This window comes from Nyctereutes procyonoides, unplaced genomic scaffold, assembly GCF_905146905.1.
Source record: "Nyctereutes procyonoides isolate TBG_1078 unplaced genomic scaffold, NYPRO_anot_genome, whole genome shotgun sequence".
Classification (NCBI taxonomy): domain Eukaryota; kingdom Metazoa; phylum Chordata; class Mammalia; order Carnivora; family Canidae; genus Nyctereutes; species Nyctereutes procyonoides.
The window spans coordinates 13,308,519-13,380,607 of NW_026575043.1; the positions used below are offsets into that span (position 1 = coordinate 13,308,519).

Below are 72,089 nucleotides of genomic sequence, written 5' to 3' on the forward strand. Positions count from 1 at the left end.
ATGCAGTTGTACATGCTGTACATCCTCTGCTGACACTCCTCCACATGGAACTATTTATACGTCAAGAACTGCCACCCAGGCATCGTCTGAAAGCCTTTCAAGCACCTTAACGTCTAGCCCATGCCTGCTCCGCCATCTCTAACTGCGTTCTCCTCTGAATCTTGCACAAATTTCTTTCTTGTAGTTTTCAACATTGTAAAATAGCTTACATGGGGCACCTTGGTGGCTCAGCAGTTGAGCATCTGCCTTCGGTCCAGGGCGTGATCCTGGGGTCCCTGGATCAAGTCCCATGTCGGGCTCCCTGCCGGGAGCCTGCTTCTCCCTCTGCCTGTGTCTCTGCCTCTGCCTCTCTCTCTCATGAATAAATAAAATCTTTTTAAAAAAAAAAAAAAAGTTTACACAATAGTTGTTCCAACCACTCTGAACCCCTTGAGGGTAATGTCCATTATCTTACTGATCACTTTATTTCTAATATCTATCATAGGTCGACATTCAGTAAACATTAAATTGTCACATACAGTTTGTATTTTCAACTTTTTCATCTTCTCTAACCAAAACATGAACAAAAATGGCAGAGCACAAAAACCAACCAACCAACAAAAAAGTTGCTGGTACCAAAAGCCCAGGATGAGGAGTTGCAAAGGAACAGTTCTGAAATACTGGGGCCTTGGGCAGATGGAAAATTACAGATTAAAAATATGCTTAGACTCACCCAGACAGTATGCTGATTTTTACCAGTGTTAACACTAGCCCAGTGTTTGAATTTAACTTCGAGAAGCGCAATGATGATGGTATTTCAGGTAGAAAAACTGTATTAGAAGAGGCCCCCTCTGTGTAAGTGCCTTGACGTACTCAGCAAAAGGTGAATCAAGCCCTCAGGAGCCCTATGCCTTGTAAGTTACGAACATCCCCACTCTGCCCAGGCAAAGAACCTTTGGGATTTATTAAAAGTTGTGACTTGGGATCCCTGGGTGGCGCAGCGGTTTAGCGCCTGCCTTTGGCCCAGGGCGCGATCCTGGAGACCCGGGATCGAGTCCCACGTCGGCTCCCGGTGCATGGAGCCTGCTTCTCCCTCTGCCTGTGTCTCTGCCTCTCTCTCTCTCTCTGTGACTATCATAAATTAAAAAAAAAGGAAAAAAAAAATAAAAGTTGTGACTTGAAAAAGCAGTGCAGTTTTATGTGACCGTGTCTTGCCTACTTCGACAAAAGCCAAGGGTGTCACATTAAATGCAATTTTGTAAAGGGGCCGAGGCAAGATGTGTCATCACCCAGGGAGCCGACCTGATCCAAGGGACCCGGGTCTGTGTGGCTTCCCTACGCTGTTTACTAAAGGCCATTCCTCCCAGTCAGGCCGGACACCAGGCATTCCAAGGGCCCTGGGGGCTGCATTAGGTGGTGAGGCTTGAGCAGAGAGCTGCATTCTTACTACTTAACTCCAAGGTATTATCAGCATAATTGTTTATAAAGTGGGGGAGGAAGGGAAACCCTTCTGAATTCAGTGGGAAAGCCTGGTGGGCCTGGCAGGGACCGTATGCTTCTGTGTTTATGATATTGGGAAATAGACAACCATCACCCATCACCTCTCACTGTCCTCCGTGGCTGCTAAGGAGGCCAGCCCTCAATTTTAGGCAGCTGTGTTTATCCTTGGAGTCCATATATTTGCATCATTTATTTTCCCATCCTGATTTTCTGTCTTGATGCTCCTTTTTTCTTCCTTCCTTGCATGACTTCTCACTGTCAGCTATCCCACACACTATGTATGAGGCAATGCAGCCGAACAAGGTCAACGCTAAAAAAGGAAAAGCCTCCCACAAAGACATCTCTTGGGGGGTCAGATCTTTATACAATAAATGCCCTACTGTAGAGAGTGATTTTACTTTCCACCACAACTTGGCAAAAATCTGAAATACCAAGGTTTTACCCCTATACTTCTGCGTCCAGATCGAAACAACACAATCAGGATAATTAGTTTTTTCAAAAGATAATCTAATCACAAAATGTTTCCAATAGCCAACCAAACACATAGGAGAGATTTTATGTTTAAGTTCACATGAAAGAACATGCATTAACCTGGCTGTTCTCTGACTTCTCCTAAGAGTGTTTGCTATTGTTGCTTTACTTAGCATCAGGTGGGATTCCAGCCAGGGAATCTGATGGTATTTCTAGATTTTCCAGTATTTAGCTCACGGTCCCCATGATCAGTTCTCTGTGTGTGGCCCAAGTACTTAGACATACTACAATTTCTTCTTTCCCCAGGACAACTAAGAAACATTGCCAGTTTCATGAGGAGCCAGGGCTTCAGGAAGAGTGGTACCACATGGCCCCTGGAAATGAAACCTGAAAGAGGACAAATAAGCAGTTAGAAAAATGAACGTACTACCTTGGCGAGTCCCACGTGTCTCAGTTACATCCAAAGCAAAATCCAAATGCTCACCGATACAGTATTATGAGCTTTGTTCCCACAGTTTTCATCTAGTTTCTGACAACTCTAGATGTAGATATTTCACTACGGGTTGGTTCTGGTGTTTGAGGGAATTTAGGAAAGCAATTGCCTAGAATTTAGGTGCCATACACAAGAATTTTATTTAAGGGGGAGCAGAGCCATAATTGTAAGATTCATTTTGTGACTGTATGGCCAACCTTGTAACTGAAGCTGTAAGTTTTCCAAAATCTATATATTACATTAGAACAGCATTCTCATGCGCTGAGGACACAAGAAAAATAATCTCATGCACCAAACATACCATGTACATTTTAGCTGAATGAACAGGGACTCTTAAGCCATCTGTTGTTTTTGTTTTTTTTTTCCCAAGATTTTATTTATTTATTCATGAGAGAGACAGAGAGAGGCAGAAACAGGCAGAGAGAGAAGCAGACTTCCTGCAGGGAGCATAACTCGAGACTGGATCCCAGGACCCTGGGATTATAACCTGAGCTAAAGGCAGACACTCAACCACTGAGCCACCCAGGTATCCCCCATCTGTTGGGCTTTATGAATGACTTACAGTCAGAAAGTAGAAAAGACCAAAGGGGACGGAAAAAAAAGAAAAATTAATAATTGTTGCTTCCTTCAAGGAAAAACACAACAGGGACCAAAAAAAAAAAAAAAAAAAAAAAAAGCCAAACTCTGAATGCAGGATTCAAAGGATACTATGAAAGCAGGATTTTTCTAGTGATTTCAATATTCATATTGTAGATTCTTGACACAACACAGATCATGAACACCTAAGACCTCAAATACTCTTCTCTCTGGATAAAGTGCCACTAATGGACATCCCCAACCAACCAACTCTTCTGCTATCTATGGTACGTTCAACACTGGCTACCAGAAAACTAGTCTCCTGCACAGTGAGAGCCCCTTGGGGACTTCCCCAAAATTATAGCCAGTCACAGAGAACTTTTAGGGAATTCCCAGAGGTCAGCTTTCCTCCCTAAGAAAGTGACTTCTGAGTGTTCCTTTCCATGTGCATCCTTCTTCCACTTTACAAGAGCAAACCATACCTCTCCCCTATATCTTACAATGATGCCTTAAAGCAGAATGTGAAAATGTACGGGGAGTCAGATCAAGGGACGTTTGAAACGTTGGTGTAAACCTCAGCAAATAAACAGGTTCGAGAGAGTGGGTGACAATGCATCTGTAGGCAAGTAGGGCAATTTCATTCTTGATTTTAATAAAAGAGAAAGTGGGTCTGGTCTGATAAGACTGTCCATGAACAGATCACAAAATGTGATACAAAACTACTCTGTGTGTTTTAGCATATAACTTGAAAAGAGACCCAAAACCTGGGTGGCAATGCCATAATAAAATTCCTTTCCTGCCTTGGGAATTGTGTGGCTCACATTCTCCGGACCAATGTCTATAAAAAGTAAAAGCTAAGAATTATAATTGATGTTGGGAAGATGAAATTTAGCTTGGCCAGTAATAATCTAGCCTGCCCTCCCTTGGACCAGGTAGACTAGGAGACACAGATAGAGCCAACTGCAAATAGGAAACAGTATTTCTTTCCCCAGGATGAGCTCTGAAGTATCATAACAACCCCATCTTTGAGTGACTACTGCTTTTTTACTCACGGAGAAATTTTCTCTAATATCATAAAGTATCAGAAACTGCTTTTAGAAATTACAGCAGTGAAAGATAAATGTGCTTGGAGAACCCACATCACTTTGCGGCCGAGCAGCAACCTTGATTTCTAACCCTGGGGCAGAGCTTCACACAGGCGTGTCTGGGCACAGTGTTGCACATCCACCTTCGATGTGCGGTCTCCAGGGAAACAAGACCCTGCACTGCCAGCCAGACTGCACTGGACTCCCACACAGTACTGCTTGCTGTTCAGTCTCCCAAAAATGGCTTCCTTTAAATTTCACCTAAATTCCACCTTCCCTCCAAATCCTATAAGAGCACCTTTTCCTACATTTGGGGACACACACCATGTTCCTCTGGGATGCAGCTTCCCTCATTTACAGGGAGCTAGGGTAGACCTGATCTGGTGACTGCAGGTGGACTGGGCTAGAACCACGTGAACTCTGTCTCCTTCCAACACTCATCCAGGGACACACAAAGTAATCTGAAAAATTCACGGCCTGTGCATCTATTAAGAGATGCATTTGCAATACATTTGCACTTTTATGGAATTATTAACCAGAATTTACCATTCACTTGTCGTCAACAGTCATACCACAAATTACTAATAAGTGACAGTTCAATCTGGAGGAATTCTTTTAATAAAACATTTTTTAAATTTTAAGGAAATTGAAAACTGACTCATACCATATTTTGCTACAGAAATATAATAGGGTAGTCAACAAAACATTCTTAGGCATAAAAATAAATTACACAAATATAAATTTGTTATGAAAGTAGATGGAAATACATGTTCAAGGAGGAAAAAACATGAAGGCTGTTAAAAAAGGTTTGTGTATTGGGACACCTGGGTGGCTCAGCGGTTGCATGTCTGCCTTTGGCTCAGGGCATGATCCCAGGATCCAGAATCCGGGATCGAGTCCCACACTGGGTTCCCTGCAAGGAGCCTCCTCCCTCTGCCTATGTCTCTGCCTCTCTCTCTCTTTGCCTCTCATGAATAAATAAATAAACCTTTTTTTAAAAAAAAGAGTTTGTGTATGTATTTTGTAAATACATGATGATAAGTATCGAGTAGTTGTGACATTCACAATGGATTTATTTAAAACCATAATGGTGGTTTTATTATAAAAAGTCAATATTTTATTTCCAGGACACTTGGAATCACATCTTTCTCAACCATTTCTATATAAAATTTTAGATGTGAAATTTAAAAATGTGAAAGACGTACATGAACAAAAGTTCTTGAGGACTTCTGTTCTCAAAAGACTGTGTAGCACACAGCACCCCACTCCCCAACAGCAGGTGACTCAGGACCACTGGGTTTACTCATGTCACTGCTATTGGTTAATGTAATTATCTAATTTAAATAAAAGTTATGCAACAGGGCATCCCGGGTGGCTCAGCGGTTTAGCGCCGCCTCCACCCCAGGGCCTGATCCTGGAGACCTGGGATTGATTGAGTCCCACATCGGGCTCCCTGCATGGAGCCTGCTTCTCCCTCTGCTTGTGTCTCTGCCCCCCTCTCTCTCTCTCTCTCTCTCTCACTCTTTCTGTCTCTCATGAATAAATAAAATCTTTAAAAATCTTTAAAATCTTTAAAAAAATGCAACAAACTCCAAAAAAATACAGTTGTTATAAGAGGCTTACTCCTAAGAACATCTGATGTATGCTTTGGAAAGGCATGGCAGGTCACTAAAAATAATTCTATTTAATTAGTGTAGGTGGGAAAGACTAGGGGGAAGGATGCTTCATAAATTTCTTTTCATAACTTCTTGTTGCACTTTAAAAGAGAAAAAAAAAAGGCAGAAAAGTATCCAAACCACAGTTTGTAATCCAGTAATTCCCCACAACTCCCAGATGATACACCTGGGCCACTGGTCAAATATACTAACAGTCCTCCTCGAGCCCTGAAATAACTGATCAGAAAGTCTAGACTAGTACCTTGGGATCTGATTTTCTTTTTCTTTCTTCTTTCTTTCTTTCTTTCTTCTTTCTTTCTTTCTTTCTTTCTTTCTTTCTTTCTTTTTTCTTTCTTTCTCTCTTTCTCTTTTCTTTCTCTCCCTTTCTCTTTCTTTTTCTTTTCTTCTTTCTCTTTCTTTCTTTCTTACTTTCTGTCTTTTCTTTTCTTTTCTTTTCTTTTTCTTCCTTCCTTCCTTACTCCCTTCCTCTTCTTTCTTCCTTTCCTTCCCTTTCCCTTTTTCCCTTTCCCTTTTTCCCTCTTCTTTCTTTTCTTTCTCTCTCTCTCTCTCTCTCTCTCTCTTCTTTCTTTCTTTCTTGGTTGGTTGTCTGTCTGTCTGTCTTTTCTCCTTTACAAAATAAGGGCTGAGGTGATTTTTATCTTCAGGGGCATGTGGGAACACCAGAAGAATTAGGAGCATGATCTATGCACAACAGGCAACCTGCATAATCTGGCAGGTCCCTACTCACAGAAAAGGCCTTCAGCTAGATCAAACAAAGCAAAGCAAAATAAATGAATGCAGTTTTGTTAGAAGTGAAAATATTTTTAAATAAATAAAATATTCTTACATTATCTTTAAGTGGATTTTGTTAAGGCCTATGTGTCCTTACACCTACCCTTTGACAGTCCAGCCAGGTAGGGCCCTGGACTTCCTATAACTGGTCAACCATAAGTTAAAAGTAAACTCCTGACCCTCTTGCTGAGCAAATACATAATTAAATCAATCTATAAAACAATTTTCTAGCTGAAAACCCCTTACAAACTCCACTGGCTGTCGCTTTCTTTGGGGGCACTTCTTCCCCCTGCAGAAACATGGTACTTCCTGACCAACTGACTGGCCTCTCTCCCTCCCTCCTGCTACACCATCCACACTGACCTCCAGTGCTTGCTTCGGCAGCACATATACACACTGACCTCCAGTGCTGTCCCTTGCACCTCCCAGGTGTGCTGTGGCTTGGGGAGAGTGGAGAGTGGGAAGGGCTCTACTCCAGACAGTCCTGTGTCTGGAAGGATTTTTTTTTTAAAGATTTTATTTATTTATTCATGAGGACACAGAGAGAGGCAGAGACATAGGAAGAAAGAGAGTCAGGCTCCCTGTGGGGAGCCCAATGCAGGACTTGATCCCAGGACCCAGGGATCAAGACCTGAGCTGAAGGCAGATGCTCAACCACTGAGCTACTCAGGTGTTCCAAAAACTCTGTGTCTGGAAAGCTCTTAGCCAGACAATCTCCTTAGCCAACTAAATCCTTTACGTCCTTCAAGTACACTCAGACATCTTCTCAGTGGGACTTACCCTAATGACCTAAGTGAATCCTGCAATCTCTCTTGCTCACCTCCAACTCTACGTTTGCTTTTTGCTACAGCCTGCTACCCACCTTCTCACCTGCTACAGAATTTGCACATTTATTATGCTTATTTTTGATTGCCTCTGCCACTAGAATGTCATCATAGTAGATTTTTTGGTTTCCTGATACAGCCTATCCTGAGCACCTAGAACAGAGTCTCGCACAGAGTACGTACTTAGTAGGTATCCGTGGATTTCCACTGAATTCTAAAGTTTAGAAAAATTCAAAGGTGAACATGGTGGTTACTGGAGGCCCCAGAATGCTTGGAAGGTACCATCTCTTGGGTGAGCACAAATCCTATTTCTGTCTCAGCAAATGCACAGACCCTCATGTGCCAAGGACCCGGGGGTTGAATAACAAAGTCTTGAAGCCAGGTATGCCTGGGTGGCTCAGTGGTCGAGCATCTGCCTTTGGCTCAGGTCATGATCTCTGGGGTCCTGGGATCGAGTCCTACATCAGTCCTACATAAGGGAGCCTGCCTCTCCCTCTGCCTATGTCTCTGCCTCCCTCTGTCTCTCATGAATAAATAAATAAAATCTTAAAAAAAATAAAAATAAAACCCTGAAGCCAAATCTAGAGTAGGATCTACTCTAACTATAATGGCTTGTCAGAAATCATCTGACACACAACCATCAGGCATGGCAAAAATGACAAAAACAAAACTGGAACTAATTAACACCTTGAAAATATTAATACATTTTAATGGGAGGCAAATTCTGTGACTCTGTCTCTAAATTAGAATTGGGGCAAGGAGTCTAAACAACTTGAACAAGGTCTAAGCGGTCCCGTGAGAGCCAAGTTTGAAGTGTAGGCAGCATCCCTACTCCCTAAGTAATAAAGAAACTTAGGTTAAAAAAAAAAAGTGTTATTCCACCAGTTGTCATTTCTCTCATTAACCTAGAAGAGTTGTTGGGAAATTTTTTTTCTGTAAAGAGCCAGAGAACATCTTTCAGGCTTTGCAGGCTGACACTGTGGCAATGACTCAGTTCTGTTGTTGTAGGGCCAAAGTGGCCGTGGACAATACCTAAACACATGGCCATGGCCAAGTTCCAATAAAACCTTATTTACAAATACACTGTGAGTGAAATTGGTCTACAAGAAGCAGTTTGCCGAGCCCTCACATAGCGTAAAATTCAACCAAAATCTATTGCACGTGAGATGTACGAGAAAATCCTGCCTTTATTAAACTGTGCATTAGAAAACTCTATCACTCTAGGGCCTGGCTCCCTGTTTGAAAAGTTGAGACGGGTAAGAAAATCATCTACATCTCTTCTCAATGCCAGCTTGATGACTTCTGCATAAAAGCATGATCGTTCACGGGACAGTTACACTGGTAAGAAAAATTTGATCAAAGTTTCTTTTTTTTTAAAAGATTTTATTTATTTATTCATGAGAGATGCAGAGGGAGAGAGGCAGAGGGAGAAGCAGGCTCCATGCAGGGAGCCTGAGGCGGGACTTGATCCCAGGACCCCAGGATCGCGACCCAAGCCAAAGGCTGACACTCAACCACTGAGCCACCCAGGCGCCCCTAAGAGGGCCAACTTGTGAAATGATATTATAGGCCACAATTCTCTTCCCAACTTGCAGGAGAACTATGTTCCTCTCACAGGAAGACACACACAACGGATGCCCAGTACCTGCTGGGTAGTCCCAGGCATAAGGGGTAGAGGCCAGCTCTGGGCTGTGGAAGCAGTCTCCTTTTCTTCTTTTTCCTCACCTGCATTTTGTTACTTTCCTACCATGATGATTTGTCTTCATTTTTCATACTTAGTAGAGGTGAGCTGGAGAGCATATGACTAAAAATCAACCACATTAGAAGGGACTGGGGATGTACCTCACGTCCTTCTTCAGAAAGTTGATTCCTTCCTCCTCTTGGAGGATTCTGATGCTCTTTCAAACAGATGAGGGGCCAGTGTTGTCTGGCTCTGATGTTCCTTTTCAGGATGCATGCTAGCCCTGGTGCTAAACATGCGTGCCACAGTGCATATTAGAGGCCTCACATCTATTTTTCAGGGGATAAGTTAGAAGGGAACTTAATTTTTAATAGGACAGCTTTATTGAGATATAATTCACACATAATCGGGGACCCCTGGGTGGCTCAGCAGTTAAGCGCCTGCCTTCAGTCCAGGGCATGATCCTGGAGTCCTGGGATCGAGTCCTACATCAGGCTCCCTACATGGAGCCTGCTTCTCCCTCTGCCTGTGTCTCTGACTCTCTCTCTGTCTCTGTCATGAATAAATAAATAAATCTTAAAAAAAAAATTCACACATAACCTGTTTAAAATGTATAATTTCATGGTTTTTTTCTTAGTATATTCACAAAATTGTACAACCATCACCACAATCAACTTTAAAACATTTTCATCACCCCAAAAAGAAACCTCTCCCTACTAACAGACACTTCCCAGGGGCACCTGGGTGGCTCAGTGGTTGAGCATCTGCCTTCTGCTCAGGTTGTGATCCCAGGGTCTTGGAACTGAGTCCCACATCGGCCTCCCCACAGGGAGCCTCCTTCTCCCTCTGCCTATGTCTCTGCCTTTCTCTGTGTCTCTCATGAATAAATAAATAAAATCTTAAAACAAAACCAGACACTTCGCATTCTTCCTGACCCAAACCCTAGACAACTACACATCTATTTGGAATCTCTGTTGATTTCTGGATTTCTCAAATAAATGGAATCACAGGATTTCTGGTCTTGTATGTCCGGCTTCTTTCACTTAGTATGTTTTCAAGAGTTATTCATGTTGTAGCATGGATCAGTAGATCATTCTTTTTTATGGCTGAGTAATATTCCATTGTATACATGTGAAATTTCATATATTTACTAATCAAATGAAGGACATTTAGATTGTTCCTGCTTTTTGATTATTATGAGCAATGCTGCTATGAACATACACATTTTTGTGCAAACACGTGTTCTCATTTCTCTTGGCTATATACCAACGAGAACTGCTGGGTCATATGTTAAATCTGCATTTAACTTTTTGAGGAACTGCCCAGCTGTTTTCTAACGCAGCTGCACCATTGTACATTTCCACCAGCAACAGATGAGGGGTTGAGTTTCTTCACCAATACTTGTTTTGTTTTAATCATAGCCATCCTAGTGACTGTTAAGTGGAATCTCATGGTGGTTTTAATTTACGTTTCCCTAATTTAATAATATTCAGCATATTTTTTAAAGATTTTATTTATTTATTCATAGAGACACACAGAGAGTGAGAGAAAGAGGCAGAGACACAGGCAGAGGGAGGAGCAGGCTCCATGCAGGGAGCCCAACATTCGACTTGATCCTGGGTCCCCAGGATCACAGCCTGGGCCGCAGGCGACGCTAAACCGATGCACCACCGGGGCTGCCCCAGCATATTTTCAATATGTTTATTGACCATGTGTATTATGATTAGAAAAATGTCTATTCAAATATTCGGCCCATTTCTAAATTGGACAATTTGTCTTTTTATTATTGAAATGTGAGAGTTCTTTATAGATTCTGAATGTAAGTCCCATACAAATAATAGACTTGCAAATGTTTCTTTTTTTTAAAGATTTTATTTATTCATTCGTGAGAGACACAGAGAGAGAGAGAGAGAGGCAGAGACACAGGCAGAGGGAGAAGCAGGCTCCATGCAAGAAGCCCAATGCAGGACTCGATCCCAGAACCTCCTGATCATGCCCCAGGCCTAAGGCAGATGCTCAACCACTGAGCCACCCTGGGGTCCCTAGACATGCAAATATTTCCTCACATTTCATGAGTTTTTTCACTTTATTGATGGGGCCTATTGAAGTAAAGAGGTTTCTAGTGTTGATGGAAAGCCAATTTACCCCTTTATCTTATGTTATTTGTGCTTCTGATGTCATGTCATAGAGGCTTTTACTAACTAAAGGCCACAAAAACTTACTTTTAAGTATTTTATACTTTTAGCTTTTAGAGTTAGGTCTATCGTGCATTTGGGTTAATTTTTATATGTGGTATGAAGAAGGAGTCTCATTTCATTCTTTTGCAGGTGATAATTCAGCCATTCCAGAACCATTTGTTAAAAAGGCTACTCTTGGGGAACCTGGGTGGCTCAGGTGGTTAAGTGTTGGCCTTTGGCTCAGGTCATGATCTCAGGGTCCTGGGATGGAGTCCCACATCAGGCTCCCTGCTCGATGGGGAGCCTGCTTCTCCCTCTCCTCATCCCCTGTTCATGTTTTCTCTCACTCTCTCTCTCAAATAAATAAAATCTTTAAAAAAAAAAAAAAAAAAAAGGCTACTCTTTCCCTTAATTGTCTTCATACCCTTTCCAAAAATCAGGTGGCCATAGATTGAGGGTTTATTTCTGAACTCTCAATTCAGCCCCACTAATGTAGATGTCTATCCTCATGTCAGCACCACGTTGTCTTAATAAACTGTAACTTCCTAATAACTTTTGAAACTGCAAAGTGTGAGTTCTTCAACTTCATCATTCTCTTTGTTTTGGCTATTTTGGCCCCCATGCATCCATATGACTTTTAGGATCACCTTGCCAATTTTAGCAAAGAGGCCAGCTGCAATTTTGATAGAGACCAGCTATGTCTGTAACTCAACTTGGGGAGTACTGCCATCTTAACAATAGTGTCTGGTCCAAGGACACGAAGGTCCTTCGACAGACTTAGATCTTTTCATCTCTTTTACTGTATAGTTTTCAAAGAATCGGTTTTACATAGAAGGTAATTTTTTAAGAGAATGTCTTCCTACTTCCTACCACTTACACACAAATGAAGAAGTGGACTGAGGACACAAACATACTGACTAAAACAGACGGAGGAGATTAGATTCAGTCAGCCCAGCTGCAGAGGATCATCAAGTGTATTTACATACAGTCTATGGCACTTTTTTTTTTTTTTTAATCCCACTGAGGACTCAGAATGCTGGTCCTCATCCTGGCTCCACATCAGAATCATTGAGGAAGTTTATGGAAATCATGATGCCCAGGCTACACATGAGACCAGTTACATCAGAATCTCATGTCTGGTACCCAGTCATATTTTTTAAATATGTAGCTGACATGACAACCACTGGCTAACGTAATGATAACAAGTTTTAGTGAAGTTTTATATTTTATTTATTCATATTTCTTTATGAGTTATTTATGTTCTACCTTATTCTAGAAAGGTATGGAGCCAACTGATAAAAAATATAGAAATTAAAATAAAGCGAAGACAAAACAGCCAGGGCAAAGGGGCATTTGGGTGGCTCAGTGATTAAGCATCTGCCTTTGGCTCAGGTTGTGATCCCAGGGTCCTGGGATCAAGTCTTGCATAGGACTCCCCCCAGGGAGCCTGCTTCTCCCTCTGCCTGTGTCTCTGCCACTCTGTGTCTCTCATGAATAGATAAATAAAATCTTTAAAATGACAACAACAGCCAAACAGCGTGAAAAAAAGAAAGCAAAATGAAGCTGAGCATAAAACAATTCAGAATGAGACTAAAAACGCATTGTCTGATGGTCTTCACTTTCCATGCAAATATGGGTGATAGGATCAGCACCACGACATGGCCCCAAGTCTAATATTAAGGATATTCAGGAGATATTTGGCTGCTGCCCAGGGAGAACAGTGGGTGACAGAGGTCTGCACGGGCATCTCCCCGACTAAGTGCTGGGTATTCAACTCACCTACACCTAAATGCCATTACCAGCTCTCACTGAAAAATGCAAATGAAAGCCAAGGCTACGGAATCAAAGAACTTTCAAAATGTTCATCAAAGAAGTTTCAAAATATGAACAACAAAAGCCCTAAGGCAATTTCCCTGGGAAAAGACATAGCTGCCTTGGTCTACAGTTAACGATATTTTGTTCTTCCATCAAAGCAACTATAGACCAAATTAGAAAACAAACTCTGTGTCTTTTTTTTTTTTTTTTTTTTAAATGAGAACAGTAGGTAAGGTCTGTTCAGATGACACGTCTCAATCTGCTTAGTACCTTCCATCTCCCACCTTGGTAATCCCTGTACCTGAATCTGTTGGTGGCTGGGGTGGTTTCCATGTTGAATTCGGCCACTGGCACTCCCCGGGCAGACACCTGGGGTGCAAACATGGCAGCAGGATAAACCACAGAGGAAGTTCCCACCTACAAAGCAAAGGAATGGAAACGGATGAATGACCACACTTTGGGCAGAAAAAACATTCTCAGAAAACCTTACATAAGCTCAGGCAGGTTTGTGGCTCTGGATGTGAGGGAAACTAAGCTAGATGGGATCACTGGGAAGCTTCCAAGGGAGAGATGGGAAGTTAGGAGACATTCTTTTGGTTGATTACTAGAAAAGATTGTTCTAGAAGAAATGTAGCACAAATGGAGAGAAATGGCAGATCATTTACTCAGTTTAGTTTCTGCTCTAGGAGGTGATGCCAATAATCTATGCCCCCTTTTAACATTAGAAATTTCAAAAAAAAAAAAAAAAAACATATGTGTCATTCATAATCCTACTACCCCAAGATAACAACTGTTCACATTTTGATACATATTCTTTCAGGTTCTTCCCTACAAATATGTATTTACAAATGTGCTTTTCAAGAAAGGAAAGACCAGAACACACTGTACAAACCAGCTTTTCTCATTTGACCCTCAGTCATGAGCACTGATGCTACACTGGAATGCACTCAATAAATACTGGCTGGATGAATACACACCCAAGAGAATGTGCTTGTTTTTAAAGACATGTTAAGGAAATTCTCAAATATGCATACCCGTTGTCCAATTAATTCCACTTTTAGGAAAATATGTCCTAAGGAAAGGATCTGAAGAGCATACTAAGAAGTTACGTCTAAGAATATTCACCACAGCATTATTTAAGATATGAAAATGTGAAATGGCCTAAGTGTCCAAAAAGAGAGGATTGGTTAAATATCTCATTTTATATCCAGGAAATAGAACGCCATGCAGCCAATTAAAAGATGATGCGGATCTGTGGATGTACTGATGTGAAATATGCTAAGTGAATTGCTACGCGAATAAAGTTGTTTCAAAACAGAACATACCATCTGAGCCCATTTTTGAATTTTAAACAATATGTATACATCTGCATGAGAAAAGGTCAAGACCAAGGGTGGGCAAATGTGTTTCTGTAAAGGACCAGATAGTAATTTTTTAAGGTTTTGTAAGCCAGACAGTCTCCATCACAAATAGTCAACTCTGCCATTAGAGCGTGAAAGCAGCCATAGACAACCCATAGAAGAATGGACATGGCTGTGTTCCAATAACACTTTATTTACAAAAACAAGTGGCAGCCCAGATCTGGCCCACAGGCCACAATTTCTCACTTCTGATCTAGGAAAAAAATACACTAAAATGCTAACAGTGGCTTTTTCTGGATGGTAGAGCTATTGGTGATTTCTAATTTCCTCTTTATAATTTTGTACTTTTTGTATTTTCTCAAATTTAATAATGAGCATGTAGTACTTTCAAAATCAGAACCAATAACATACTCTTTTCTTTTTTTCTTTCTTTTTTGGATGGGGAGGGGGGCTTTGTGAAGCCCAAGATATGGTCCTACACAGTTTCATGTTTAAGATTAATACATATTCATTGTTTCTTCATTTTTCTGTAGGGTACCACAAAATCTCTCCACACACAAATCAGAAGGGGGAAGGAAGGAAAGGGAACGGGGGGGGGGGGTGGACAGGAGGGGGCAGGAGGGGGAGGGAAGGAAAGGAAAGAGGGAGGGAAAATACAACAAACTCCATCCCAGTTCCAGTGTTCCAGAAAATCTCAAGGATCGGGGAAAGGAGAGACCTACCACTAGACATAAGTCACAGAGGGTCAGCTCTTTGTCAACCTCCTCCAGAACGGCAGGATCCAGATTTTCTCCAAACCACACGACGTGAGGTCTCAGCAGGCCCCCACACCCTGCCTCTTCACACCTGTAAGAACAGTATTCTTCACCCAACCCTGACACCTGCCCTGCCAGGTCTGCCCAGGTGGGTCACAGGAAGGCTAGGGGCTACCCCAAATCCAGTCTGTGCAGATAGGTGGCTCTGATCCTTCTTATCCTGTATTCCTCCCCTTTCAGACCATGTGAGCTTATCCTGAATATAAAGTACTCATTTTAGGGGTGCCTGGGTGGTTAGTTAAGCATCTGCCTTTGGCTCAGGTCATGATCCCAGGGTCCTGGGTTCCCCACGGGGAGCCTGCTTCTCCCTCTGCCTATGTCTCTGCCTTTTTCTCTGTATCTCTCATGAATAAATAAATAAAATCTCAAAAAAAAAAAAAAAGAAAAAGAAAAGAAAAAGGACAGACAACAGATCCAAATTGGAGTCACTGTGCTAAGCCCCACGCCAGCAAACCAAGACTTCATACCTAACCTGGCTGCAACTTCAGGCTCTCTGGAGAATATGACCTTTAACCAGTCAATGTGGAATGACCTGGTCAGCACTACTGGGGTAATTTGCCTGAAACACCCCCTTGGGCGCCTTAAAGGAAGGTGACTTTGCCTGAAAACAATTCCCTCTTTGCTAAAAAAAAAAAAACCTCCTTTCCCTGCCTCCTCCTGCCTTATAAAAGTCTTCCATTGTGTGGCTCCTTGGGGCTCCTGTTTTCTGTCAGCTGCCTGAGCATGAATCTCAGATAAAGCCAAATGGATCTCCAACATTGACTCAGTTGGATTTTGAGTTTTAACAGCAGCCTCCTCTTTCCCAGCTACTTTACAGCACACATTGTGTGGCTGCCTGGGAGGAACCAGGCTCAGACCTGCCTCTAACACCCCAACCACATGCTAGTCTCATCAATGGCCTCCTTTCCTGTTTCCTCAGAGGCACCTTTTTCTTGCCCTGACCACAGTCACATTCTTCAGTGTCAATTACCAAAAACCTCTCATCTTTCACTCCCTACTACCTCTAGGTCCTCTTACATACAGCTTCTAAAATAATCCTCCAAACATCATTTTCATCACGACAACCTCCTACTAAAGAACTGACCAGGATTCCCTACTGTTTTAGATCAAATTTTAGAATTTGTTAATGAAAATCCTTACTAAGAATCATAAAAAGGGTTCTGTGATTAAATAAACTGGTGAAATATTAACATATTGTAAGCACTTTTTAAAGAGGAACTGTGGGGCACCTGGATGGCTCAGTCGGTTAAATGTCTGCCTTTGGCTCCAGTCATGATCCCAGGGTCCTGGGATGGAGTCCCACATTGGGTTCCCTGCTCCTTAAGGAGCCTGCTTCTCCCTTTGTCTCTGTCTTATCCCCACCTCTCACAAATAAATATAATCTTTAAAAAAAATTAAAAGAAACAGTGTATTTCAGCATATTAAATGCTCTGAGAAGTCCTGCAGTAAAGCAAACATACTTTGACTTTGTTTAATATGTGATTTCTATATTTACTTTAGCACATGTGTTTTTTTCAAGTAATGCCCATCAATATCACATGGATCTAGTGCTCTATGAAATATTTTAGGAGACACTGTGGTAACATATGGTTTTGAAAAACTGACATAAAAATAATCTTTCTGGGACACCTGGGTGGCTCAGTGGTTGGGTGCCTGCCTTCGGCTCAGGGTGTGATCCTGGTTCAGGGAGAGTCCCACATCGGGCTCCTTGTGGGGAGCCTGCTTCTCCCTCTGCCTGTGTCTCTGCCTCAGGAGAGGCAGAGGGAGAGGCAGAGGAGAGGGAGAGGTGAGGGAGAGGAGAGGAGAGGAATCTCTGGAAATCTGGGAAACCAAACATTGATCAAAGCTTTTGTACCCACCGGGGAAGTTTTTCCACTGGGATTCTGGCATCTTGAGCTTCAGGGTCTGGAGCACTGAAGTAAGTAACAGGAGAACAAGAAACAATGTCTTTGGTATAATCAAAGAACAAAGAGATAACACAACCCAAGAAGTCTGCATATTTGCCTGGCAGCATATAGTACAAAACCCATAATTAACGCATGCCGACTTACAAGGGACTAGAAGGACAGACGCCAAACAATTAACTACTGGTGATTATACCTCAAGAGAGGGAATTTGTATGTGGAGAGGGGATGGAGCGCCCGGTATGTTAAAGGGGAGTTTCATGATATGCACTGTGTACGTCATCATAACTTGAATCTTCTGCTACAATACTGTATTGATATATTACTTGTGTAATTTATACTGATTTAAAATGGCCAAGTAAGGAGCGCCTGGGTGGCTCAGTCAGTTGAGCATCTGCCTTCAGCTCAGGTCATGATCTCAGGGTCCTGGGATCAAGCCCCATGTCAGGGTCCCTGCTCAGTGGGGAGTCTGCTTCTCCCTCTCCCTCTGCCCCTCCCTCTGCTATTCCCCCCTGCTTGTGCTGTCAAATAATAAATAAATAAAATCTTTTTAAAAAAATAAAATGGCCAAGTAAAAACTTTCTCAATATTCCAAGTCTACTCTTATTTTCTTCCCTAATTATAATAGTACCTGTTCATCATAGAATTGTTAGGAAATTCTAGAAAGATATAAAGAAGAAATCAAAATTTTCCATAATCCCACCACTCTTGATAATCACTGCTAATAATATTTGGTTGTATTTTCCTCTGGTCTTTTACCTATATACAGACATGCCAACATGAAGGGTGTGTGTGTGTGTGTGTGTGTGTGTGTACTAGAATCATATTATAGTATTAGGTAAGAATTAGATCCTGTGGTTTTCACTTAGCACTGTAAATTTTGAGCAAGACATTTCTTTCATCACATGGCTGCACTGTATCTAGTCTTATTTCTTACAAATATCCATGGGACTCCTAGGCTAATGTTTAATTTCCTTACATTCATGCTCAACTTAAGAGAAAATAATACACACTCATTCTGTAGGGCAGTATAATTACCCTTTTCCTGATAAAGCTGGACAAATTGGACTCTTGTAATTCTCAGCCACAATTCCACAAGAGGTACATCGCGTTTTAAATAAGCTCCCTGAAAAACACAAATTAAACAAGACTAGAACAGAGTATAATCAAGAGCAATTGTCTCCATGTCTAAATGGGTATAAAATAATCTACTTTTTATATGTTCATTTTAACAAATGGGCTTGCTCTGGGTATGAAGGGAAATACAAAGGCATACAGCAGTCCTGAAGAAGCTAAGAGCATCTGCCTCCTGGACTCAAAGGGCAGGAGGAGAAGTGAGGTTTTACTCAAAGAGTGAACAAAGCCTGGGGAATAACAGTGGGACTCAAGGACAGATAGGACAGTCTGCTAAGGATATCATCTCCACGTCAGGACTCCTAAGTTTTATGAGACAATAACTTATTTTGTCAGTTTTACTACAGCCATTTCCCCCATGTAAGCATCTCTGAAATTCCATGTGTCCTACGACTGTTACCAGGCCAGATGCAGGACATGAGGTGGCTGTCGTAGCCTGCGATCACACACCTGCTGAAGGGTAACGATGACGAGTGAGATGGGCAGCGGCTTGGGTGTTACTCTTGGTGGCCTGATGGAACGAAGGCGAGCCCTGGCCATTTACGCCAACAAACCACTGAAGGACCATTTGAGGAGGAAAATGAGTCCTAGTTATTGTCTGTAACTCTTCCACTGACACCTCTGGGAAAGATCTAGAAAGGCTTGGTATCAGACTTTGGATGTGTGTCAGCAGCTTGGAAGGGAACCCAAAGACAAGGAGATGAAGCCTTTTACGGAATGCTGCATCACCAATCCCCTCAGCACGCACAGAAGACAGTCACTGACGCCTCGGAGTTATTTGCAAGTGATACAAACAAGCTGGGTCAGAAGACATACCTTACCACTTTATTTCACTCACATTTTGTGTTTTATATGCAAAAGCGCAATATAGGTGCTAAAAATCTGTGTCTAGGTAAGTTTTAACAAACCATTCCTGTAAGTACAAAATAACAATTCTAAAGGATAATAAAATATCATGGTTTCGGCAGACTATTTTCTTCATAAGGTTCACATAAAAAATGTGATGAATCGGGGGATCCCTGGGTGGCTCAGCGGTTTGGTGCCTGCCTTTGGCCCAGGGCGTGATCCTGGAGTCCCGGGATCGAGTCCGGCGTTGGGCTCCCGGCATGGAGCCTGCTTCTCCCTACTCCTGTATCTCTGCCTCTCTTTCTCTCTCTATCATAAATAAATAAATAAATCTTTAAAAAAAAAAAAAAGTGATGTATCAAGGCACCTGGGTGGCTCAGTGATTGAGCGTTTGCCTTCAGCTTGGGTCATGATCCTGGGGTCCTGGGATCAAGTCCTGCATCAGACTCCTTGCAGGGAGCCTGCTTCTCCCTCTGCCTGTGTCTCTGCCCCTCTCTCCATCTCTCATGAATAAATAAAATCTTTAAAAAAAAAAATGTGATGGATCTTGAGGTGCCTGGGTGGCTCAGTCAGTCAAGCATCCAACTCTGATCTCAGCTCAGGTCCTGATCTCGGGGTTGTGAGTTCAAGCCCCACGCTGGGTATGATGCACCCTAAAATTGGTGGCATCTTTAGCTTGATGAAAGGAAGGGTTTTCTTTTGTTTTCACCTAAATTGGAAGAGAGTTCTAATTATCTGCAACCCCCAAGTCCCAACTAATATGCACGTATTATCTTACTTAATCCTTTTTAAAAAAATATTTATTTATTCATGAGAGACACAGAGAAAGAGGCAGAGGGAGAAGCAGGCTTCATGCAAGGAGCCCGTTGTGGGACTCAATTGCGGGAATCCGGGATCACACCGTGAGCCAAAGGCAGATGCTCAACCATTAAGCCACCCAGGCATCCCTATCTTATTTAATCCTTAAAACAACTATAAGATAGGTGTTAACACCTGCATTTTATACATTTATACATGGCAAGTGACACCACTTACATTCTGACACTGCAAAGAAATGAGAAGAATCACATGGACAGACCCAGTCAAAGAAGGTGCCAATAAGGCACTAAGTCAGCAGGTGGCCGACTACTGCTGGGACATGAAAGTGAGACTGGCCCCAAGTGAACCCTGCTCAACTGCCATTATCTCAGGCCAAAATGTGCAACTTCACTGCATACCTAGAGACCAGCAACATTCCCCACTGGGTCACTGCTTCTGGAAATTCCACAGTTAAGAAATGCATTCCTTGGGATGCAAGTTTTGTAGACCCTTAAATACAAACACCCTGGGGAAGAAATCTCGCATGCCCATTTATGCTCATGCTCTTGTGTGAATGGACTGATTAGACTTTTGGTAAGCCCCAAAGGGAGGGTTAAAGAGGACATGAGGGAGAAGCAGGGTGTCACCAATGCAGAGAAGGGAAGCCAGCGGGATGTAAGACAACCTCCACAGGCATCACAGACTCGGTGGGCTTGCTACAGGGCAGGTCCCAGATCTGGCAGCTTCCTCCAGGCTTGCGGGTGGAGCAGCCGCGCAGCCTCCAAGCTGCGGAAAGTAAACGGCCACCCCCAGGAATGCCAGGCTCTTCCCGGGTGGTTCATGTTCAAGCCATAGCTGTTCGACAGCCCGAGCCTCTTCTCTCCCCCCCTCAGCCCAGCTGGGCACTTGCACCTCTGCCCTGTAATGTGCACACCAGACACCTCGTGTCGCCGTCTCGTCAAATGCAGATTCTGGGGGCACCTGGGGGGCTCAGTCGGTTAAGCGTCTGCCATCAGGGCAGCCCAGATGGCTCAGTGGTTTAGCGCCGCCTTCAGCCCAGGGCCTGATCCTGGAGCCCCAGGATTGAGTCCCACGTTGGGCTCCCTGCATGGAGCCTGCTTCTCCCTTTGCCCGTGTCTCTGCCCCCCCCCCCTCTCTCTCTCTCTCTGTGTGTGTCTCTCATGAATAAATAAATAAAATCTTAAAAAAAAAAAAAAGAAGTGTCTGCCTTCAGTTCTGGTCATGAGCCCAGGGTCCTAGGATCGAGTCCCGCATCGGGCTCCCTCCTCAGTGGGGAGTCTGATTCTCCCTCTCCCTTTGTCTGTTGGTCCCCCTGCTTGTGCTCTCAAATAAATAAATAAAATCATAACAATGCAGATTCTGATACAGTGGGTCCAGGTGGAAACAGCAGGACGTGTGTTTTGTTGTCTGGTCTTGCCCCCACATGAGGGCCCCTCACCATGGATTTCCAGAAGGTTCTTAGTGCCAGCCCTGCGATGCAGCTCATCGATGTTTTGAGTGATGACCATGACCCGTCGGCCCTGCTCGCGCAGCTGGGCCTCACATTCGGCAATGGCAAGGTGCCCCGGGTTTGGCTCCTTGCTGAGCATGACCTCCCGCCGATAATGGTAGAACTCCCACACCAGGGAAGGGTTTCGTGCAAAGGCCTGAGGGGTGGCCAGGTCCTGGGGGCGAGAGAAGAGGCAGGAGTCAGAGAGGGCGGGACACACAGGCGCTCCGGACCATGGCAGCAGGCAGCGCTGGGAGGGGGCAGGCTGCAGCACACCTACCACAGGCCCACGGACGTCCCCACTAGGGACAGGGCTCCGGGCACCAGGCTGAGCCCCAATCCTGGACTAACAGGGGACCCTGGAGAAATCGGTTTTAATTTCTCCACTTAATAGGCAGGGATATCGCAAACTGTCCCATTTATCAGTTAAGAACCTTATGGACAGGAAGCAAAGTAATGCCAGAAGGGATTTAGGTTGAATCTGTTTTTTCATGGAGCCCTAAAATACTGAAAGTCAATTTCATTTATCTAGGGGAAAAATGTATGATGCAAAATGCCCACCTGAGGTCTAACGGTCACAATTGAGTTTTTTATGATTATAGCTACACAGATACACACAACTACACATATAAAAGAGCATACGTGTTAACAGAATATTTAAAAAATATGTTTTTAAAGGATGATTCCTCTTCTAGGAGAGAAAATCCTCCATTGTAGTGAAAGGTAGGAGAGTAGCTGTCATCTGGAACTGCAAGCCAATGGGGAGAGGGCCACAGGGGAAGCTCTGGCAAGAACTGAAGCATTCTCTATCTGGACTGTGGCGGTGCTGGTATTACGCGTTTTGACTATAAAGGTCACCCTTCTGCCTAGCAGTAGTGTCAGCCTTCATCTGGGGAATGAAGGGGGAGCAAACGTCTATGCTGCAGATTATCCACATCCACCCTGGACTGGCTTCCTGCCCTCCACTCAGAACACAAGTGGCCTGACATGGTTTACGGGTGGCACATGAACTAGTGTACGTGTGTCCCTGGAACACAGCTGGAGTCAAACACATTCTGTTGACTTCTTTGCTTCCCCACAAAATCTGAGCTGCTTTGACGCTACTCACCACATCTCTCCTCTAGGAGAGACCCTGAGGCCCTCTAGGCCCACACCCACTGCTTCTCTAATTCAGGGACTGCTCTGTGTGGATCCTCTGTCTTGTGGGACCCTAAGAACCCTATGCACGGGCAGCCCTGGTGGCTCAGTGGTTTAGCGCTGCCTTCAGCCCAGGGCCTGATCCTGGAGACCCAGGATTGAGTCCCGCGTCAGGCTCCCTGCATGGAGCCTGCTTCTCCCACTGCCTGTGTCTCTGCCTCTCTATCTCTGTGTCTCTCATGAATAAATAAATAAAATCTTTAAAAAAAAAAAAAAAAAAAAACCTCTGCTCTTCTTCCTCCCCGCCTTCACCTTTAAGGCAATGATCCTCACATCTACATCCGTAGGCTCATCTCGAGGACAGCAGAAAAGTAACAAATCCCAAACATTTGCCAGCCCGAGGCATTTAGTAGGGAAGGAAAGGTAGGTTCATCAACCCTTCACTTAACAAGAACCTACCTACTAAATCTGGAATTCATGACTGAAGTAACTATTTATGATGACCTTCATTCAACCAACAAAGGTCTACTAAGCTCTTACATGTGCCAGAGTTCTGGAGCTGGGGACAGAGCAATGTACTGACAAAATCTACATTTCTAAACTAGGGATATCTTGGGCCAGAGGAGGGGAGGAGGCTCAGTGCCTAAGGGTCTAATGGTACATTGTAACCAGGATGGGTGTTGGCTCACTTGTTAAAACTCATTGATTAAATACACACTTCAAATCAGTGAGTTTTATTGCATGTACAGTTAACCCTTAAACAACGTGGGGGTTAAGAGCACCAACCTCTGTGCAGTCAAAAATCTTGCATGTAACTTCTGACTTCCCCAAAACTTAACTACTAATAGCTTCTACTGTCAACTGGAAGCCTTACCAATAACATCAACAGTTAAGTAACACATATTTTGTATGTTATATGTATTATATAATGTATTCTTACAATAAAGTACACTAGAAAAAAAGAAAATGTTAAGAAAATTGTAAGGAAGAGAAAATACATTTACATTGCTGTCCTGTACGGATCAATGCCGAAAATATGTTGTCTGTTTACACCAGAAATCATCTGTCAGGGCCTACATCAATATTCTTATATACGATACAAAAGACTATAGATGTTATACAGATTACTAACAGTAGACATCAAAAAATAAAAGATAGGGGCACTAGGGTGGCTCAGTGTTTGAGCATCTGCCTTTGGCTCAGGCAGTGATCCCAGGGATCAAGTCCCACATCAGGCTCCCCGCAGGGAGTCTGCTTCTCCCTTTGCCTATGTCTCTGTCTCTCTCATGAACAAATAAATAAATAAATCTTTTAAGTAAATAAAAGATAATGTTAAAAAATTCATATTTATTTATGCGTGAAAATTCATACACTGATAATGAAGAAGTACCCATAGGACTGCTTTATGGTCCCTAGTGCAATGGATAACATGGCTTCAAGGTAGCTGGTCTACCAGCTATACTAATGAATGGTTATAGTATCTTTACGGCATTCAGTATTATAGCCATGTTCATAATGCAGTATTAGAAACATTGTTATGGGGACGCCCCATAGCCACACAGGTGGCTCAGTGGTTGAGTGTCCGTCTTTGGCTCAGGTCATGATCCCAGGGTCCCGGGATAGAGTCCTGCATCAGACTCCCTGCATGGAGGCTACTTCTCCCTCTGCCTGTGTCTCTGCCTCTCTCTCTCTCTCTCTCTCTCTCTGTGTGTGTGTGTGTGTGTGTGTGTGTGTGCGTCTCTCGTGAATGAATAAATAAATAAAATCTTTAAAAAAAAAAGAATTTATTGTTTTGGGCTTGATGGCTTTCACAGCTTCTTCCCTAATGATGCCATCTTTACTAGCATAATCCTTCCAGACTTTCATGATGTTCTGTCAGGGTACCCTTCCACAGTGTTGACAATCCTTTCCATAGAGCACTGTGTTTCATGAGCCTTAAAGGTCCTTATAACCCCCTTGACCTACAGGCTGAATTAGAGATATTGTGTTTGGGAACAAGTAGACCAGTCTGATGCCTTCAGTGTTGAACTCACGGGCTTCTGGGTGGCCAGGGGCATTGTCCAATATCAAAGGAACATTAAAAGGCAGTCTCTTATTAGCAAGGTACTTCATCAATGGGGCCCATCCAGAAACAGGATTCTTGTTGTCCAGGCCTCCTTCTTGTACAACCAAGACTGGCACCTGCTATTTATCTTTTCCCTTGAAAACTTGTGGAGTTATCAGCTTTATAGATAAGGGCTGTCCTGATCAGAAACCTGACTGCAGGGCAGCCTGGGTGGCTCAGTGGTTTAGTGCCGCCTTCAGCTCGAGGCATTATCCTGAAGACCTGGGATGAGTCCCACATCGGGCTCCCTACATAGAACCTGCTTCTTCCTCTGCCTGTGTCTCTGCTTCTCTCTGTCTCTCATGAATAAATAAATAAAATCTAATAAAAAAAATAAAAATAAAAAAGAAAGAAACCTGACTGCATTTGTATAAAACGGTAGAATTAGCCTATCCCTTCCTGTCTTAAATCTTGGCATCACTTCTCTCTTACTAATAAACATCCTTCGTAGCATATTTTCCCCCCAGAACAGGGCACTCTGTCTATATTAAAAACCTGTGTAGGGGGATCCCTGGGTGGCGCATGGGATCCCTGGGTGGCACAGCGGTTTAGCGCCTGCCTTTGGCCCGGGGAGTGATCCTGGAGACCCAGGATCAAATCCCACGTCAGGCTCCCGGTGCATGGAGCCTGCTTCTCCCTCTGCCTATGTCTCTGCCTCTCTCTCTCTCTCTCTCTCTGACTATCATAAATAAATAAAAATTAAAAAAAAAAAAAAAACCTGTGTAGGCAGACATATTCTCTCCTCAAAGATCTTCTTAATGGGGTCTGGGAACTTGTCTGCTGCCTCTTGGCTGGCAGAAGCTACTTCTCCTGTTAGCTTGGCTTTTTTTTTTTTAAGCCAAACCTCTTTTTAAGATTATCAAACCAAATTCTGCTGCTTCTGAATTTTCCAGCTTTAGATCCTTTACCTTTTTTTTTGCTTTAAGTTATCATATAATGACTTTGCTTTTTCTCAAATCACCATGGAGTCTAAAGGTATACCTCTCTTAAAGCCAATCCTGAACTGCATAAAAGCCGCATTTTCAATATGAGATAAAAATATATTTCACTGGACGCCTGGGTGGCTCAGCAGTGGAGCATCTACCTTCAGCTCAGGGTATGATCCTGGGATCCAGGATCGAGTCTCACATCGGGCCCCTTGTAGGGAGCCTGCTTCTCCCTCTGCCTGTGTCTCTCTCTGTCTTTCATGAATAAATAAATAAAATATTTACAAAAAAAATATATATATATATGTAGTTCACAAAAAAGTGCAAGATTTTTGCACCTGCTGGTATAGCTATGGCAATGGCCTCATGAATTTCCTTTTTTTTTCCCCAATGGATCTTCCTGAAATAATTGGTGGGCAACCACAGTGGCAGACCTCAATCTATAGGTCATATCAAGCAATTCAACTTTTTTTTAAAATGTCATGTCATGACTTTCCTCAGCTTTTTGGGAGCATTTTCTACATCACTAGTGGCACTTTGCATGGGTCCCATGGTATGATTCAGGGTTGATCATATTGCACTAAACATGATGAAAAATATACGGGAACCCCAAGAGATCACTCTTTTTAAAATTTTTCCTATTTAAATTCAATTGGCCAACATATAGTATAACACCCAGTGCTCATCACACCACATGCCTTTCTGAATGCCCATCACCCAGTTACCCCCTTCCCCCACCCCACCTCCTCCTCTGCAACTTTTTGTTTATTTTTCAGAGTTAGGAGTTTCTCATGGTTTTCTTCCTCTCTAATTTTTCCCCACTCAGTTTTTCCCCTTTCCTTATAGTCCCTATCCCTATTTCTTATATCCGCATGAGTGAAACCATATGATCATTGTCTTTCTTCGACTGACTTCTAGCACTCAACCTAATACCCTACAGTTCCATCCATGTCGATGTAAATATAGGTATTCATCCTCTGACGGCTGAGTAATATTCCATAGTATATCTATACCACATCTTCTTTATCCATTCATCTGTCCAAGGACATCTCAGCACTTTCCACAGTCTGGCTATTGTGGACATTTCTTCTATGAACATTGGAGTACAGGTGTCCTGTCATTTCACTACATCTGTATCTTTGGGGTAAATACCCAGGAGTACAATTACTGGGTGGGAAGGTAGCTCTATTTTTAACTTCTCCAGGAACCTTCATACTGTTTTCCAGAGTGGCAGCACCAGCTTGCATTCCTACCAGCATTGTCCACATCCTGGCCAACATTTATTGTTTCCTGTCTTGTTAATTTTAGCCATTCTCGCTGGTGCAAAGTGGTATTCCAAGAGATTACTCTTTTTTGTTGGTTTTTTTTGTTTTTGTCTATTTGTTTGTTTTTGAGACTACTCTTTACTGCAACATGAAATTTACTGGAGGGACAAACTGCTCACATAGAGATGACTAGTGTCACACCAAATCTTAAACAGATACTTGCCATATTTGAGCTCACCGCAACAGCAACAGGAGGAGGTAGCTACAAAACTATTACAGAAGTACGGTAGGCACTACAGTCAGGTTTAAGTGAGATTTAATACTGCATCATTACATTTGTTTACATTTCTCTAGACTAAGAATGGCACCATATGTGGTCTGCATTTGTGTACGTAAGTTTTAATAAATTTTAAATTTTTATAATAAATTTGTATGGTAATAAATGATAAAAACAGACTAGTATCTACATATATTTCATGCATTTATGAATTTATGACATATCTTTTTCTTAAATTTTTAAATATTTCTAGGTTATGCTGCTCATCTGTGAGTTTTTTCAAATTGCTGCAAATCTAAAAAATTTTATAATATATATAGAAAAAAAAATCCATGTGTCAGTGGACCCACGCGATTCAAATCTAGGTTGTTCAAGGGTCAACTATATATTATACCTGAATACAAATGTAAATCTTAAATTATTTTATTTTTACCTTAATACAAATTGAATTTTTAAAAAGTCCATGCCCATAGAGCTTTCATTCTAATAGCCTTCATATAAAGTTTTACACATGAAGCTCTAAGCCTTCAACAGTGCAACTGTGGCTTTAGATATGAAAATTTCAAGGGCACCTGGGTGGCTCAGGTGGTTAAGCATCTGCCTTGGGCTCAGCTCATGATCTCAGGGTCCTGGGATTGAGCCCCACCATGGGGCTCCCTGCTCAGCGGGGCATCTGTTTCTCTCTCTCCCTCTGTCTACCCCCCATTGCCACTCATGCATTCTCTCTCTCTCTCTCTCAAATAAATAAATAAAATCTTTTAAAAATACATGAAAAGTCACAGGAACTTTAAAAATGTGTAGTATTTAATTTCAAAATCTGTAGAAGAGTGATTGGAACTATGCTAACCAAGATTTCTCTGACTCTAATTACCAGAAGAAATCCAAATTGTTATGAGAATATGGGATGCCTGAATGGCTCAGTGGTTGAGCATCTGCCTTCGGCTCAGGGCATGATCCCAGGGTCCTGGGATCAAGTCCAACATCGGGCTACCCCCAGGAAGGCTGCTCCTCCCTCTGCCTGTGTCTCTGCCTCCCTCTCTCTCTCTCTCACAAATACATGAATGAAACCTTTAAAAAATAAAATAAAATAAAATAAATTGTTATGGGAATAAATACAATCTATACAGATCTAGAAAGCAAGGAAAGCGGCTATTTTGCTTATGTCTGAGACCTTAATCCTTCATCACACACACTGTGTTTCGATGCCACAATAAGCAAGACAAGAGTCACAGTTAATTTTGGAACTTTGTCCCCTGGGTTAGGCATCAGGCTTTGAGTCAAACTCTGCCACGGTTTCATTCAGAGGAAACCCTCGGAATTCTGGAAACGCCCCTCACCTGAGCTTGCCATTTTCTCCAGTAGCCCCCAGCTCCTCTGAAAGTTGGGACTCCGCTCTCAGCACTAACGCCAGCCCCTGAAATGATGACTATGTGCTTCGCTTTTGCAAAAAGCTTCCGAAAATCAGCCATATCTAAAGAAAGAACAAAATCTTTATAAATCCAGTGTACCATGTGGACATTTATATCCTGTATTGATTGTTCATATTTTGACTTGACCTCGTGTGAAATCATACTTTAGGATACCCAAATAAAAATCAGTCCTATACAGGGGCACCTGCAAGGTTCAGGCAGTTGAGCATCTGACTCTCGATTTCCACTCAAGTTGCTATCTCAGGGTCAAGAGATTGAGCCCTGTATCAGGGTCCACGCTGAGCATGGAGTCTGCTTGAGATTGTCTCTCTCTCTCTAAAATAAGCAAATACATCTTTAAAAAAAATCAGGGCCGCCTGGGTGGCTCAGTCAGTTAAGCATCTGCCTTTGGCTCAGGTCATGATCCCAGGGTCATGGGATAGAGCCCCACATTGGGCTCCCTGCTCACTGGGGAGCCTGCTTCTCCCTCTGCCGCTTCCTGTTGCTCCCCTGCTTATGCTCTCTATCAAATGTATAAATAAAATCTTTTAAAAATAAATTAAATTTTAAAAATTAAAAAAAAAATCACTCCTGTACCATGAAGACGCCATTCATGTGGCCTAATGTGCGAGCATATAGCATCTTAAAGAAAGAAGCAGGGCCCATGACTCTGGCTTTGAATCTCGGCTGTCTCCCATCCATCCACCTGTGAGGACTTGCCCTCTGCTCTCTGGATGTTTGATGTACACAGTACTGCCTTCCCACAAGCAGGCTGTTAGAAAGATTTTTAAAAGCTAATGGATGGGAAAATGCCAGACCAGCACTGCCTGTGACCACCACCCCCACCACCGCCAACACAGACATCTCCCCAGAGTGGCTAACCTATGCTAATGCACTGCAAATTTTGGCAAAAGTGCAGGTGAGTCCTTAGTGCAGCAGGTTTTCTGGCCTCCCCCACTGGAGGCAATGGAGACCCTGGAATGAAGGAGCATCCCCTGAGAGATGGAACTGGGGATAGCCGAGATGGAGAAAAGGAGAGATAGGGGGATGGGGGTGGAGAGACAATGAACTGAGATATGAAAAGGAACATGACTCCATTTTGTACCCCAAGCTGGTAAGACAGATTCTGTTGGTCTCTCATATTGCCACCTCCCTTATAAGACCTCAGCCTGGTAAGCCCAGAGTCACCTTCATGACTGGCCCAGGACTGAGAACCTCAATAAAGATCCCCATCCCTTCTCCCCTTCCCTTCCTCTCTGGCTACTGGTAAGAAGGCACAGGGAGTAAAAGTAGACTCTCAGAAACAAAGAAGCAGAGGATCCAACTCCCTCTCCAACTTTTTTTTTTTTTTAAGATTTTATTTATTTGACAGAGAGAGCACACAAGCAGGGGGAGGGGCAGAAGGAGAGGGAGAAGCAGGCTCCCCACTGAGCAGGGAGCCTGACTCAGGACTCGATCAATCCAGGACTCTGAGATCATGACCTGAGCCAAAGGCAGACATTTTACTGACTGAGCCACCCAGGTGCCCCTCCAATCACATTCTTAAAGCTCTCTGGGATCACGTCTAGAAGTTTAAGTCCCAAAGGATTTAAGATGGTGCTGGTACCCTGTTCCCTTATGATATAACTAGTCCAACCATTTGCCGACCATGCCGAAGCTCAGCCCACGCTCCCATTCCCTTCGGAGACAGACCAGTATGACAAATGAAGCTCACTAAAGCTGTCCAACCAGGAAGAATTCAAAAAAAGAAATCCAGTCTGGGTGGATTAGAGTTTGCAGTTTGGTCTAATCTCCTGAAAAAAACAAGATGCTTAATAGATAAAAGAGTACTTTACTACGGACTCTTTGTATGACTTGAGGGTTCAAACCCTACAAATGTTCTCAAGGACTTCAAAGTTCACACATAATGCTTTCCCTTAGCTCTAAACATCTTAAAAAAAAAAAAAAAAAAAAAAACCTGAAACGTCATCCTACTGATGAACAGATCCTAGTTAAGGTGATTCTATTAAGGTCCCACTTTTAGCAACTTCTAGAAACAAGAAGGTCAGCTTGGGTTTGGTTCTTGGAAAACAGGATGCAAATACAATAATGTTAACATGGTGTAAAATCTGGAGAAGGAGGAGGAGGAGGGGGAAGGGGAGGAGGAGGAGGGGGAGGAGGAGAAGAAAGGAGAAAGGAGAAAGGAGAAAGAAGAAAGAAGAAAGAAGAGGCATTTCCCAATGACTGAGGGAAAATACCCCAGGACTTTTGCAGTTCCAAACCCAGATGGCCCACTCTGGGCAGAAGTCAAGCAAGCACACAGCTGCGGGTCCCCCATAGATTCAAGCAGCCTGCCTTATTCCCAAGGGATGTTGTTGTTTTCTGTTCCTGAACTTGGGCAAAATGGAAGGAGGGGCTGGTATGTCTGGGCACACTTGCAATATTAGAAAGAAGTTATCCAGAAGTTGAAAAATAACAAAAAGAGGTCAGCTTGGCCTTTCAATGCCATACTAACACACGTTTAACAGGCCCACCAAAGATCCTGTATTATATAAATCTGTTAGGCACTATATTCACTACAGATTAAGAGCCCAGCTAGAGATAAGAATCCCATCTGTGCAGAACATTTAACTCCATATAATGCTGTAAGGACAAACCTCGCTGAGAGGCAAGGACCTTAAAAGACAAATCCTAGGTGAGAAGCCTGAATGCAAATATTCTGGGAGAAGCAATAAAATGTCTCCAAAGGACTTCAGTTTGACTACTCAGAGGTAATCCCAGACCCTGTCCTGGAAGGGGCTTGCCTGAGGAAAGATGGCAGCTTTCTCCAAAAGCTTGCCTAGCACTTGCGCCACTATAGACATTCCCCCTCAAAGTCCAGGAACTCTCAGGTACTACAAATTCCACTGGAGATGAAGGGGGTGGCAGGCTGAGAAAGACCTACTTGAACTTGGTCGAGCCATTGTTGGGCAAATCCGGGTTCCAGTGGAGGCTGGAGACTTCAATCCACGATACAGCCCATAAAGTAATCGACAGGGGGCAATCTGAAGAGGTTGCATCAAGTTGTCTTTGTGGTACTAATTCCTGAGATGGGTTCTAGAAAAAAACCACAGAAACAAATAAAATCAACTTGTTTTTGTACATACATGTGTGTATCTATCTATATGTGTGTTTGTGTGTGTGTGTGTATATATATATGTGTGTGTGTGTGTGTGTGTGTGTGTAAGAATGCCCTTTATAAAAATCATTAGTAACAGATCTTGATGGTATTCGTGCTCTAAACCAACTGTTTCCCACTTGTGTTCTCAAGCACTCCAAAGGGCCCTGAAGCAGTGGTTCTCCCCCAGACCAGCAGTATTCTGCAAGTTTGAGAAATACTGCCTTAGAGGCTTGGGAAGGGGGAAGATGGGAAAATTCATTTGAAAAAAACAAGCTCTGCTGCTTTTTAAAAGGTATGAAAAGGTAAGGAAAAGGCATGCCTTCTCAACTTTTGGTCAAAATACAGTTTCTACGAGAATGTAAATTCTGAGAATGGAACTGGGCAGGGAAGACTTGTACTATGCCAACAAATAAGACCAAGAGGACATCAAGTCAAAAGAAACTGTGACTTAAAGCACATTTAGTAAATTTCTATCCAGCCCTGAGGAATTTTATAAAAAACCAGACACAGAGAAGGACAATATTTGGCTCACTGACATCAAAAGGGTAACTGGCAGGGCTGACTCTGATCGAGTGGGCAAACTGTTGGAAGAATTCAGAATGAAAGGTCTGTAGATCTAGAAAACAGAAAAATAACACATTTACCAAAATGTCATAATCCCTTTGGAAGACAACCTATCAAAATTACCAGTGCATTTGCCCTTTGACCTAGCAATCCCAAGTGTGGAAAAAAAAATTTTTTTTTTTATGATAGAAAGAGAGAGAGAGAGAGAGAGAGAGAGAGAGAGAGAGGCAGGCAGAGACATAGGCAGAGGGAGAAGCAGGCTCCATGCACTGGGAGCCCGACGTGGGATTCGATCCTGGATCTCCAGGATCGCGCCCTGGGCCAAAGGCAGGCGCTAAACCGCTGCGCCACCCAGGGATCCCCCAAGTGTGGAAAATTTTTAAACAGAGTTGCCCACATCCAAAATGACAAGTCTACAGTTGTTCTTTAGATCACTGTGGTTAACAGCAAGAGACTGGAAACAACCTATCAATGGGGGATGAGTTCAGTAAACAATGGCACAGTCACAATACCCAGAATGACAATAAAATATGCATATGAATCCACCAATATGACATTCTAAAAGGGACAAAACTAAGGGAACAGAAAATAGGTCCAGTGGCTGCCTGAGCAGGGAGGAGTGAAAACACAAAGGGGCCGGAGGGGATTCTCAAGGGTAAGAAAACTGTCCTAAGACTTGATTAAGGCTGTGGTTACACGATTGTGTCTGTCAAAACCCACGAAACACTATACTCAAAAAGGGTTAATTTTCCTGTATGTGAACTATAGGATAGTTTAAAAATAAAGGTAATGGACATAGGGTTTCAGCTTTGTAAAATAAAAAGTTTTAGAGATTAATTATACAACAAAGTAAATGTACTTAACACTACTGAACTGTTCCCTTAAAAAGGGGCACATTGGGGGGCCTGGGTGGCTCAGCGGTTAACTGTCTGCCTTTGGCCCAGGGTGTGATCCTGGGGTCCTGGAATTGAGTCCCACATCAGGCTCCCTACAGGGAGCCTGCTTCTCCCTCTGCCTCTGTCTCTGCCTCTCTCTGTGTGTCTCTCACGAATAAATAAATAAATATATAAAACCTTAAAAAAAAAAAAAAAAGATGGCGGGCACTTGGGAGGCTCAGGGGTTGAGCATCTGCATTTGGCTCAGGTGGTGATCCTGAGGTCCTGGGATGGAATCCTGCTTCTCCTTCCTACCTATGTCTCTGCCTCTGTCTTTCATGAATAAAAAAATGGTTAAGGTGGTAAATTTTTATGTTCTGTGTATTTTACAATTTAAAAAAAAACAAATGGGGATCCCTGGGTGGCGCAGCGGTTTGGCGCCTGCCTTTGGCCCAGGGCGCGATCCTGGAGACCCCGGATCGAATCCCACATCGGGCTCCCGGTGCATGGAGCCTGCTTCTCCCTCTGCCTGTGTCTCTGCCTCTCTCTCTCTCTGTGACTATCATAAATAAATAAAAATTTAAAAAAAATAAAAAAAAAAATAAATAAAAAATAAATAAAAAAAAACAAATGAACAAAGTGATTAAATGTAATTTGCCACTGTATTTATAAGCAGACAAAAAAAAAAAAAAAGAAGTGATGGCTGGTATCAGCAGAGCAGAGGATAGTAAGAGAGGTTAAAAATAAATATCTGAAACCATAAGAGACTCTTAACCATAGGAAACAAACTGAGGGTTGCTGGAGGGGAGGGAGGTAGGGGGAGGGGGTAACTGGGTGACAGACATTAAGGAGGACAGGATGGAAAGAGCAGTGAGAGTTATATAAGACTAATGAATCACTGAATCTACCTCTGAAACCAATGATACATTATATGTTAATTGAATTTAAATAAAATTTTTAAAATATTTTAAAATGTCTGGAAGATGAGGCTCAAAAACCAGTTACTAAAAAAATTTAAAAATGAAAAATAAAATAGAAAGGTTTTAAAAACCTGTTAGTGACAAATTGATTATTTCATTCCACAAAGCATTCCAATGTGCAGATTTCATGTTAAAAAAAAAAAAAGACATTCTCTCTTAATCTTTTTTTTTTTTTTTTAATGTAAGCTCTATACCCAACATAGGGCTTAAATTTACAACCCCAAGATCAAGAGCTGCATGCTCTACCGCCTGACCCAGCCAGGCATCCCAAGACATTCTCTAGAACCTTGACCAGTATCTCCAGAAGATAAAGAGGGGAAAAAGTCAGATGCATATAGTGTTTTGTAAGAGAAACGGAAGGAGATAGAAGTATATACTATAGCATTTATCTACATTTGCATTTTAAAAAATGGAAGATTTCCCAAGTAATGAGTAGAAAGAGTTGGAGGTGGGGTGAGAAATAGCGTGTTTGGAGACCAGAGGAAAAGCAAGGATTTTCAATGCATGTGTTTGTAGGTTTACAGTGTCCGTGCTCTCCAGTGAAAGACCACAAACACACCTGAGGTTGAACAAGTTGCAAGGAGAGAGCAGCACACTGTGAGGACCTGCAAAGTGTCTCAGGTACAGTGTTAGCACGGATTTATTACAGGAGCCGGGTCTGTGTCAGGAAGGCTAGTGAGAGTTGCTAGAAGCAAGCTTTGTTCTAGACCGTCAGGGAACAGGACACCTTGGTTATCTTCGTGAACCTTCCTGAAAAGGTGCAACAAGTGAAACAAGGCTGGAGCTGGGGTCAAGACGCAGCAGTCTCTCCTATTAGCCAGGATAGGAGGATGGTCTGTCTGGGTTTTTGTCTGGGTTCAGACCTAATGATGGAGTTGTCTTGTCTTTGTCCTGATTCACTGTGGTCACAGGATAGCCTTGTCTGATGTTGGTACTCTGTGAAATTATGTTCAACAGAACACCAGGGTCCATTGCATAGGGCCAGGACAAAACAAGGAAGCAAACCAAATGTCCGTCAACTTATAAAGGGGGAAAAACAAAAAACAAAACACCAACTGTGATTCATCTGTACAATGAAATATTATTCCACAATGAAAAGAATAAACTGCCACTCTATGCAAAAACATGAGTGAGCTTTTAAAGTATTATGCAATAGTAACTTGACAGGAGAAAAAGCTAACAGACCCAACCTCAACTGAGTGATCAAAATTAACATCATCAGTAATAAGACATACTGACTTCATCTAGCTCCTTAGAGGATGCAATGAGAGGGCCAAACATCACTTCTGTAGAATTTCCCCCCAAAATGCATTTAATTTAATTATTAAAAATACAGCAGACAAACTCCAGTGGGGGAAGCATTCTATAGCAAAATTGACTGGTACTCTTCAATAAAGTTACCAAGTTAATGAAAAATAAAGACTGGGGACTTCTCCCCAGATTGCAGACTTAAAGAGACATGACAAAGAAATTCTCCAAAGGGATTCTGGGTTGGATTCAAGACATGAAAGGAGACACTGCTGGGAGAAGTGGCAAAATTTGAGTGAAATTTTGCAGAGGCAAAAATAGCAAACAGTATCTTGCCAAGGTCAATGTCCTGGTTTAGATCCTTGTATTCTAGTTTGGTAACACGTTAACCTTAGGGGAAATTGGATGAACAATATATGGGAATTCTGTGTACTATTTCTGCAACATTTCTGTAAACCTATAATTATTTTGAAGTAACAAAAAATAAAGAAAAGCATTATGCTAAGCAAATGAAGCTAAAACCAAAAACCTACATACTATTTGAGATCATTTATATGATATTATGAAAGAGCAAAACTGTAGGTACAGAAATCATATCCTTGGTTTGCAGGAACTGGGGGAGGGAGGAGGTAAGGAGGGCCAGGGAACTTTTTTAAAGCAGTAAAGCAGTGGAAAATTCTATGTCTTTATTTTGTAGTGGTTTCCAAAAACTCATGGAATTGTATATATAATAAGAAGGGTGAAATTTCATAATACCTAAGTCATATTTCAATAAACCTCACTTAAAAACAAAAAGAAAAAAAAAAAAGCAAGCACAATGACAAATTTGCAGCATAACCCATCCCTGATGTAATCAAAAAGACTAGAGAAGAAGCTTGGAATTTTGAAAAAGAGGGTAGGTTAGAGAAAAATGGTGTAGTGCTGGTTTCTACAACAACCTCATGGGACAAGACCCTCTGGCTGCCTGGAGTCCTTTCTGCAAAGAAGGAATGCAGGTCAGAGCCTGGGAACACCAAAAAAGGCCCCTGGCTGCTGATGGGGGTGGGGGAAGACGTGGGCTGACTTGGGTACAGAGGAACCCTGGTAAGCAGCCTGCAGACTGCAACAATGGGAATGCTGAACCATCATGAAAATCACCCTAGTGCCCCATTTATAAAGGATGCAAGGGGGAAATGGCTTGACATGATTTTCACCTGGCATGGGCAGGATAGGCTTTTGAGAAACTTCAATTTATTTGGAAAAACTAATTATTTGAAACACCTCAGTAACAAGTGAGGTGTTGTGATAGTTTTTTTTTTTAAATTATGGAAAAACTTAAACATACACAAAAATAATATAATGAATTCTTATGCTCCCATCAGCCAGCTTCAATAATTATCAAGAAAAAATTCATTAAAAAAAAAGAAAGAAAAAATTCATTTGAGACTTTAAGATACTGTCATAGATGATAACTGTTAAATTTGCACATCTTGATAAAAACTGTGAAAATCAAAGTTTCCAATACTGGGAATACTAACTTGCCTAAAACTTTCACACGTATTACATGAAGTTACTTATGCGATCATTTTTAGCTTAATATATATCTTTAGTTACTTCTCTCAAAAAGTAAGATGTTTGGGCAGCCTGGGTGGCTCAGCGGTTTAGCGCCGCCCTCAGTCCAGGGCATGATCCTGGAGACCCTGCATGGAGCCTGCTTCTCCCTCTGCGTCTCTGTCTCTCTCTGTGTGTCTCTCATGAGTAAATAAATAAAATCTTAAAAAAAAAAAAAAAAAAAAAAAAGATGTTTGAGTCCACTGCTAAAATTTGAAGACATCACTTTGTTCCAGAAAATTCTTTTCTTCTTCTGTAGGTTTTCAAATGTTTGCAAACATTCCTGCTTACGGTCAAAGACTTCTAGGTAACTCCTGAATAAACTGTCCTATTTTTTCCTCAGACATGAAGGTAGGATTTTTTTTTTTTTTTTTAATTTATGATAGTCACAGAGAGGGAGAGGCAGAGACGCAGGCAGAGGGAGAAGCAGGCTCCATGCACCGGAAGCCCGATGGGGGATTCGATCCCGGATCTCCGGGATCGCGCCCTGGGCCAAAGGCAGGCGCCAAACCGCTGCGCCACCCAGGGATCCCTAAAGGTAGGATTTTAAAGCATTAAGAACTTTAAACAATTTAAGGAAAATCCAATCAACAGAGGCATTAAAATAAAGCAGCCGGCTACAGTGCTCTTTGTCTATACAGTTCTTATGCAAGAAGGTCTCAGTGATAGGTCTTCTGCCAAATAGCTATGAAATGAAGACAAATCTTCATTCTATTCTGAGCAGGAGTATTGAATTTGTTGCTAATTATAAACAGTTGTCAAAAATTTGAGAATACTGGGGTGCCCAGCTGGCTTATTCCGTAGAGCATGAGACTCTTGATCTTAGGGTTGTGAGTCTAAGCCCCACTTTGGGTGTAGATATTACTTAATAAAATCTTTAAAAAAATTTGTTAAACACTTGGCAATATTAAGGAATTTTTTTATTGTATGATTGACAAGATTAGGACATAATGCCTAGGTAAAATGTTACTAATTTTTCATCCAAGTTTTCCTATTTAAATGTTTTCATTATTGAGTAATAAAATTACTTTCACCAGAACACTGAACTCCAAATAATAAAGTAGGACGAAGTTTTACTTGTTCATGTTTCAACATTTCCAAAAATCAGTAGTTTCTAGATTCTTTGCCTAGGAAATGCAATCACCAAGTACTTCCTGGGAAGACAGCTTTAGTTCTCATCTAATCCATTAGACGTAAATTATGTCTAATGACACACATGTGTATTACACATACAGATGCATGTATACACACTCACGGGCTATAATACAATCAAAATACTTTCTAAACATATATATTATTTCCATTTCATATCTCTTCTTATACTAACTTATTAATTTATTAGTAGAATCTAAGTTTTCCGTGTCTATCTTAACTAATGAATCAGAAAACTTCTGGTCTCATAAAATCATTATGCTTCCTGTTTTACCAGTGAACATTTCACGATTTTTTTTTTTTAAAGAATGTGGGAAACGCTTTGCTAAATTTTCCATTAATCCAAAGGTGTTCTGCAAGTCTTTCCGTGAAAGTGCAAAGTAGGAATTAAATACAAAACATTTACGTGTTTTACAACAGTGCCACCTGAAATGTGCTTCCAAGATCAAAAAATGCTCAGAACGTAAGATTATTTTCAAGATGCTCCCACAGAGGATCTACTGGAAGCATCTTCTATGCCAACATTTATTTGCCTCTCTGGGGTGTCAGGGAGAGCAGTGGCTCTACCTTCCACAAGCCTACAACCCTGTTCAAGTGGAAAAGCAAATTCCTCTGGCAGCACAGGCCACCGCTGTGCTGATTCAGTGAATGGAGAAATCCATTACCCTGCCTTTTATATTCAGGGAGGGAAGACAGGACCACAGGGGAGAAAATAAATGCATTCATCAAACAGTCACTGGGAGCTTTCTGGGTGTAGGACTGGCTCCCCAAACACTGGAGGTTAGTCTGGGTGAATGGCAGTCTCTTGTTTAACCAAACTTTTGAAATCACCTACTGAATTAGAAAAAAAAAAAAAAAGAAAGAAAAAGAAAAATGTCTGTATGCTCCCTGTGGCATCCTACCAATCCTGAAAAACACAACAAATGAAAGGTTAGATCAGGAATTCGAGATTAAGGATCCCCGGGTGGCTCGGCGGTTTAGCGCCTGCCTTCAGCCCAGGGCCTGATCCTGGAGACCTGGGATCGAGTCCCGCGTCGGGCACCCTGCATGGAGCCTGCTTCTCCCTCCCTCTGCCTCTCTCTCTCTCTCTCTCATAAATAAATAAATCTTCGAAAAAATATCTTAAAAAAATAGGAACTGCAAAAACTTACACAGATAAATACTTCTCGAACCTCTCAGAGCTAAGTAAGTGCAATGGAGCAGTGCCTGGCCATCCCCTCCACCAACTGCTCTCACCAAGGCCACCAGACACCTCCATCCACCTTGCTAACCCGCGTGGTCGTCTGGCTCCTCTTGGCCACGTCCAGCCTCGGACCTGTTGGATCACCCCCGCACCCGCACCCGCACCCGCACCCCCACCCCCACGGCAAGCAGGCGCTGCTTCTGGCTTCCAAGCTCCACGCTTTCCAGGTCTCCGCTCCTCCCAGCGCTCCAGCCTACGTCCCCCACCGCCTGCAACGCGCAACAGCCGGCTCCCCGCGCTCGCTCACCGCCCCGCCGGCGCTCCGGACCCCTCGCCCTGCGGAGCCTTAGGCACCCTCCCCGGGAGCCCGACCTCCCCCTGCCCCACCCCCGCTCCGCAGCCACAGCCCCGGCGGCACCTTCCAGCGCGGTCCCCGCTCCCTCCCGCCCCGCCCTGCAGCCGCCAGCCCCGGCCGCCGTCACGGGCCACCCGGGCTGCGGCGGGGGCCACGCGGGCTCCCCCCGGGCCCCCCCCGCACGGCGGCCTACCGGGCCCACCTGCTCCGGCCGCGGGACCTTGAACCTCGCTTCCGGCCGCCTCCCTCGTCTCCCGGGCGGCAGCGGCCCGCAGGCTAGGCCCGGAGCACGCCCGGGCTGGAGGCTCCGCACGTGTGGCGGCGCTGCCCGGGGGCTCCGGGGGGTCCGCTTCCCTCCCCCTCGCTGCTCCGCCCGTCAAGGACCCCGGCAGCGGGGGAGCGCGCATGCGCCGGCAGGCCCCGCCCCCGACAGGCCCCGGCCCCGCCCCTGGCCCCGGCCCCGCCCCTGGCCCCGGCCCCGCCCCGCGGGGGGTCCGGGTCTGCTGCAGCGGAGCGAGGCCGCCGAGCCGTCCCCGCCGCACAGAGCCCACCTGCGGGGCGCGTGGGGGCGCAGCTCCAGGGGCTCACCTGCCGCGGCCAGGGGAGCGGGGCTGCGCCTCTGTGAGCGACCCTCCCTCTTAAGTCGTGATTTATTACCTCTTTTCTGCTTGGAGCCACCGCTGGATGATGCAGCTGCGGGACAGTGCATTCCAGATGTTGGGGCAGCCCTCCTTGAAACGCTGCTTCCAGTGATGGTGCTTCCCGTTGGGTTCCCTGGCACCACCACTGTGATTTTTTTTTTTTGTAAGATTCTGTGTATTTATTCATGAGAGACACGGGGGGGGGCAGAGACACAGGCAGAGGGAGAAGCAGGCTCCACGCAGGGAGCCCGATGGGGGAATACGGGAATGCAGGACTCGATCCCGGGTCTCCAGGACCACGCCCTGGGCCGAAGGCAGGCGCTAAACCGCTGAGCCACCCAGGGATCCCCCACCACTGTGATCTTTACCTGCGTGCTCGCTTTGAGGGTCTCTAAGGACTCAGTGACCCATGTGGTTCTGCGTGTCTGATTCCCCTTAAAATCGCTCATCTTTCTCCGTTTGGATTCAGGCTTACCACCGGCACGACCGTTACTACAGTGGAATGGCTCACGAGCCTGTCGATGGATCTGAACGGGAAGTGCTCTGGGAACTTGGGATGAAAAAAAAAAGTGTTACCTTAACATTTGTTTTCCTGTCTCAAACCTCAACCACTTCCTAATCTGGCTGGAAATTCAGCCCACTTTGGAAACCCCTCTTGCTCCCACGGGTTGTACCAGCCAGCCCTTCAGAGAACCAATGAGGTCAAGGACTTTGGAGGCAGGCCTCACATCTGCCTGTTTTTTCCCTAATGTGTTTATAGCACTGACATAGTGGCAAACACTTATAAGAACTTAACATGCATTAGGCCAATTTAAATCTTCCCCACCACTGGATAAAACAGAGTAAACCCCCATTTTCAAGTAACTGTCCAAGCTGTTGGTAGAACTAGGATCTGAACCTAAGTGCTTTAGCTACAGATACAAAGGTCCAGCCTCCCAAATATACTGCCTCTCACCAAGGAGTTGTTCTGTTGCTTTTTATGCCTGTGAGATGAGCCACTAAGTGTTCATCCTTCCTTTCATTTGGACACTGAGGAGGCTCAGTGCCCCTCACTGCCACCTTTCCTGGTCTCAGGGCCCAACAAGTACCCTCAGCCACCACCCACAGGTTCAGCCACCACTGAGGCATGGTGTTCCATCAAGGTCCCTGAGTCTACTACCTACAGCTCCCTTCCACCCCACTCTCCACCCCATCCCTTCTTCCAGGCTCCAAAGAGCTGACTTCTCCTCTCAAAGCATCAGCCACCATCCTCTCCTTTCAAGCAATTCCAGCTGAAATTCCTGATGGCCTTGTTCTTTCAAACAGACTGTCCCCTCATCCTGGAATGTTTTCTCCATGCTATTTCTCTCCCCCACCAAGCTTTAGGCTTCCCTGAAGATGACCTTTTTGTCTCTATTTGCTCACCAGGGAATTCCCATTCCCTCACAGTACCTGACAGTGAATGCCAATTGATTATTTCACTTCATATATATTACATGAATAAATGAGCATCCTCACAGGAAAGCAGCCTAGAATTCAGAGGATAGCGGCTGAGCTATCTTGATCAAAATGAAGAAGCAAATTACTTTTTCTTTCATGTTGCTTATGAGTCCCTAGAAGCACAGAACAAACCAAAAATAAACAAGCAAAAACAGTTTATCCATAACTCACCCTATTTACAAAGGTTTTCCTGGCATAACCGAGCAGTTTAGGAGCACATAGGCTGGGAGGTAGTGTTTATCGCCTCCTCCCTTTGGTGAGATTCAGACATGCCCAACTTTACCTCTGGGAAGAAAATCTCCCCACACCCCAACTTTTATATCCTCTTAGAGTCACTTACTTTGCTGATTACCATGCTGCCCCTCACGAGTGGACTGCCCTCTTTAAACCTCTGATACAAATGCAAACAGGGACTTAAACATATAGGCTGTGTGTCCTTTATCAATGGACTGATTTTAACATACTTATGAGAAGGCTAAAATTTTCCGAGGGTTTTATTCAATACCACGGGAGAGCAACAAGAACATAGACATCAAGACTGCAAAACTGGGGCACCTGGGTGGCTCAGGGGTTGAGTGTCTGCCTTCAGCTCAGGTCATGATCTGGGGGCCTGGATCGAGCCCCACATCAGGCTCCCTGCTCAGTGGGGAGTCTGCTTCTCCCTCTCCCTCTGCCCCCTGCTTGTGCCCTCTCTCTCTCACTCTCTATCTCAAATAAATAAATAAAACCTAAAAAAAAAAAAAAAGTAGATTTCCCAATTAAAAAAAACTTGCAGGGGTACCTGGGTGGCTCAGTGGTTGAATGTCTGCCTTCAGCTCAGGTCGTGATCCCAGGATCCTGGCATCGAGTCCCACTTTGGGCTCCCCACAGGAAGCCTGCTTCTCTCTCTGCCTATATCTCTGTCTCTCTCTGTGTGTCTCTCATGAATAAATAAATAAAATCTTAAAAAAAAAAAAAGGATAAGATCAAAGTCCCAGCTGTGTCCAGATGTCCATTCTTCCTTATGTGGGAGCTCTGTGTAGTTTCAGGGGTCCTTTTAGCCATAGTTCCCTTGACGCAATCAAGGCCCTCTCATTTCTGCATCTTGGCAAGCTTGAGCCTCTGCTGGCTGAGGCCGTCTCTCCCCTGGCAGAAAGTCCACGAAATAGGACCCTGTCCAAGGAAACCACTAGCCAAATCCCCTTCCATGGGGCCATATCCAGCCCATGAAAAATGTGGATAAATCTTTTCCCTGCCAAATCCTAGAAATGAGGGTGTTCCTACAAAACCCTCACTCTTTGTTATACCGCTTCAAGCCTGTCTAGCCTCATCTTCTCACCTTTGGGCTTTCTCAGGTACCTACCAAATATCAGTCCTGGAGTCCATCCAGCTCTAGGGCACACAGGTCAAACGCTCTGGGTGCTTACTGAAGTTGACTGGAGGTTAAGGACGGACTCCCCAATGCTCCCCCATGATGGTACATGAAAGACACCTACATTTTGAGGCACCTGGGTGGCTCAGTTGTTTGAACATTTGCCTTCAGCTCAGGTCATGATCCCAGAGTACTGGGATCAAGTCCCACATGGGGCTCCTTGCTCATCAGGGAGTCTCCTTCTCCCTCTGCCCCTCCCCCTGCTCATGCTCTTTCTCTCTCACTCTCTCTCTCAAATAAATTTTTGAAGAAAAAAGACACCTACATTTTAACAACGATACTCATGTCTTTCCTTCTATAGGCCTGAGGGTGGGTAAGGGGCTAATGATGCATAACAGTAAGAATTAGCTAACATTCGCTGAGCTTTTTCTAAGTGCCAGCCTCTTTTCTGAATACTTTGCATGGATTATTAAATTCCTTGAATCCTCACAATGACTCTGTGACGGGGTGCTTTGATGATCTTCCTTTTGCAGATAAGGAAACCAAAACACAAAAAGGTCAGCTGATCTCCCCACAGTCACGAACTAGTAAGAGCAGAGTCAGGATCTGGACTCAGGCACTCTAGCACCTGCATCCAGGCTGTTGACCACTGTATCCCACTACACGTGAATCATCTAGCACCTCTCTTTAAAAGGTGAAGTTGTGGGACGTCTGGGTGGCTCAATGGTTGAGTGTCTGCCTTCAGCTCAGATAGTTCCTGGATGGAGGCCCACATCAGGCTCCCTGCAGGGGACCTGCTTCTCCCTCTGCCTGTCTCTGCCTCTCTGTGTGTGTGTCTCATGAATAAATACATAAGATCTTAAAAAAAAAAAAAAAGGTAGGGGTGCTGGGGCACCTGGGTGGCTCAGTGGTTAATCATCTTCCTTTGGCTCAGGGCATGATCCAGGGGTCCTGGGATGGAGTCCCACATCGGGCTCCCCACAGAGAGCCTGCTTCTCCCTCTGCCTGTGTCTCTGCCTCTCTCTTTGTATCTCTCATTAATAAATAAAATCTTTAAAAATAAATATATAAAGTAAAAGGTGGGGATATTTGTTAGCCACTTTGTCCTCAACCTTCTGAATCTCAGCCAAAAGCTTGAGACAACCAGAAACATTGCAATTACCACCTTGATCCATCCGTGATTATAGTGTATGTGTGTGTATTCTTTTCTTCTGGTCCCTACACTGTTCTATTTTCCCTGACTTACTTTTTTTCTCTGTTTTGATCTTTCATGTTGAAGACTTTCCTCAGTTATCTGGTGATCCTTGACAACTCTTCATAAGTAAGACTGGCAAAATGTGATAGGATTCTTAGGGTGTGGGAGGAGTAGGAGGAGGAGGTGTGCATTATTGGGCCTCATTGTAGGGCCACTGGATGAGGACAGAGCTAGTTCACTTGGGGGCATAGGGTACAAAAATATCCATCTCTGAGGCCTGGCATGAACCAGTAAATCATTTTCCTTCCAGGCTGTAGGCCCTGGAGAGACCTCTGCACACACACCTCTGCTTTCTCAGCTCTGGTCATCCATTCCTCCATCATCTTCTCATTGTCTCCAAATGTGTTACCATTTCTTATCTCCCGTTTTTCCTGAATTTCTTTGATCTAGCAAGGTTACATTCCCTTTTTTGTTTTCTTTTTCCTTTACTCCCATTTCAGAGAGGTCTCAGGGGAAATGAAGTGTAAAGAGCTCTTCATTCTACTGTACTTAACTGGAATTTTCTCTTACTATACCGTTTCACAATTGTCCTTGATATTCTCCCTGGGAATTTTAGAAAAAACCTGCCTCTTTCTAAAATCAAAATCTATTGGTATTTTTTTAAGAGATCAAGTTTACTTTATAAACTAATTTAGAGGGAATTGACAAATTTATAATGTTGAGTTTTCCTACTAAAAAAGTATATTTTTAGAATATATTTAATTCAAAACATCTTTGCACCCTTTTGTTTATTGTAGTATTTTTTATAATAGACAAGATATGGAAGCAACCCAAGTGCCCATTGATAGATGAATGGATAAAGAAGATGTGATATACATATATACATATATACACACACACACACACACACATATACATATAAAGAAATATCACTCTGTCATTAAAAAAAAAGAATAAAATGTTGTCCTTTCCAACAACATAGATGGACCTAGAGGGTACTATGTTAAGTGAAATAGGTCAGACAGAGAAAGAAAAATACCATGTGATTTCACTTATATGTGGATTCTAAAAACAAACAAATGAAAAACAGAAAGAGGCTCATAAATACAGAAAACAAACTGGTGGTTACCAGGGGTGGGGTGGGAGAAGTGTGAAATAGGTGAAGGGGATAAAGAGTACAAACTTCCAGTTACAAAGTAAATAAATGATGAGGATGAAAGGTACAGCATAGGGAATATAGTCAATAATATTTTAACAACTCTGTATGGTGACAGATGGTAATCAGACTTATCATGGTGAGGTGTTGTAATATGTATATAATTGTTGTATCAATATGTTATCACCTGAATCTAATATAATATTTTATGACAACTATACTTCAACTAAAAAGAAGGTCTATACCTTTTCATTTATTCAAGGCATCTTTTAAAGCTCTCTTTGGAGTCTGCTTCTCTCTCTCAAATAAATAAATAAAATCTTCAAAAACAGCATTCTATTAAGTCTAAGGTGGTATCTCATGGTGGTGATTGCCATTTCTCTAATGAATTACTATGCTGAGCCTCTTTCCTTGTACTTATTTGCCATTTAAATCTGTTTGTTGAAGTGTCTGTTCAAATATTTTACCTATTTTTTAAAATCTGGTCATTTTCTTATGATCAACTTGTGAAATTCCTTAGCCAGGTATTTGTTTTACAAATATTTTCTCTGCTGCTTGTCTCTTCATTTTCTTACAAGCCTCTTTTAAGGATCAGGGGTTTTTCAATTTTGATAAGTCCAATTTATCAAAAAAAATTTATAGCTTATGATTTGATTTTTTGTGCCCCAAGTAATCTCTGCCTAAACCAAAATCACAAAGATTTTCTTCTGTATTTTATTCTAGAAGTGTCTTGTCTTACATGATAACTACTAGTTAAATGTGACTACTTAAATTTGAATTAATTAAAATCTAATTAAATAAAATTAACAGTTCAGTTCCTTAGCCACATTAGTCACATTTCCATGTGTGTCTACTGGCTATTGTATTGAATGACACAGGATGATAATAATACATATTCATTTTTTTAAGATTTTATTTATTTATTCATGAGAGACACACACACAGAGGCAGAGACACAGGCAGAGAGAGAAGCAGGTTCCCTGCAGGGAGCCCAATGTGGGACTCCAACCCAGGATCCCAGGATCCTGTCCTGGGCTGAAGGCAGACGCCCAACTGCTGAGTCATCCAGGCATCCCAAACATTTTCATCATTACATAAAGTTCAATTGGAAAATGTTGCCATAGAAGTTTGATAGGTTTGGGCTTCACATTTAGATCTGTGATCCATTTTGATCCAATCTCACTCCTGAGTATTTCAAGAGAATGGAAATATAAGTCCACAGAAGCACCTCCAGGCAAATGTTTATAGCAGCTGTATTCTTAATTGCCAAAACCTGGAAACAACCCAAATATCCATCAATTGTGAGTGGATAAACAAATTGTGGTACAGCCTTACCAAAAGATACTCCTTAGCAATAAAAAGGAGCAAATGAATAAGATATGCAACAATAGGGATGAATCTCAAAAGCATTATGTTAAAGGGGGGGGGAAGCCAAACTCAAAAGGCTACTTCCTGTATGGTTCTATTCATATCATACTCTGGAAAAGGAAAACTGTAGGCATAAGACACAGACTAGATCACTTGCCAGAGGACTGGGGTGGAGTAAGAGATTGATTACAAAGACACATGATTTTACAACACTTATTATCTCACACTTTCTGTAGGTCAGGGATTTGGGAGCAGCTTAGTTGTATGGTCCGGGCTCTGATCTCCCAGCCAAGATGTCAGCTAGAGCTGTTGTCATGTGAAGACTTGGCTAGGTCTTGTGGATCTTCATGCTAAGCTGTTCCCATATTCTTGACTTACAGCAACCATGAGGAAATAAATATTATTTTAAGCCATTAAGTTTTGGGTTAATTTCTCACATAGAGATAGACAAGTAATATCAATATCATATCAATGTCATAGCAATACATATCAATGGCAGAGAGAAAATAGGAAGGGCCCAAACCAAGAGAAAGAACTTAGAGCCTGTAGGGACTTGGTAGGAGAGGTAGCCTCTCACCTCTGAGCTCAGCTGGGAATCTCCAAGGCAGGGAACAAAGTGTTCAACTAGACTGGGTTAAAGAGGTGTTCCTCTGATGTTTTTGGAGACAGAGAAGGAGAATTAGGCATTGAATAAGAAGAAAGACATTGTTACTCTTGGGACTCTCCATGTGCACAGGCTTCACCCAGGTCCAGAATCCTTTGAATTTGCTCGTCTACTCCAGAATGGATGTGCATGGTAGAAGGGAGCACTGAGAAAGTCATATCTGGACAACTGCCAGCAGAATGGGAGCTTAAAAGAAGAATTGATAAATACAGAACCTCTGAGAGTGAATTCAAGGAAATAAAAATTCAGGCATGCTAAACAGGATTCAAGAAGAGGACTAAGGTTTGGAGGAGAGTAGTGGTTTCAGGTAGAGCACACTGGTCATGGCATGACCTGCCTCCATCCTGTATGCTTGACAACATAGGAGCTCTAAAGAGGGAAGAGCTTATGCAAAATTAAAGCATTTGGCTCATTAAATTCTGTGATCCCTGGGCCTCTGGGTCTTTCCTGGGGGCCTCTAAGAATGGAAGCCAAGAAGAGGAGTGTTTACAAGTCATTACCCACTACACTGGAGAAATGACATGTGAACACTTAATGGCCCAAGTAGACTGTTAAGCAGTGGGTGGGGCTGATTCATTTTGCTGAAATTGGCAGTGGCTTGAAGGAACTTGGAGATGTCTACAAATATGAAAAGGAAGACAAACAACAACTCTGTCTAACAGTGTAGTTATACAAGTGTGGGCTATTTGACTAACAAAATAAGTGTCTAAGTAGGAAAGTGACCTTATTAGTCACCGTCAGCTGGTGAGGTCTGGGGACATTCCAGTTATAGAAGAATAGTGGTCTTGTTCTTAATTGCAAGCCACAGAAACCAATCCTGGCTGGTTTAATTGGAAAAATGGTTTTATTGGGGCACTCAGTTGGTTAAGCATCCAATTCTTGATTTCAGCTTGGTTCATGATCTCAGGGTTGTGGGACTGAGCCCTACATCAGGCTCCACCAGGCTCCAAGTTGGGTGTGGAGCCTGTTTGTATTCTCTCTGTCCCTCTCCCTCTGTCTCTTCCACCTCCCATATGCACATGTGCTCTCTCTCTCTAAAGAAGAAGAAGAAGAAGAAGAAAAGAAAAATGATCTTATTTAAAAAGATATTAGGGGGCAGCCCAGGTGGTTCAGTGGTTTAGCTCCACCTTCAGCCCAGGGTGTGATCCTGGAGACCCGGGATCATCAAATCCCGCATCGGGCTCCCTGCATGGATCCCGCTTCTCCCTCTGCCTGTGTCTCTGCCTCTCTCTCTGTCTCCATGTCTCTCATGAATAAATAAAGACACACAGAGAGAGAGAGAGGCAGAGACACAGGCAGAGGCAAAGCAGGATCCATGCAGGGAGCCCGATGCAGGATTTGATCCCAGGTCTCCAGGATCACACCCTGGGCTGAAGGTGGAGCTAAACCGCTGAGCCACCTGGGCTGCCCTAAATAAAATCTTAAAAAAAAAAAAAAAAGGATATTAGGTAAATAACTGTAACTATAATAATTTGTTAATGAATGGAAGATAATGAGATATAGATTGTGACATAATAACATAAAACACGGAGAGGAAGAGAATAAAAATGTAGTGCTCTAGAATGCATTTGAACAAGTTGTTATTCACTTAAAATAGACTGTTATAAATATAAGTTGCTTTATGTAAGCCTCTGGCAACCACAAAGCAAAAACCTACAGCAGATACACAAAAGAGAAAGAGAAAGGAATCTAAGCATACCACTACAGAAAGGCATCAAATCACAAAGAAGAGAGCAAGAGAAGGAAGGAACAAAACAGTCAGAAAACACTTAACAAAATAGCAATAAGTCCATACCAATCAATAATTACTTTAAGTGTAAATGGACTAAATTTCCCAATCAAAAGACAGAGTGGCTGAATAAATTAAAACAAACAAGCAAACAAGACCTAACTAACTGTATGCTATCTACAAGAGACTCACTTCAGCTTTAAGGATGCATACAGACTAAAAGTAAAGGAATGCAAAAAGATCTTCCATGTAAATGGAAGCCAAAAGAAAGCCAGAGTAGCTATATTTATATCAGACAAAATAGACTTTAAGGCAAAGACTGTAATAGGAGACAAAGTCATTACATAATGACAAAGGTGTCAGTCCAATGAGAGGATAAAACATTTGTAAATATTAATGCACTCAATATAGGAGCACCTAAGTATATAAAGCAAATACTAATTGGTATAAAGGGAGAAATAGACAGCAAAACAATAATAACAGGGAACTGTGTGTGTGTGTGTGTGTGTGTGTGTTATTAATGCCAGTGCTCAGGCTTTGACCCCATACTTCTGCAGAGGGTACAGCCGCTCCTTCCACTGCTGCTTCTTGGTCTTCAGATTTTCCTCATGTTTATTTAGCCAGCAGCACATGGTACATGTCTTCTTGGGCCGCAGATCCAGGGGCTTGTACTTCTTACCCTTGTAGAATTTCCTGAGGTTCTATTTCTGCATCTTGTTGATGACAGTGAGAATACGGGCAATGGATTTATAAACAACTCAGATCTTAGAGAGCTTGGAGGGAGGCCGCCTGTCACTTTGACGACACACAGCTGGGGCAGCTCCACCTTCAGGTCTTCTAGCTGTTTAAGCAGCTCCTCCTGATTCTTGCCACCGAGATCTCGAGCCTTAATCTTGGATATGTCTCTGTGTGTGTGTCTGACAGCACACACAGCACAATCCACTGCTGCCACCACCAGAAAGAAGCCAAGGGAAAGAGCAACAGGGGACTTTAATACCCAACTTTCTTCATCTAGACAGAAAATCAATAGGGAACCACCAGACTTAAATGACAAGTTAGTCCAGATAGACTTAACAGTCATGAACAGAACATTCCACTCAAAAGCAGCAGAACACACATTCCTCTCAAGTCCACAAGGAACATTCTCCACGATAGACCTCACAATAGACCACAAAATAAGTCTCAATAAATTTAAGAAGATTGAAATCATACCACACATTCTTTTCTGACCACAATGATATGAACTAAAAATCAAATACAAGAAGGAAACTGGAAAATTCACAAATATGTGGTAATTAAGCAACATGTTACTAAACAACTAATGAATCAAAGAAGAATCAAAAGAAAAATTTGGGGGGCACCTGGGTGGCTCAGTTGGTTGGGCATCTGCCTTGGGCTCAGGTCATGATTCTGGGGTCCTGGGACTGAGCCCTAAATGGGGCTTCCTGCTCAACGGGGTTTCTGTTTCTCCCTCTGCCCCTCCCCCGCCAACTCATGCTTTCTCTCCCTCTCTCTTGAGGGAGAGAGAATAAATAAATCCTAAAAAAAAAAGAAAAAAATGTAAAGTCCTGAAACAAAGGAAAATGGAAATGCAACACACTAAAGTTTATGGGATGCAGTAAAGCAGTTATAAGGGGGGAGGTTCATAGCAATAAATGCCTATATTAAGAAACAGGAAAGATCTCAAATAAAGAACCTAACTTTATACCTGGAGGAACTAGAAGAGCAAACTAAGTCCAAAGTTAGTAGAAAGATGGAAATACCATAGATCAGAATAAAAATAAATAGAGATTAAAAAGATAACAGAAAAATTCAATGAAACTAAGAGCTGGTTTATTGAAAAGACCAAGAAAATAGACTAACCTTTGGCCAGACTTACCAAGAAGAGAGAGGACACAAAATCAGAAATGAAAAGGGAGACATTACAACTGATACCAAAGAAATACAACAGATCATGCAACTACTATGATATATTACATATGAACCGATTGGAAAACCTAGAAGAAACAGATAAAGTCCTAAAAATATACAATCCATCAAGACTGAATCATCAAGAAATACAAAATCTGGAGCACCTGGCTGGCTAAGTCAGCAGACTGTACAACTCTTGATCTTGGGGTTGTAGTTTCCAGCCCCACATTGGGTGTAGAGATTACTTTAAAAAATAAATAAAATCTTAAAAAGAAAAGAAATACAAAATCAGAACACACCAAATAAAGTAAAGAGATTGAATTGGTAATTAAAAACCTCCCAACAAACAAAAGTTTAGGACCAGATGGTACATTTACTGATGCATTCTACCAAGCATTTAAAGAATAAATACCAATTCATGGGATACCTGAGTAGCTGTTAGTTACGCATCTGACTTCAGTTCAAGTTATGATCTCAGGGTCCTGGGATTGGGTCTTGTGTCCAGCTCCCTGCTCAACAGGAAGTCTGCTTGTCCTCCTCCCTCTTCCTCTGCTCCTTCCCACACTTGTGTTCTATTTCTTTCTCAAAAAAAAAAAAAAATCTTAAAAAAAAAGAATTAATATCAATCTTCAAATGCTTTCAAAAAATAAAAGAGGAGGGAATACCACCAAATTCATTTTATGAGGCCAGCATTATGCTGATACCAAAACCAGACAAGAACACTATGGGAAAAGAAATTACTGGCCAATACCCCTAATGAATATAAATGCAAAAATCTCGAAAAAATAAAAAATATTAACACACTGAATTCAATGACACATTAAAGTCACATACCATGATAAAGTGAAATTTTTATTTTTATTATTTTTTTTTATTTATGATAGTCACACAGAGAGAGAGAGAGAGAGAGAGAGAGGCAGAGACACAGGCAGAGGGACAAGCAGGCTCCATGCACCGGGAGCCCGACGTGGGACTCGATCCCAGGTCTCCAGGATTGCGCCCTGGGCCAAAGGCAGGCGCCAAACCACTGCGCCACCCAGGGATCCCGATAAAGTGAAATTTATTCCAGGGATGCAAGGATGGTCCAACATCCACAAGTCAGTCAATGTGAATCACCACATTAACAAAATGAGGGATAGAAATCATGTGATCATCTCAAAAAATGCAGAAAAAGCATTTGACAAAATTCAATGTCCATTCATAACAAAACTCTCGATAAAGTGAGTATAGAAGGAACATACCTCAGTATGATAAAGGCCACATATGACAAGCCCACTGTTAACATCATACTCACCAGTGAAAAGTTGAAAGCTTTTCCTCAAAGATCAGGAACAAGATGAGAATGCCCATCTATGCCACTCTTACTCAACATAGTACTGGAAGTCTTAGCAAGAGCAATTAGGCAAGAAAAATAAAAGGCATTCAAATCAGAATGAAAGAAATAAATCTATCTCTATTTTTTTAAAGATTTTTATCTATCATTCATGAGAGACAGAGACAGAGAGGCAGAGACACAGGCACAGGGAGAAGCAGGCTCTATGCAGTAAGCTGATGCCATACTTGATCCCGGGTTTCCAGGATCACACCCTGAGCCAAAGGCAGATGCCCAACCGCTGAGCCACCCAGGCGTCTCTCTATTTATAGATAAAATGACATTGTAAACAGAAAACCCTAACGACTCTAACAAAAAAACTGATAAATGAATTTAATAAAGTTGCAGGATACATCAATATACAAAACTCAGCTGCATTTCTATATTAATACTGAACTAATAGAAAGAGGAATTAAGAAAACAATAACATTTACAATCACCTCAAAAATATTTTGAGACTTTATAAAATACCTAGGAATAGGGCAGCCCGGGTGGCTCAGCAGTTTAGTGCCATCTTCGGCCCAGGGCCTGATCCTGGAGACCCGGGATTGAGTCCCATGTCAGGCTCCCTGCATGGAGCCTGCTTCTCCCTCTGCCTATGTATCTGCCTCTCTCTCAATCTGTGTCTCTCATGAATAAATAAATAAAATCTTTAAAAAAATACCTAGGAATAAGTTTTTTTCCCCCTAGGAATAAATTTAACCAAAGAGGTAAAAGTCTATACACAGATGAAAGAAATTAAGGAAGACACAAATAAATGGAAAGATATTATATGGTCATGAATTGGAACAACTAATGTTGCTGAAGTTATTCATCTACTCAAAGCCAAAACAATGACAGAAACAATGCAAGCCCTATCAAAATACCAACTTTTTTTTTTTTTAAAGATTTTTCATGAGAGACAGAGAGAGAGAGAGGCAGAGACAGAGGCAGAGGGAGAATCAGGCTCCCCGTGGGGAGCCTGATGTGGGACTCAATCCCAGGACCCCAGGATCACGACCTGAGGCAAAGGCAGACATTCAACCACTGAGCCACCCAGGCATTCCAAAATAAGAACATTTTTCACAAAAATAGAACAATTCTAAAATTTTCATGGAACCGCAAAAGACCCCAAATAGTTAAAGCTATCTTGGGAAAGAATAAAGCTGGAGACATCACATTCCCTGATTTCAAACTACATGACAAAGCTATACTAATCAATACAGTATAGTTTTGACATAAAGAGACTCATAGATCAATGGAACAAAGTAGAGAGCTCAGTAATAATCTCACATAAATGTGGTCAATTATATATGACAAAGGAGTCACAAATATAAATGGGGAAAAGATAGTCTTTTCAGTAAATGGCGCTGGGAAAACTGAATAATCACATGCAAAAGAATGAAACTGGACCCCAGTCTTATTCTATGCACACAAATCAACTCAGAATGGACTTGAATGTAAGGCTTGAAATCCTAAAACTCCTAAAAGAAAAGTTAGGTGGTAAACTTCTTGACATTAGTTTTGGCAGTGATTTTTTTGGATTTGATGCCAAAAGCTAAAGTAACAAAAACAAAAGTAAACAAGTGGGAGTACATCAAACAAAGGAGCTTTGGTACGGCAAAGGAAACCATCAACAAAATGGAAAGAAAACCTATGGAATGAGGCAAAAAAAATCACAAATCATATATGTGATAAAAAAAATTAAGATCTAAAATATATAAAAACTCTGATAAATGATGATGATAGATGATAGATGAAAGAGAGATGTAACATAAATGTGTGTATGTGCGGGTACCTGGTGGCACAGTTGGTTTCTGCTCAAGTGATCTGGGGGTTGGGAGATCCAGCTCTACATTGGGCTCTGCACTCAGCACAGTAGAGTCTGCTTGAGATTCTCTCTCCCTCTCTGCCTCTCCCACTTGTGTGCACTTTATCTCTCTCTCTCAAATAAATAAATAAATCTTTTAAAAAATGCATTTATGGGGACACCTGGGGGCTCAGTGATTGAGCATCTGCCTTTGGTTCAGGTCGTGATCCTGGAGTCCCAGGATCAAGTCCCACATTGGGCTCCCTGCATGGAGCCTGCTTCTCCCTCTGCCTGTGTCTCTGCCTATCTCTCTCTCTGAGTCTCCCATGAATAAATAAATAAAATCTCTTTTTTAAAAATGCATGAATGTATATGTGCATATACATACATATTTTTCCAGGTTCTGTCTACTGAAAGATGGGAGCAGCAATACCCAACATCAATAAACATACTTGCACAAGAAAAGAACAAGATGATCCTGGGACATTTTGTAGTTCCAGAAAGCAAGAACATGCCCCAAGAATGATGGGGACATCAGAAGGACACAGGATTAATAATTATAACTTATTAAATAACACAGGAAATGATAGGAATATAGATTCAAGATATGTATATTTTAAAATATACATTTATTTTATTTGTAGTGTGTGTGTGTGTGTGTGTGTGTGTGTGTGTGTGTGTGTGTGTGATACAGAACAGGATATCTAGATAGTTTCTAAATACCACCCCACAAACAATTTATCAAACCTGGTATATACCACCTAATCAAATGATCAAAGTGAATGTCATCAATAATGGGACAGGTAGAAATTATAGGATACAATTACTTCCAAAATTGATAACCTTTATCTAATTTTGAGGAAACATGAAAGAGACCAAATTGAAGGATATTCTACAAAGGAACTAGACTGTTAATTTCAAAAGTGTCAAGGTCATGAAAGCCATTAAATGATTGAGGAACTCTTCCAGACAGATGGAGACTCAAGAAACTTGATAGCTAAATACTTGGCATAATTGTGACTTTGAGATGTTTGCTATATAATTCACTGTTGGGTCAACTGCATAAACTTGAATGACTCTGAGGATAAGGTGGCAGTGATGTGTCAAGGTAGATTTCCTGATTTTGACTGTCATACTGTGATTTTGTAGGGGAATGTTTTTGTGTGTAGAAATTACATAGTTAAGTTTTGGGGGATAACATCAGATTATCAACTGCTCCTAAATGGTTTAGAAAAATAGTTACTTGTATAGTATTCCCAACTGCTTTTATACATTCATGATTATTCTAAAATGAAAAGTATTTTTTAAAAGACAAAAAAAGATATTGGATAACAACTCTATTCATAATTCTTCCCCCCACCCCCCACTCCAGAAACAACACAAATGTTCATCAAAAGGTAAATGGAGGGACGCCTGGGTGGCTCAGCGGTTGAGTGTCTGCCTTTGGCTCAGGGCATGAACCCGTGGTTCCGGGATCAAGTCCCTCATTGGTCTCCCTGCATGGAGCCTTCTTCTTTCTCTGCCTATGTCTCTGCCTCTCTCTCTGTGTCTCTCATGAGTGGATGAATAAAATCTTAAAAAAAAAAAAAAAGAAAGAAAGAAAAGAAAGGTAAATGGATAACCTTTGGTCCAGCTATACAACTTGTTGCCACTTAGCACAAAGGAATAGATTATTATCACAAGCAACAACTTGGGTGACTCTCTAAAGCATTATGTAAAGGCACAAAACACTACGTACTGTATGACATCCTAGAAAAAACAAAATTCTAGAGGTGGAGAACAGATCAGTGGTTGCCAGGGGTTAGGTGTGGCGAAGGTATAACTATAACAGGAAGGAGAGAGTCCTCTGGGGTGATGAAGTCCTGATTGTGGAGGTGATTAAACAAATCAAATATGTGTCAAAATTCCTAGAATGATACACTAAAACCAAGCAAAGATGTAACTAGATTGTGGTAGTGGTGATGTAACTCTATAAATTTAGAGTTGTTCTAAATTTATAGAGTTGTTCAACTACAGTGTGTGAATTTTCTGGTAAGTAAATTGTATGAGGAGAACTAGAGGCGGAGGAGATAAATGGTTGGTATATGTTTGAACAAATACAAATACATATGCAAATGATGAACATTTTCCATATTAAAAAGTTAATAATAATGAAAGGGTACTGGGGTATCTCACAGTATCACTGGGACTAGGTCTGGGACCTCAGCCAGGAGCAGTACTCAAAATTCCACTGTAGAACTTCCATAGGAAGAACACATCTGAGAGGAGGACCACACACTGCTCATTCTGGATCTGGATGCTGCCAGTGCACCACTCCCTCAGTTGCCCAAGAAGGTGGGCTTCTTTGCCACTGTCACACAGAGTACCTCTGGTCCTTTCTTCATGTTACCAGCTCTGTTTTCAAAGTGCAGAACAGGGCAGCTCGGGTGGCCCAGCAGTTTAGCGCTGGCTTCAGTCCAGGGCATGATCCTGGAGCCCCAGGATCGAGTCCGATGTTGGGCTCCCTGCATGGAGCCTGCTTCTCCCTCGGCCTGTGTCTCTGCCTCAATCTCTCTCTGTGTCTTTCATGAATAAATAAAGAAAATCTTTAAACAAAACAAAGCAAAGTCCGGAGCAGATGCCTCTTTCTGTCGACCTCTGACTTGTGGTTATTATACTTGGGGGAAAGCAAGTATCTTGCATTTTCACCATCTAGAGTGGAAGGCAGGCTCTGTCTCCCACCAAAACTCCTAAAGTGAGAGAATTCTCCAAATATTGGAAGGGGGTACAGACGCTGAGGAGCCAAAGAGGACAATGTCCACCCAACAGTAAGCACTGTTTCTTTAAAGTGTTGTCTTAAATTGGCCTCTTTTGGTCTAGAAACATTTTACATGACAGTAGAGTAACATTTTCCAAAACACGAAGACGGCTGACATGGTTGACATCCACTTGCCTCCCTATCTCTTCTTCCACATATTCCGTCCCAGTTTCTAGATAGAGCCTTATGTGCTCCAAACCTGCTAGCATTTTCTGCTAACATGTTTAGTAACACAAGCTTTGCTTTCTACTTTCTAGGTCAAAGAAGTCCAAAGGCAATGAGGACACCCTAGGCTTTTTGACATATAAAGACAGCTTTGAATCATGTTGAACTGACACAGTACAGCCACAGGAAAATAACTAGAAAGTGGGTTTACAAGTATTCATGAAGTTTGACAAAAACCTGGAGGCAGAAAAGGGTTATATCTCCTTTGCTTGCTTTCACAGAAAACCAAAATGGCACCCAAGTGGTTCATTTGCAATGTGGTGATTGGCTACCGTGCTTCCCTTGTGCTACCCATATATAATTGCAGGAGGGATTTTTATGGCACTCTATAGGTCCTGAGTGCTTTCAAATCATTAATAACTTATTTGTCCCTGAAGCTTCAGGTCAATGTTAACATCTTCTATTTTAATTGCAGCCACCTGCATGTAGAGGGTAAGTGGCTGGCCCAAGGTCAGAGGCGAGGCACTGTCAAGACTGGGATTGCATCATCTGATAGAAAAAGAAAATTCTGGGATCCCTGGGTGGCGCAGCGGTTTGGCGCCTGCCTTTGGCCCAGGGCGCAATCCTGGAGACCTGGGATCGAATCCCACGTCAGGCTCCCGGTGCATGGAGCCTGCTTCTCCCTCTGCCTGTGTCTCTGCCTCTCTCTCTCTCTCTGTGACTATCACAAAAAAAAGAAAAAAGAAAAAAAAGAAAATTCTAACACTATATCACTCATTGGAAGAAGGCTGCCCGTGATCAAGACTGCTTTAAAAGTCGAAGCAAAGAGAAGGATTAATTAAGTTCTGAGCTGGTTTGCTGCAAAGCTTGACTTAGGGGAGTGCTGGCCAGGGAAGGGTCGATAACCTTGCCATGATGGGACTTCTAAATCAATCCAGTTCGTCGCTGTACCCATGGACACTAAAACTGTCACTCAAGATATTTCTCCCTGTGTTTTATCTATTCATACCCGTGTTCTAAAAATGACCTTCTGAGGGATTAATGGAAGAGGTGATTTAGACCCAAGCTCACTAAAATTGATATTAAACAGAAAGAAGTTTAGCTTAATGCAGTAACCGTTTCTTAAACGCAATTGATAGCTAATGTCCTATTATGCTTTTCTTAAGAGTAGGGTCAGTTTAAAATATAAGTGGCAAAAATACTATACCTTTTTGTAGGACACTCAAACCAGGAAAGGTTAAAAATGCCAGAAGGAAATCTGGTGCATTGCCATGCACAATCAATATTGGCTACCTCTGGGCTTTAGTGTCAGATTAGTGCTTGTCTTCCAAAGCCCCTTCTTATGCTCCTCAGAAAGGCTGGGGGGGGGGGGAGCTCTGGAAGGCAATTCAAATTCAGTTTCCTTTGCCTTCTGGAGAACCCTATAATCAAGCAATAGTGACTTAATGAGAGAATCTAAATGATGTAGTTTGGGAATATAGGTGAGGGTTGATGGGTTGAGGTCTGGAGCCAGCCAAGAAATAATTCTCGAGATGCCTTTGGTACAAAATGGTGGTTTCATTAAAGCACCAGGGACAGGACCCATGGGCAAAAAGAGCTATCCTGGGGTTGTGAGGGGTGGCTGATGATATACTTGGGAGTTAGGGGAGGTAGGAAAAGGTAAGTTTCAAAGGGATTTTCTTTCTTTTCTTTCTTTTTAAAAAAGATTTTATTTATTCATTCTTGAGAGAGAGGCAGAGACATAGGCAGAGGAAGAAGCAGGCTCCCTGTGGGAAACTTGACGTGGGACTTAATCACAGGACCCCCGGGATCACGACCTGAGCCAAAGGCAGATGCTTAACCACTGACCTACCCAGGTGCCCCTCAAAAGTATTTTCATAGGTTAATAAAGATGCAGAGGATACCAGAGGTCTTGCCATTGGCAAGTTAAGGTTGTTTTTCCTTCTAGCAGGGCATTCACATTAAGATACTTGGGAGCTTCCCAGAGGAACATCACACTCTGCCTGCCTCAAACATCTGTCAATGGGCTGTACGTTAAAGACATTTAATTGTATTTCTATTCTTTCTGGACGCTAGATTATTGACAAAAATGCTTTGTTCTTGTATATTAATTACTAGGACATTTGTGGACTGAGGGAGCTCATGTCTTACAGGGCTGTGATCTCTGTAAGTGAACTATTTGTTCTTCCTTTCCTTGATTTTAGAGCAACCAGGAGGGCCTGAGGAAGGTCACAGGTAGCCCACCTGGAGAAGGGGTGGCTGCGGGGTGTCAGCTTCTGCTTTGTCCTCAGCTTGCCTTCTGCTCCCTCCTCATAAGAAAATGGATCATTCTTCAATCGGAGTAGGAAAGCCTCTGCCTAAATCAACTTCTTTCTTTGTTCACTCTTGCGTTCCATCCTCATGGCACCAACTAATTTTCTAAGGCCTATGCGGTCAGTTGTTTATCTCCTAGGCAGCATAAAGCAGTATTCTGGAGAAGGTAAGGGGTCATCTGATATCCAGAGCAGGTAGGAACACAGCCCATTAAGTGTGGAGAAACAAAACCCACCAGCTAAACCTCTGAAAGGTCATTTTCCCCCCTTAAGTCATCTTACCGCCAGCTCAAAAGGAGAATGAAAGGTTTGGGGGGTTAAGCCACATCTCCGTGTCCAGGTCACAAAAGGCAGGCAGGTAGGGGCTTTGGAAAGGCCCCTTACAGGGAAGCTGGGCGGAGCACAACCAACCCACCCTCCTAAGGCTTTCTTGGTTGGTTCAATCAGAGGGTGGGAGAGATTGTTGTCAAACTTTCTTTTAGGATGCAGAATGAAAGTGTCACACAAATCTGATAATGCAGGGTGTTCCAGATTCAATGCTGTACATAAGGAAGATGCTTATGAAATAGAAGTCACAGAACATTAGCAGTAGAAGGTGGAGACTCTCTGTTTTGGGGACTCTATTTAGCATCCAGGAAGGCAACAGGGAGTCTTTATGAGGTTATTAACTCCTTCCTCTCTGACAAAAAATGAAACTGGAGGTGAAGAGGGGGATGGGAAATGGGTTTCTCTTTATGCCAAATAAGGAAAACAGAATAGTTCTTTTTTTATGTAATGGATTTTGCCTGCGAATGAGGCTTTTGCACAGCATCTGGGCCTCCCATCACGCATTGTCAATACAATTTTAGTGGTGACTAAGGTTGTGAAACATTGGAAAGAGAAACCTCTGAAGATTTAAATTTCAAACTGAGGTAGGGAACAAAGGCAGATGGAAATGTAGATCAAATTAAGTGTCCTTATAACCCACAGCCCGCTGACAAATACCTGAGGCGGGCGGAGTGTAACCTTCCTCCAGGAAGCTCCTGACTGTCTCGATGTTAATGCCTTGCTAGAGGGGAAAAACCTTTGCTTGACAATAGCTAGGCCTCCAGCATCCTGTGAGTCTTCTTTAGTGTATGAAAATCCTTCTGGAATTTCCTATTTTTATTTACTCCAATCCCGAAGTATATAACCAGTTGTCCACCCACCCCACCCCACCCCACACCCCAGGGCCGCAGTGCTTTCTGCCCACAGGGCCCTGTTCCTGTGCTTTAATAAAACCACCTTTCTGCACCAAAGACGTCACAAGAATTCTTTCTTGGCCGTAGGCTCCAGATCCCAACAACATCACTCCAAAAGCTAAGTCAAAACCCCCTAGAACCAAAGTAAAGACAATCGTAAGTGGGTCAAGGGCCACCCCTCTTCAGGCTGCAGCCCCTTCATTCCAAAGTAGTAATTATGGCCTCTGCCATCAGATTAGTTAGATAGACAGTGACAGAGAAATAGGGTTTAGAGCATTATTCCTTTTGTTAGTCTGGTGTTTCCTGAGGGTATTTTAAGGACTGGGGAATGTAAAACATTCTCAGAAAAAAAAAATTATCTTAATCATATTGAGAATTACCTGTAGGGCAGCACTGGTGGTGCAGCGGTTTAGCGCCGCCTTCAGCCCAGGGCATGATCCTGGAAACCCTGGATGGAGTCCCATGTCGGGCTCTCTGCATGGAGCCCGCTTCTCCCTCTGCCTGTGTCTTTAAAGATTTAAATAAATCTTTAAAAAAAAAAAGAGAGCGAGAATTACATGTAATACATACAAAACTATCTTTGATGACTTTTTTTAAAGATTATTTATTTATTCATGAGAGACAGGGAGAGAGAGAGAGAGAGAGAGAGAGAGAGAGAGAGGCCGAGACACAGGCAGAGGGACAAGCAGGCCCCATGCAAGGTGCCCGATGGGGGACTTGATCCCAGGACTCCAGGATCATGTCCTGGGCCAAAGTCAGGCGCTAACCCACTGAGCCATCCAAGCCATCCTATCTTTGACTTTAATATATCTTCTTGCATTGATGATAAATATTTTCACTCCCTAGTGAAGGCTGTGAACACCACATCTTAGTGGGGGTGAGGAACAAAGCGGACTCCCACCCTGGGAGAGTGTTGAGGCAGAGGTGATGGGGGGGGGGTGCGGACACACGACTTCTCATCTCAACTTTGAGACTATGCTTCAAGAGGACCAAGAATTTCCTGAAATTAGTTAGACACAGAGATGATCTGAGGGATGTAAAAAAAAAAAAAAAAAAAAGAGTTGTTCGCTCATTCAACTTTGAGAAAGAAAGCCTGAGAATAGATCTAATTAGAGATTTTCAAAATCAGCTTTAATCAGTAAGTATTTATTGAGAGTCCACCATGCGCTGGGCGAGTGTTACCCATGAGAAATAATTGCCTGAGGAACAATGCTTAGCTGTTCTGTCTCTGCTGGAGAATGGAACAAAGGCAAATGGTGCTGCGTAGCAGAAGAGTTTCAAATTAGCTGTAATGGAGAATTTTCAACATCACATAATGAGAGCTGTTAAATACTGGGATGGCTTGCACTAATCAGTTCTGGGTAGTTTGAGACAGTCACTTTCAGCAACCAATTGTTCTAGTAAAGCTGAGGTTGAGGTAGGGTTTGCTGTTCTTCTGTGTGTTATTTCCAAACTTACTTTTTATAAATACTACTGAGAAATGTCTCAGAACTGTTATACACAGGTTACTTGGAGAAAAGAGAAGTGGTTGCCTGAATTCTGAATGAAGGATGTCACAATGAAAAACACAAAGAGGTTTAAATAAATATTAATAAGCGCTATGAAAGAAGTATGAAATACTCAAAGAGATAGCAACCTAAGGGCAATACTGAGAGTATAGCAAATGGCAAAATATTTGCTATCTAATTATTCATTGCAATTGATTAGATAAGTATTAAAGCCCCTATAGATAACTGGATTAAAAGAAATTCATAAAAGGAGATTTTTTTTTAAGATTTTATTTATTTATTTATTTATTTATTTATTTATTTATGAAAGGGCAGCGCCGGTGGCTTAGCGGTTTAGCACCGTCTTCAGCCCAGGGTGTGATCCTGGAGACCCGGGATCAAGTCCCACATCGGGCGGGCTCCCTGCATGGAGCCTGCTTCTCCCTCTACGTGTGTCTCTGCCTCTCTCTGTCTCTCAGTGTCACTCATGAATAAATAAATAAAATCTTAAAAAAAAAAAAAGAAATGGATGAGAAAAAACATTGACTTGATTACTTATAAAGCAAAATTAAATTCAAACCACTTACTATAAATTTCTTTCTAAAAATTTTTTTAAATTATGTTTTCAGTAATAATTTTTATTGCTGTTGGAGATACAGAGAAACTGGCCTATTTGGACATCAGTGATTCTCTACACATAAAACTCCTTAAAAACATTTCCATTTCTTAGAGGATAAGCTCTCATTTTTCTTTTTTAAATATATTTTTTTAAGATTTTATTTATTTATTCATGAGAGATAAAGAGAGAGGCAGAGACATAGACAGAGGGAGAAGCAGGCTCCCCACAAGGAGCCTCATGGGGGACTTGATCCCAGATCCCACGATCAGGCCCTGAGCCAAAGGCAGACACCCAACCACTGAGCCCCAAGTATCCCAAAGCTCTCAGTTTTCTACCACCGAATATGATGTTAGCTGTGGGTTTTTCATATATGTCCTTTATTATGCTGAGGTATGTTCCCTCTAAATCTACTTTGTTGAGAGTTTTTTTTTTTTTTTTTTTTTTTATCACGAATGGAAGTTGTAGGGGGCCTGAGTGGCTCAGTGACTGAGTGTCTGCCTTTGGCTCTGCCTTTAGCTCATATTGGGATCCTGGGGTCTTGGGATCCTGTTCCACATAAGGCTCCCCATGGGGAGCCTGCTTTTCCCTCTGCCTATGTCTCTGCCTCTCTCTGTATCTCTCATGAATGGGTAAATAAATTTTTTTTTTTAAAATGGATGTTGTCTTTTGTTTAGTTTCTTTCCGCCTCTACTGAGATGATCATATGGTTTTTAATCTTCCTCTTAGTAATGTGCTTCATCATGTTGATTGATTCATAAATATTGAAAGATCCTTGCATTCCGTGAACTAAATCCCACTTGATTGTGGGAAACATTTTTTTAATGTATTGTGGAATGCAGTTTGTTAATATTTTGTTGAGGATTTTTACATTTATGTTCATCAGAGATGTTGTCCTATAGTTTTTTTGTAGTGTCTTTATGATTTTGATTTTATTTGAGTCCTTTCTCTCTCTTTTTGCTGAGGTTAGATAAAGAATTTCAATTTTTTAAAAAAATCTTTTCAAAGAACAAATCCTGGTTTCATTGATCTGTTCTATTGTTTTTTTTTCAGTCTCTATTTCACTTGTTTCTGCTCTAATCTCTCTCTCTCTCTCTTTAAGATTTTATTTATTTATTCATAAGAGATACACACACAGAGAGGTATAGGCAGAGGGAGAAGCAGACTCCATGCAGGGAGCCTAATGCAGGACTTGATCCCGGGATTCCGAGATCACACCCTGAACCAAAGGCAGATGCTCAACCGCTAAGCCACCCAGGTGTCCCTGCTCTAATCTCTATTAAAGATTAGGGATGTCCACTCTTACCGCTTTTATTCAACATAGTACTGGAAGTCCTAGCTGCAGCAACCAGACAAAAAAAGAAATAAAAGGCATCCAAATTTGTAAGGAAGAAGTCAAATTTTCACTATTGCAGATGACATGATACTATATCTAGAAAACTCTAATGGGCACCTAGAACCCAGGGTTCTGGGATCAAGCCTCAAGTCAGGCATCCTGCAGAGCCTGCTTCTCCCTCACCCTCTGCCTGTTGCTCCCCCTGCTTGTGTACTCTTTCTCTCTGTCAAATAAATAAATAAAATCCTGATAAGAAAAAAAAGAAAGAAAACTCTAAAGACTCTACCAAAAAAACTGCTAGAACTGATAAATAAATTCAGTAAAGTTACAGGATACAAAATTATATACAGAAATCTGTTACATTTCTATACATGAATAATGAAGTAGCAAAAAGAGAGATTAAGAAAATAATCCCCCAAAAAAAAGAAAAAAAAGAAAATAATCCCATTTACAACTGCACCAAAAAAATTAAATACGTAGGAATGAACTTTTTATTTTATTTTATTTTTATTTTTTTAAGGATTTTATTTATTTATTCATGAGAGACAGAGAGAGAGAGAGAGAGAGAGAGAGAGGCAGAGGGAGAAGCAGGCTCCATGCAGGGAACCTGACGTGGGACTTGATCCCAGGTCTCCAGGATCACACCCTGGGCCAAAGGCGACGCTAAACCGCTGAGCCACCCGGGCTGCCCTCTAGGAATAAACTTAACTGAAGGTGAAAGATCTATAGTGCAAAAACTATGAAACATTGATGAAAGAAATTGAACATGACACAAATGAATGGAAATGTATTCTTTGTTCATGGATTGGAAGAAACAGTATTGTTAAAATGTCCATACTACCCAAAGCAATCTACAGATTTAATGCAATCCCTATCAAAACACCAAGAGCATTTTTTCACAGAAACAGAACAAATAATCCTAAGCTTTGTGTGGAGCCACAAAAGATCTCAAATAACGAAAGCAATCCCCGGAAAAGAATAAAACAACTGGCAGTATCACAATCCCCAATTTCAAGATATATTACAAAACTACAGTAGTCAAAACAGTATGGAACTGGAATAAAAATAGTCATATAGATCAATAGAATAGCATGGAGGGGTCAGATATAAACCCATGCTTATATGGTCAATTAATCTTTGACAAAGGAGAAAAGAAGGGACACCTGGGTGGCTCAGAGGTTGAATGTCTGCCTTTGGCCCAGGGTGTGATCCTGGAGTCCCCGGCTTGAGTGCCGCATTGGGATCGCTGCATGGAGCCTGCTTCTCCCTCTGCCTATGTCTCTGCATCTCTGGCTCTCATGAATAAATAAATAAAATCTTAAAAAAAAAAAAAAGGAAAAAAGAATATACAATGGAAAAAGGACAGTCTCTTCAATAAATGTTGTTGGGAAAACTGGAGCGATACACACAAAAGAATAAAACTGGACCACTTCCTAACACCGAACATAAAAATAAAATCAAATGGATTAAAGACCTGATTACAAGTCCTGAAACCATAAAACTCATTGAAGAAAACATATGCTGTAATTTCCTTGACATCAGCCATAGAAACATTTTTCTAGGTAGGTCTCCTCCTTGTCTCCTCAGACAAGGGAAACCAAAGCAAAATTAAACTGTTGGACTATATAAAGATAAAAAGCTTTTGAATAATGAAGGAAACAATAAACAAAACAAAAAGGCAACCTATGGAATAGGAGAAGATATTTGCAAATGATATATCCAATAAGGGGTTAATAGTCAAAATATATAAACACAACACCAAAAGACCCACAAATAATCCATTTAAAAATTGGGGAGAAGATCTGAATAGCCATTTTTCCAAAGACATATAAATGGCAAACAGATACACGAAAATATGCTCAACATTGGTAATCACCAGAAAAATGCAAATGAAATATCACTTTACACCTGGTCAGAATGGTAATATCGAAAAGACAACAAATAACAAGAGTTGGCAAGGATGTGGGGAAAAAGAAAACACTAATTCCAAAAGATATATATGCACCTTATGTTTATTGCAGCATTATTTACAATAACCACAATATAGAAGCAACCCAAGTATCCAGCAATAGATGGAGAAGAGGTAATATATATATATATTCCATTATATACAAATATATATTATATATTTATACATATATATTAAATGGAGTATTACTCAGCTATAAAAAAGAATGGAATCTTGTTATTAGCAGCAACATGGATAGACCTAGAGTACAATGCTAAGTGAAATAAGTCAGAGAAAGATGGACACCACATGATTTCACACATATTTGAAATGTAAGAAACAAAGCAAATGAACAAACAAAACAAACAAAAACCCAGACTCTTAAAAAAAATAAAATAAAATAAAAAAACAAAAAAAAAACCCCAGACTCTTAAATACAGAGAACAACTGATGGTCACAGAAGGGAGGTGGGGGAATGGGTGAAATAAGTGATGGGGATTAAGGAGGGCATTTGTTGTGATGAGCTCTGGGTGATGTATGGACATGTTGAATCTCTATATTCTACACCTAAAACTAATATCACATTGCATGTAATCATACTTTAAAAATAAAAACAATTAAGGACAACAACATTCTATTTTCATTTTTGGAAATCTATCCTTACAAAGACCTAAATCCAAAAATAATTTTGCTCCAACATGGTCATTACACTATTCATAATCATAAAGAAAGCAAGTCCAACATTATCCACAACCATAAGAAATTGGAAGTAACCCAAATGTTCAATGATTGGCAAGAAATTGTGAGCAAGCATCTCAAAACATTGTACAATTAAAATGATGTTAGAGATGTAACATGGAAGAGGTCATGTTCAATATGAAGCAAAAAAAAAAAAAAGTGGAATATGCTTTGTTCTGCCACTTACTAACTCTGTGGCTAGTAAGAAACCCTGTTTCTCATCTTTAAAATGGGAAGTCACAACAGTATTTTCCCATCAAGTTGTTGGATCATTAAGTGGAATTATGTGCATACGGTGAAATGTGTCCAGCAAATAACTATTGCTCAATAAATGATAGGTTTTTTTTTTTGGGTATCTGGGTGCCTCAGTTGGTTAAATGTCCAACTCTTGATCTCAGGGTCATGAGTTCAAGCCCTGTGTTGGGCTCCACACAGGGAATGAAATGAAAAGAAAAAGGAAGGAAGGAAGGGAGAAAGAAAAGAAAGAAAGAAAAAGAAAGAAAGAAAGAAAGAAAGAAAGAAAGAAAGAAAGAAAGAAAGAAAGAAAGAAAGAAAGAAAGAAAAGGTTTTTTCCCCCTTGGATATCTCTATTGCCTTTAGGATGCATGATGAGATCAGGGTCTTTTTTCATTTTTATAATTCAGTTTAGTTTACAGTACTTTCCAAAGATGAGAAAAATAGATTCAGTCGCTAAAGTTGAGGTGAAAATGACAAACATTCATTGGCACTAAACTCAGTGACTTTACTGTACCCACAAATGATGAAAGGTTGTGGAGAAAGGAGGGGTTGCCAGCACCCCTCAGCCCCTCATCCACTCAGATTTCTTTTCTTTTCTTTTTTTTTTTTTTTAGAGATTTTATTTACTTATTCATGAGAGACACAGAGAGAGAGAGAGGCAGAGACACAGGCAGTGGGAGAAGCAGGCTGCCTGCGGGGAGACCGACATGGGTCTTGATTCTGAGTCTCCAGGATCACACCCGAGCCAAAGGCATATACATAACCATTGAGCCACCCAGGCCTCCTCTACTTGGGTTTCTTATCTAGGCCATGTGAGGCCATAGCTGAGCCTCAAAGGGGCTTTTCCGGTGTTTATGAAGCTGTCTGTACAGTCCCTCTTAGGCTCCATGCATTCCTTTCTGCAGCAAGCAGCGAACTGCACAGATTTCCCAGAAAAAGCCAAGCTTTTATGTAACCAACAGCCTGATTCATCTTGCTTGACTTAATGAATGCCTGAATGGATTTTTATTTTTAAATTCTCAAAAATACCCCTTAATCCCTACCCTTGAGTCAGCAGTGAGCGGTTAAAAAAAATTATATTCCTTATCCTAAAAATGAATAAAGTAAAGGGGAAGAAAACCTCCCAGTAATTTTTTTTTCCTTGGAGACATCAAGGTGTACAGATCGAGTGGAAAATGTCCATGTTGGTTCTGTTTGCACACACACTGACATGTGTGAGGCACCGGGTCTGGGGGAGGGAAGGAAATGGGGCCGGTGGTTGCAGAAGAGGAGCGATTACCCCTGAATTCTAATGTTCTGGTATTCATTTCAAGGACAACTGTGAATAGGGCTTGGGATAAATATCCTCAAATAACCTCACATGAATTTATACACATCTCATAACCAGAAAACCCCCAGAACCTTCTCCACCCCTTTGCTTCCTTCCTCCCCTGTGCTCTTAAAATTTGTTTGATTAACGGCCGTGTCATACATCCCCACCTTCTGCCACCGGCTCCCCTCCCACCCCTGGGTCTGGGAAGAAAGCGTCTCTTCATGAGAAGTGCAGCTGTGTGTGGCTCATACCCCTCCCCTCATGGCCAGGAAGGTGGAAACCCTGCCTGAAAGAGCCAGCCAAGTCCCCCTCCACCCCACACCCCAGCTACTCAGGGCTGCTTTGTCAGGCTGGGGCTCAGCATGGCCTTGACCAAGAAGAGGCTGGGGCAGGTGTTGTATGCAGGCCAGCCCTCATGGCCCCGAACAAAATAGAAATGCTGCATTATCTTGGCCAACACTTCCTTGGTTTGCTTATTATGTGTAAAAGAAGATAGAACATTTGAGTCTTTTTTTTTTTTTTAAGATTTTATTTATTTACTTGACAGAGAGCGAGAGAGCACAAGCAGGAGGAGCAGCAGGCAGAGGGAGAGGAAAGAAGGAGAAGCAAGCTCCCTTGCAGAACAAGGGCTCCATCCCAGGACCTTGGGCTCAAGACCTGAGCCAAAGGCAGAGTCCTAACCGACTGAGCCACGCAGGCACCCCACATTTGAGTCTTTAACATGACCATGGAAAATAGATCATGCTGAGATGTGAAAAATAAATGAATATGTCCCATCCTAGGCACAAAACGTCAGACAAGAGTCTGGAGCTTTCTGGACAAGCTGAAAAGAAAAGGCTTTGCTTTAGAGAAAGTTTTTTCAACCTCAGAACTACTGACATGTTGGATCAGATCATTCTTTGTGGTGGGAGACTGGCCCTGGGCATTGCAGGAGGTCTAACAGCATCCCTGGCCTCTACCCATCCCTGGAGTTGTAACAACCAGAAATGTCTCCAGCCGTTGCCAAATATTCCCTGGGTACCTCCATCTTGCCAGATAAAACATAGGATGCCCTGTTAAATGTGAATTTCAGATAAATACTGCAATATTTGGAACATACTAACACTAACAAAGGGAGCCTGCTTCCTCCTCTGCCTATGTCTCTGCCTCTCTCTGTGTGTCTCTCGTGAATAAATAAAATCTTAAAAAAAAAAAAAAAAAGAATGGATAATCAGTGATTTGGGAGGAAAATTTCCAATATGCCAGAAAGAAATCATAACGAACCCTGCCATTCTCCATTTCTTTCTTTGACTAGAACCCTAAATGTATTCAAGATAGTAACGTGCCCAATTCTAGGTGATGAATCATCAATGGTCCAAGCCGATGATGAGAATCCTATTTTCTTTTGGGAGCCAAATGACCGGGGGTAGGGAAATCTGTTAGGGATTTCTGGAAAAGCTTTGCTATGTTGATAGAAGCATCAGGAATGTTATGATATTACTTATTCTATCCTTTTTTTCTTGTGAATGTGGATGTGACGCTTAAAGTTGTGGCAACAATCTTATGGTCATGAGGGAAAGGCCAAAAGAACTGTAGAGATACCTATCCTAACTGATGCCCAGTATCTGTTTATTACCTTATTTCTTGTTATCTGAGAAAAATAAACTGTCTTTCTGTTTATTTTTTCCTGTTGCTTATAGCTGAAAGCATTCCTAACTGATACAGAGACCAAAATAAATAATTCAGGAAACAGAATAACAACAACAACAACAAAAAACAAAACTCCTGAGTCCCTCAAATCTATTTCACATCCTTAGACAAATTGAGTACTGATTAATTATTCCTCCCAAAGAAAATATTTTTATTAGTTTCTTATTTATCTTTGTGGTGTTTCTATGACTGAAGACAAATACAATGGATCTTTTTATTCCACTAAGTGCAGCATACTGTACATATTCAATCAAATAATATTCTATATACAGTGTTCTTTTCATTTTGTAATGGTATGGTCTATAGATAGATCTCTTCACATCAGTAGGGACCCTCCACATTCTTTCTTATAGATGTATACTATCCCATCAAATAGATGCACCTTCATTTACTGAGCTAGCATTTAGCTGCTAAATACCTGGGTTGTTTATAATCCGTAAATTTAAAAAATCATGCCACAGTCAATACTCTTGTACCCATGTTCTTGCATACTTACATAGAACATTGAATAGGATATATTCCCAGAAGAGTGACCACTGTGTCAAAGTGAGAATATGTCTGTAATTTTGGTAAATATTGCCAGATTCCCTTCTGTAAGGGGTTCTATGATTTTGCATCAATAAAATATGGGAGTGCCTATTTTTTCTGAGCCTTCCCAACAAAGTACGATGATAGCAAATTTTTAGAGTTTTTTTCCGGGGGAGGGGGTGGTGCAGATAATCTAATAGGTGAAAAAATGGCACCCGGGTACAATTTCCATATATATATATATATATATATATATATATATATATATATATTTAAATTTTATTTATTTATTCATGGGAGAAACTGAGAGAGAGAGGCAGAGACATAGGGAGAGGGAGAAGCAGGCTACCTGAGAGGACCCCGATGTAGGACTTGATCCTAGGACCCTGGGATCACACCCTGAGCCGAAAGCAGAAGAAGCTCAACCACTGAGCCACCCAGGTGCCCCTACATTTTTCTTATTAAAGTTGCTCACATTTTCGTATATTTAAGTGTTATTTATAGTTCTTTCTTCCATGAACTCCCTGTGTCCTTTGCCTTTTGCTTTGTTTTGATTTCTAGAAGCAATATATACACATAAATAGGTAGATAGATAAATACCTATGTATCTGTATCTCCAGCTATGTATCTATAGCTATCTATGTTTCAGGGAAATTAGCTCTTTGTGATATCATTTACAAATATCTTCCTACTCTGTCTTTTGATTTTGCTTTTGATGTTGTTGCCATGTAAACATTTTTGTTATTTATGTAGTTGACTTCACCAATCTTTTCTATGATTACTTGTGAATTTTGAATCATAATTAGAAAGGCCTTCTCTATATCTTGGTTATAAAGGAATTCACTCCTTTTTTCTTCTATTAGATACTTGAATATTTTACAGTTGAATACCTTTCATGGAGATCTTTGATCCATTTTGAGTCCATCCTGATGTATGGAATGAAGTATGGATCCAACTCTAGTGTACTCCAAATGGCCACCTAGTTACTGGAATATCTTTTACTAAAAAGTTTATCTTTACCCCCTAATTAGAGATGGCACTTTTGTCATATATGAAACTTAAAAAAAAAAAGATTTTATTTATTTATTCATGAGAGACACAGAGAGAGAGGCAGAGATACAACCAGAGGGAGAAGGAGATTCCCTGCAGGGAGCCCATGTGGAACTCAATCCCAGGACCCCAGGATCATACCCTGAGCTGAATCGGGCAGATGCACAACCACGAGCCACCCAGGCATCCCTCACATATGAAATTTATCTATAATCTATTGGATCTATATTTGGACTTTCTATTCTGCTCCAAGGATCCATGTGTCCTTTTCTGCATAATACCACAGCTTTTATTACTAAGCCTTTGTAACTGTGTTAGTATCTGATAGGGTTTGTCCTCTCTTGGTGTACTTCCTCTTAGAAATTTTATGGCCTTTCTT

The 72,089-nt window shown here is 41.9% G+C and overlaps 1 protein-coding gene across 3 annotated transcripts; it reads right to left on the minus strand.

Moving 5' to 3' along the window:
- Positions 1-2,124: 2,124 nt before the first annotated feature.
- Positions 2,125-40,034, minus strand: SIRT5 (sirtuin 5). Of its 3 annotated transcripts, XM_055322839.1 has the most exons (10): positions 39,823-40,034; positions 32,210-32,289; positions 31,458-31,609; positions 28,463-28,596; positions 21,366-21,591; positions 18,167-18,254; positions 17,084-17,137; positions 15,132-15,255; positions 13,350-13,465; positions 2,125-2,337 (listed from the first exon to the last, which is right to left on the minus strand). In XM_055322839.1, the coding sequence occupies exons 3-10, from the start codon at positions 31,570-31,572 to the stop codon at positions 2,262-2,264; spliced, it is 933 nt and encodes a 310-aa protein (XP_055178814.1). In that variant the 5' UTR covers positions 31,573-31,609; positions 32,210-32,289; positions 39,823-40,034; the 3' UTR covers positions 2,125-2,261. The 3 variants fall into 3 exon arrangements, with proteins under 3 accessions (XP_055178814.1, XP_055178813.1, XP_055178815.1); XM_055322838.1 differs by lacking the exon at positions 32,210-32,289; XM_055322840.1 differs by lacking the exon at positions 32,210-32,289 and having other exon boundaries at positions 39,814-40,034.
- Positions 40,035-72,089: the final 32,055 nt, after the last annotated feature.

Bases quoted from the DNA above. Each gene is read 5' to 3' on its own strand.
- SIRT5 (XM_055322838.1), bottom strand. From the start codon at position 31,572: ATGCAACCTCTTCAGATTGCCCCCTGTCGATTACTTTATGGGCTGTAT. The intron at 21,592-28,462 runs GTGAGGGGCGTT...TCTCGCCCCCAG, and splicing joins GGAGAAAATGGCAAGCTCAG to GACCTGGCCACCCCTCAGGC. The intron at 13,466-15,131 runs GTAGGTCTCTCC...TTTGCTTTGTAG, and splicing joins TCTGTGACTTATGTCTAGTG to GTGGGAACTTCCTCTGTGGT.